General features: G+C 36.8%; 1 protein-coding gene across 1 annotated transcript; it reads left to right on the forward strand.

The window, feature by feature from the left end:
• The first annotated feature begins 1,495 nt into the window (after positions 1-1,495).
• Positions 1,496-43,442, forward strand: LOC306871714 (anthrax toxin receptor 2-like). The gene is made up of 17 exons (XM_079419825.1): positions 1,496-1,984; positions 4,220-4,291; positions 6,312-6,383; positions 6,624-6,705; positions 7,117-7,221; positions 7,300-7,368; positions 7,629-7,709; positions 10,046-10,106; positions 10,260-10,355; positions 11,474-11,543; positions 14,842-14,920; positions 15,107-15,202; positions 17,882-17,926; positions 18,572-18,670; positions 20,145-20,312; positions 20,490-20,570; positions 41,316-43,442. Exons 1-17 carry the CDS (start codon positions 1,866-1,868, stop codon positions 41,352-41,354), a joined length of 1,434 nt encoding a protein of 477 aa, XP_079275951.1. The 5' UTR covers positions 1,496-1,865; the 3' UTR covers positions 41,355-43,442.
• Positions 43,443-72,089: the final 28,647 nt, after the last annotated feature.

The following is a 72,089-nucleotide window of genomic DNA, read 5'->3' on the forward strand; positions in this document are numbered from 1 at the left end:
TGTGAATCTTTATACCTATTGTTTTTGGCTGTTGTTTACTGTTTTAAGAGCGAAGAAAATGTTGCCAGAAATTATGGATACCTTTGTTTTTTTGTTATGGACTCCTCTGATAATGAGTTTCAACACCTCAATGCATTTCACAATTAGTTGAATTGTTTTCCCTGTCATTTCCAATTATTCTTACCATTAAAATGTCCATGACAAACCAATGGAATAGAACTTCCAACATTCCGATGAAATCTTCAGTACATCACCATAATCAAGCATGTAAAACACAAACAGTGTTTACACTACCATACCACTTCAGATCCATCATCTGGATATATAACAATTATCGGTATAATCCAAGCTAATTATGAATATTGACTGTGTTTGATTCACAGCCTTATTAAAAATTCATGGTGGCTTATGATGGTTTCTGCTACTCAAGGCATGATATTATATATATTGCATTTAGCGTAACTCTATCATTACATTACATTAGTTTTCAAGAGTTGTAATCAAAGGAAATGCAAAAAAAGTTATTTGCATTGATTCTGGTAATTATAGCAATTAAAAACGTGAATGGAACTTAATTAAATGTGTCCTGTCATGGTACAGTGAAAAACAGACTAATGAAACAATTTTCTGTCCCGATAACAAACCCCCAAATAAAAGTTATCCGAAATATTATTATTATATTTACATGCAATTATTTAGCTGTTGTTCTGCATTAAATACACAGACAGATAATCCAAAGAAACAACAACAATAATAATAATAATAAAGAAAAAGAAACACCCCTACTTGCTGGAGAGAGAAAAAAATGAATATAATATAATTTAATAATAATAATACACTTTTCTGACCTAGAGAATTGTCTTTGGATCTTCTATCTTCAAACACCATAGTTTAAATAATAAAATTACACTTAGAGAAACTTGATGAATAAATTAAAAATATATACAAACGTAAATAGACCAATGTAAAGCAAAGGCACATATCATGATGTGAAGAAAATAACTTTCAAGTTTAAAAATGTCACAAACAATAAGTGGTTTTAGGCCAGGGTTTCTGTTTCAGAACCAACTAAAGTAACCAGGTTATCTTTGCTTGGTTTTTTACAACCACAATATCCCTTGATTATTCACTGTCTGTGGAAAAATAATCATTATAATCCTGTGCTTTCTAGTATTGCCAAATACAGCTTGTTAATATATTACCTTCAGGGCTTATTTAACACACATAAAACATTCCCTAGGCAGATCACACAAAACATGACTCAAGGCCATCTTGCCACACACAGGAGTGCAGGGCTTGTCTGTTTACAGTCTGCTGTCAAAATGCAATCACTGTTAACCCTACCAAATACAATCAGTATCCCACAGAAAAAAAGAAGCACTGTTTCTTTTATAGTCTTATTCAAACACGCATCCTGTTAAAGGATCGCAGCTGCTGGGTGTGTGCGCGAGCCAAACGGCATTTTGACCTCAAAAACCCTTGTGCACATCTGGGCGGACGCGCATGCGCACCAAAAACTGGGCGAAGTGCCCAAACTCGCAAAGAACTTTTCAAACAACTTCTCTGCGCTTTTTATTGTCATCACTCGCAAAAACCGACACTGGTCGGTTTGTGTTAGAGGTGGCGTAAAACGGATAAGTGAGGAAATCGGATGTAGTGACGTTGCATATCCTATGTTTCACTGGAAGATGTTGAACTTTTCTGCAACGCTATAAATTGGATCATGTTGCGCCAGACCGGGGGACACAGCGCCGTTGTTTTGAACTTGACATTGCTTTTATGCCACTTCATATAATACAACGCCATTCAAGTCGGTTTTAGGCCCACTTTTACGATTTTATTCTGTTGATGCAAAACTCGTCGTCATGACAAAGAAAACTCTCTGGACCGTGGCGACGCTTTTCTTTTGTTTATGTTTTTCAACTTTTAAAGCAGAAACCTCTTCTTGTCACGGAGCATACGACCTTTACTTTGTTTTGGATCGGTAAGTACTCATAAACTTTGATGTTGTTCAGAATTCAAAGTCGTCAAGACAAAACATATGTATGTATAACGCAGAGAGTTACTATTTATAATGTTGTATATCGTTTACATCACACCAAGCTCGTTTTTGTTGGTTAAGGTGTGAATAACGTTCAATAACGGTCCGTGTCAGCTATTCTGCAGTTTGACCTGATTTTACATCTGTGCCAGACACTGCTGGCGACCAGCATCGTTCAGAAACCACACAACAAGACACTTAACGTTAGCTGAAATAAATATCTTTTGAGACTTGAGACACAAGCAGTTTTGGTTGGTACAGGGGGATCTATCTATCTATCTATCTATCTATCTATCTATCTATCTATCTATCTATCTATCTATCTATCTATCTATCTATCTATCTATCTATCTATCTATCTATCTATCTATCTATCTATCATCTATTCTTTTCTGTATATCTAACTGAAGTACTTAAGTTCAAGAAGACTATCTGTACCTCTTATCCATCTATCTAACTATCTGTCTTTCGTCTGCATGTGTAATGTTTCATATTAGCTTGCACTCCTTTGAGAATCTTTTGTTGGCCTCAGTGCAGTCCTCCATCCTGTCTGGGAATATAACAGGATGATGGCATAGATATGCTCTTTCCTCTTTTTGAAGACCTTAAAGCAGCACAAAACCAGCCATGCATAATGGCCTCAATAATCGGAAATCGAATTTCCCTTCACTGGTCTAGACTATTTCTCTTACTGGATGTGGTATGATGTTCTCTGATGATCTAGATTCTCTGACCTTGGCTTGAGACAAGGAAGAAGACAAAGCATAAAAAAATATTTTTTTAATTACCTATCGCTTGTGTTTTATGTTCTCAGCACATGCAGTGGACTATAATTATTAGTTCAATTACCTTGTAGCTATTACATCAAGGGCACATTTTATACACTTTTCTCATTAAAGACACTGCATTGCATTGAGGTTAATGTCGCAGAAGTCCACTTCCGCTTGAATTGATCAATAGATCGTATGTGTACATATTTTGCAATAATGGAATAATAATCAAAATTATTATGAAATTATCACAGTATGTATGTTTGCAGTTGCATTCTGGCTAGGCATTCATTATACCGCAGCTTCATTTGATGCTGATTTGTGTGGTGTTCTTTGTATTTGCTATAGACCTTTTTGGCTTTGGAGTACTAGCTTTACTACTAGTACTAGTTTTCTTTCTGTTCAAGAAAATGACAATACATGTTATGCTTTGTTGGATATTTTCATCTTGTTTATCTGCTAAATATCTTAAAATGTAAAAATTATTTGTTTTATTCAGCCAGGCTAATTAATAGGCTGATATTTGACAATTTTGAGATTATCAGCATTGCTTGATAGCTTGGCCAGTTAAAATGTGCCACTTTATCTACCAACAGTCTTGTTAATGGGCAATAAACATTTTCTGTTTTGGAATTACACTGCCATTCAAAAGTTTGGCGTCAGTGAGATTTTTATACAAAATAAATGAGTTTATTAAAAAACGAAGCATTAAATTGATCAAGGGTGACAGAAAAGACAATTAAAATGTCACAATGGATGACTATTTCAATTATTTCTGTTCTCTTGCACTCTTCTTTTCTTCTGAGAATTCCCTGAAAATATTAAACTGGATGATTTCGCAAGGATTTTTGTGACACTGAAGACTGGAATAATGGCTATATATAGAAAATTCAGATTTTCCATCACAGGAATAAATTGTAAAATATAGTGAAATCAAAAAAACATTCCTTTTCTGTAGTAACAGTATTTCACAATACTACCATTTTTACTGTAATTTTTTATTTTTAATCAAATAAATGTAGCTTAGGTGAGCATAAGAGACTTTTGAACAGTAATTTATAGGCTATATCATGTTTTTGGTGCAGCTTGTCTGTCTCGTTTGCTGTTATGTATACACTGGGCATCCACCACTGACCCGCTAGTTTGATGTTTTGTGTTGGAATGATGCAATGGTTTAAGGACTGAGAGTTACTGCTGGTCAGCAGTTACAATGAAGTGCTTGACTCATACTGTATGCTGTTATCATAGCACAAGGTCTGTTCTCAGCAGCTTGTTTGCCACAATGTAATCAAAAGCACAACTCTTACAATAACCATATGAGGACATTTCACTTAAGGGTTTAGATATAATTGCTTCAGGCTGTTTTTTTCTTTAGTGCTGACTTTGTTTTTCATGTGCTTCCTTACAGATCTGGGAGTGTTTCGACCGACTGGAATCAGATCTATGATTTCGTCAAAAATCTTACAGAGAAATTTGTTAGGTAAATATTCTAGCTTTATGCTGCCCGACAAGTTGCTTGTACAATTCTGAATGTATCTCTCATTTCAGCACATTAAAGAAAGTCATCCATCACTTCACTTGAATCGAAGCTAAATGCTAATTTGGTTGCACAGCAGCTACACATCCGGTTCTGAGATGGCCCTACAGTGGGAGGAAGGGAAAAAACTAAACGTGTATATATATATATATATATTACAAAAAAAATCGCCAGATGAATTTGAACTTATGTAACGTTGACTCAATGTATGTGCCAGTACAGACGGTAGCGACCTAGCCAGAAGAAAGCAGTCTGCTTGAGAAAATAGCAAAGGGAGCAGGTGGGAGTGGGTGGCAAGGAAGCTCAGTCTTCTGGGCTGTGAGAATGGCCATTTGCACTGCAACCATCCAACAGCACACTTATCCCTCACACATGAAAGGAGAAGACGCAGCCAATGTACTTTAAGTCATGAGTGCAGGAAGGCCAGTGCAGTCTGCCATAGACTTTGATGGTCTTCTTTTGTGCCATGTGTTCTGCATTGGCTCTTTTTAGGGTGCTTTTTTAAGCATTGAATGGACCTGCTGTATGAATATATCATTTAGGAATTACCTTGAAGAGCTGTGTAAGGGGTTCCTGTGTTGTTTGATGGTGTAATAAGGGACCAAGCTGAAAGACGATACAAGTATGTTACAGTACATCAGTATTCTTTGAATATTCAGGAACATTCAAGGTCATTTCCTTTTCAGGACAATTTTTTGTTCATGCAGGGTTTCGTAATACCATTTATCGAGTCATTGTTGCATTTATCACTTAATCAGCCTGCGAAATGTAGCCTGCCTCTTCTTCATCTGATTTTTGTTACCAAAATTTGGCTGCTTGGATACATTTGGATATTCTCACTGAGTATCTCATGTGGGGGATGGTTGTGGATTGGATGTCATGAGTGAGAAAAAGCAGCACCTCTCCTTATGCTCAGTCCTGAGACCTGACTTCAAATGTGTAGAGGAACCCAACATGTTCCTATGCTGTGTCAGCTTTCGTGACAGAAGGTTGTGAAAAAGACCAACTGCTTCATTGAAATGTACTTGTGATAATCAGCTATCTATTTGTTGTCAGATTATGTGTCTGTTCTTTCTGAGAAAAGAATGCTGCTCCAATATCATTAGGAAATAAAATCATTTTGTAAAGCCACAGTTTGTAAATGCATGATAACATTTCAGTTAAAACCGTAAAACATTGTTTTAGTTAATTGGAATAAAACTGAAATAAATGTTAGCTGAATTTTTTTTTTAAACAAAATTAAAAATGTTATTACTAAAGCTAAAACTGAAAAAAATGAAGCTAAATGAAAATATATATAAAACATAACAAAATGAATAAAACTTTTAAACTAAAGTATAATTAAAATCCAATTCAATATTGAGTAATTTTGAATCCATTATTTGGTAATGGTAACTACTGTAATGTTTTAATGTCATTGTTCTAGATTTTGAACTTGACATAGGTCCAAATGCACATCCGTATTTCATCACTGTTGTGCAGAAAAGTTGTGTGGCTGCTTGTTTGTCCTTCTCTTATTGCAAAAGGTAGGAGGAATATATATAGGAAGTGACAGGTATAAATATAATCACCAACAGGATGTCTGCATGAATCACACATGACAACCTGTTTCCTGTCTGCATATCAATTAATCACTTCCTTGGTCCAGGCAGAAGGGATTTTTTTCCCAGTCACAAGCTTTTATTAGCTAGTCACACTGGCTATCTTACGCATGAACCAACTCTTATAGTTGCGAAAGGATCATGAGGACAGCTAGACTTTCTACATCACAGGATTTCTCTGCATCACTTGCAGCAATGCTTGTATTTGACTTTTTTTAATGAAGTATAAAATCAAGTCTCTTCTGAAGAGCTTTTTGCTGTGGTTAAAAAAACATGTGTCCAACTAGAATTTGCAGCAGGGCTTAATTTTCCATTTGTCATTCATTTACAGTGTTTTTCCATTTTTCCCATTTTCATTCCAGTCCAAATATGCGAGTGTCCTTCATAGTGTTTTCATCGAAAGCAGAGATTGTGTTAGAGCTCACTGGAGACAGGTACGGAATCAGGCTTGCATGAAATGTTTGCAGTCTCTAGTGTAAGAAAGCTACTAATACACCATGTGTTTGTGTTGTACAGCACATTAAAGAGGAGTAAATATTGCAAAGGTTTCATTCATATGTAGATGGTTTTACATGACTCTTATATTACCATTACATCTTATTGTGAGCATAACATTTAGTAGAATATTTCTTCTATGTACACTGATTAGAATATTCCTTGCATTTCATTACCAGGGCAAAAATAAATCAAGGACTGAGGGATTTAAATGCAGTCAAACCAGCAGGAGAAACCTACATGCATGAAGGAATTATAAAGGTAAATAACATCTTTTATATGATAAACAGTGGAATGTAATTTGTGTGTCTGTTTTAAGAAATTAATTTATTAAAACATTTTTTTAATGTTGTGCAGAAACAGGAGTGTAAATATACTCGACTGTATTTCCTGGACTTTAGTCTTGTACTGAAATAAAATATAAATAAAACAAAAACTGTTTGGTTCCCCTCATTTATACCTCAGATAAGGTATAATTACATCTTTCTAAGTAAACACACTACATTCAATGGCCTGAATCTGGCCTCAAGATGAGTTCTGTGTCTTTGATACAATGATAGAAAATTTAAATATGTGTATATATGTTTATATATACACATATTTATACATCCCTGCTGTTTTTGAGAAAATAGGTTTCTACTCACACAACTATCACTCCCCTTCTTTTTCCAGGCAACTGAACAAATGAACAAGCAGCCTAAAAAGTCCTCTAGCATCATTGTGGCTTTGACTGATGGAAAGCTTGAACCATATATCCATCAACTCACTAAGGATGAGGTGAGCTGGTGTCTAAAATCAAACATATTTTCCTTAATTTAATAATTGCATTGTTATGACTGTTCGTTGTGTGTATAGGCTGATTTAGCAAGGAAGTATGGGGCCCGTGTGTACTGTGTTGGCGTAAAGGACTTTGATGAAGAACAGGTAATACTGGCACTCCAGCAGTTTAAAAAAAATTGTCAATACTACACAGAAAACATGTGCGATTAACACTTAAAAAGCTCTCTAAAGCTTCACCAAGTGCAGGGGTTTTGCAGAGTTGCTTGTAATCACAGGAATGCTGCTCTCTTCCTGTTTCTGTAGCGATGACAAACTGAATTAAAGAAGAGGGAATGTCCGCACATTTTTTTTCTTGCTTGGCTATCAGCCCTGCTATTATTATCTCTCTGTTTGCCTGCCAACAGCTCGCCGATGTGGCTGATACCAGGGAGCAAGTGTTCCCAGTCAAAGGAGGCTTTCAAGCTCTCAAAAGCATTGTTAACTCGGTAAGTTCCCCATGCCAGGGGCACCCATCCCTAAAGGTGTGATAGAGGGATCTAGTCAACTAAGACAGATCCATTCTTTGAACTACTAAGTAATCATTTAATCGACTATTTCTTCAAAGCGACTTACAATAGACTTCTTATGTGAACAACCCCCTGGAGTGGAGCGAAAAGGGGTTAAATGCTTTGCTCAAGGGAAGAATGTTGAGAGAAACGACACCAAGCACATCACCCCACCTGAACTTGAGTGTACAGCCCTTTTTGGGAATATGTCCTGTGATCTTTGAAAATGGACATATTTTTTTCCATTAACAAACTTGGTTCAGACAGATGTTTGATGCTAAAACAATCCAGATTTGTTATTTAACTACAGCAAAATTTCCAAAAAGGCTGTTTTATAAAATATAGCTTTTGAAAGTTCTAGGATCACTTGGTTGTAAATTGTAGGTTTTTTGTGAAACATTATGTTTGTATGAACTTGCCAAAGCAGTTTTGTCCTACACAAGTCTGTTGACAATTCTTTTGTGATACTTTCCATTTGCTTCATGATGCTTTGAAATGTTCCTCAAAGTATTTTTAAGTGCATGCTTGCTGCTTTATGTGCATGGCATTTACCAACGATACAGTTTAACACTGTAAACATGGTACGAACTGAAGACTGAACATCATCTGCCATCAGTAAACCATCACCAGCTGATGTCAGTGTTTTTGTATACGGGTGTGTTGTTTTGTGACCACAGGAATCAATTTCTGGGATATTTTTCAGGTTTAGTCATGCGAGACAAAAGACAGGACCTCCTTATAAATTATTGTTTTGTCCAGAAAAGAGATATGAAAAAAAAACAATCATCTTGTTACTGAATAAGCTTGTTTGGCCAAATGGAGTTTCAGGCCCAGCAAAACACAGGCATTATCCAGTGATTAGTAATCTTGGAGGCTGGGCTAGTTGGCCTCATGTTGCTCTCTGCTCAGATTTCCAGGATTTGAGATCATCTGTGCAGCTTTGCAGTCCGGGCCTAAAGTAGACTTAACAGAGATTTTGCAAAAAGCAAAAGCCTAAAGAATAGATTTATCCAGGCCTAATTTAATATTCCAAGAATGTTTTGATTGATGGCAGAGAAAGTATTTTTTTTTTTTGTGGCTTCATTTAAATATTTGCATAGCTACACTACCGTTCAAATATTTGAGGTCAGTATTTCTTGCTTAAACTGTCAGAAAGATCTAAGTGTAAACACAGTTTTCTGAGTAAAAACATAAATATTGACCCAGTTGAGATATGAAAGGGAAGGATTTTGTGGACAAATGAGGTCAAGAATATTTCGAGCCAAATTCAAAAGCAGTACCTGTAGTGCTAACTCTTACAGCGCTTACTCCTCATATGCATCTTATAGTGAAGTCATGGAAATATCATGCTGTGGAGCTGTTATTAGTCAGAAGATCAGAGCACAATACTTGAGGATACCACAGGAAATGCTATTTAAATCTGACTGCTGCTCAAAACTGACTGAAAACTCTTTAAGCTGGATGGTGATCCAAACACAAGGCCAAGGGGGGAAAAAAAGCTTAAAAATGGTCAAATCCATGATCTCAATTCCACTGAGAATTGGTGGCACTGCAAGAATGTCATGATTAACCAAACATAATCGAGTATTCTAAAGATCTGTGTAATAATGATAGATAGATGGCTGCTCTAATGCTTCAAGTCTATTCCTATGTGTGTATAGATACCTGTCAGAGAGAATAAGTTGAAACGTCTTGCGATGAACCTCCCTTATATTGTGTCATCTAATAACTCATTAAAGAGCCATAAAGACCATCCTGAGTATCTTTCAGCCCTGACATTCAGTCAGTGTTCCTTCTCCCCTTTAATGATAGCAGAGTTTATCAGGTGTCATATTCAATCAGCCTGTTTTATACGTGTCCTCCACTTCAGTCTGAAGCCTCATCTCCACTGCAGGCGATTTAGAGGACCATATCTTTCTGTTAATGTTGTCTTTTTGCCCGTTGTGTACACAGATTTGCATAGTTTGTCCTCTGTTGATTTATGTGGATGATGGGAGAAGCGATGGTGGCCTCTCACAGGCCTGTTTATATGATAATGTCAGCCTACGGTCTCTAATAGAGCTGAAGAGGGAAAATGGCACCGCATAATTTCCGCATAACGGCTGACACGGGTCTATCCCACACTGCACTGTATGTGATGCTCATCTCATTGAGCTTGATTTGGCATAGCAAACATCCCCAGCATGAATGCTAAAGACCCGGACACCGTGATAGCTGATACAGTGATTCAGCAGTGACAAGTACTGATTTGAATACATTTTTTTTTCATAATACAGATCCTCAAGCAATCATGCACAGAGATTCTAACAGTGGAGCCGTCCAGCGTCTGCGTGAACGGTACGCATTTCAAGGGCTTTTACAGCTGTCAGGGTGGATGAAATTGCGTTTTTGTGTGTGTGTGTGTGTGAATGTACTCGTTGATTTGGGTGAACTTGGGTGATTTGGGAGGAGTGTTTCTCATTATGTCCTCATCTGTTTTACATACCTCAGAGACCTTTGACATTGTTTTGAGAGGGAACGGGTTCACACTGGGCAGGCAAACAGAAGGAGTGTTCTGCAGTTTCATAGTGGATGGAGTTACTTCTGGTAAGTATGGTTATACTGCATATACTGATCTCATCCTTACTTGATATGATACTTCATTGACAAAACCAAGTGATTTAAAAGAGGTTTGTGTCTAAAAGTCAGTTGTGCAGACAAGAAGTGACAAGCAGGCCACACCTAGGATGCACCGCATCTAAGATGCAAGATGTTTTGTGGCTTAACTGTCACATTCGGCTACTAACGACAGGATGAGTTGTTGAACTACACCAACAGAGATTTAAATCAGTGGTTCTTAACCAGGTGGCGGAACCTACTGAGGAACTACCAGGAGGGCCGCAGGATGACTTCAAATTATTTAATTATTATTTTGCTATAATAAAGTATATAGTCTAACTTAAGATGCTAAAAATACTATTAATTTAGCAACATCAACACCACATTGTTTCTGTTAATATATTATGTTTTTAAGATTGAGAACCACTGATCTAAAGCAACTCATTTTTAAGGGAAAAATCACCCAGAAATGAAAATGTACTTTTATTTACTTACTCTTATGTTGTTCCAGACCTGATATTTTTATGTGGAACACAACGAAAATTATTTTGAAAAATGTCTCTCTGATTCATACTGTTAAAGCCAAGGGGGTCCTAAACTACACTTGACTTTCATTGTCTGGACACTTTCATTGCATGTTTATTTTTCAATGCATCTTCATTTGTCTTTCACAGAATAAATAGACAAATAGGTTTGGTACGATGCGAGGTATATTGTGTGAACTATTTATTTAACTGTGTATTAAAATCATACATGTATAGTTTTCCATAAGCAGCCACATGCTATATAGCCACTGCAGTCAGCGCTCTAGTGCTGTCCCTAACAGACTCTGAATGGTGCAGTATCATTAGATGACAGATCCACATATGGCATCCACATGTTTGCTCGCTGCTTTTGTAACCAGACAGGAAATACATAAATGTTGAATTCTGGGTGCTTTCAGCAGTGGTGCGACAAAGGAATCACTTTCAAGTGAAATGAAAAAAAAATGGCACTCTTCCTGTGCACACGTCAGCAGTTCTAGTGAGCCTCTACATCATAACAAATGGCCTGGCGGTACTCATCTTGGGGATCATAACACAATCAACTTTCTTTTCATTTTGCAGAGGTGAAGCCAAGCAAGGTGAAAAATAACTATGTCCTGTGCCCTGCTCCAGTGCTGTATTCAGTGGGACAGTGAGTATTCATGTTTCATAAAGCAGCAAGTGTCTCAGATTTCCATATGTACAGAAAGCAGACGTATCTTGTGTATCCTGACTGTTACAGCCTATTGCGCAATTGTGACCCATTAAAATATTGTGTGATACACCGGCCTCAAATGTCATGTTATAGCATTACATTATTGAAATATCCGAGAGACGCAGCACCCTGTTTAGATCTGGGATTAGCTGTGAGCAGCTTGTGTGAAATTATGCTCTGACTTAACCAGGACATTTGATCCACTATACGTGGTCGCTATTCAAAAGACTTGCTTAATTAACTCTTGGCTGGCAACTGTGACCCATTAAGTAGTTTGCTGCTATGAACTGCTAGTAAACACATCTGGTGGAGGGCTTTAAAAGGATGTGCGACAGATGCACCGATTCCCTTTTCCACGCTCCCATTTAAATAATTCACCGCATACTGACAGTAGGCTACCACATAACACCTGCAACATCAATGCGTGCTAGAAATTTCTCTCTCTGTCTTTTTCCTACCACTCTCTGTCCGTTTCTACCCATCTGTCCAGTTTGGATTCAGAAAACTGCCTGTTTTTGATCGGAAGCATATCTAGGATATGCCACCTAGAAAACAAGTAGCTCATGTCATTTATATTATATACAGTATGCAAACATACTGTATATGAGTTGCCCTGAACAATCCCTACTGAACAGACCACTAGAGAATATCAGATAGTGTCTTTTTGGGATTTAAAGGGTCTTTGTGGTTCAGTGACGTAGCGCCAGATATCAGGGTCTCATCTGCAACGACAGCTGTTGGTTCGTCAGACCAGGATCTAGGGCATCTGTCAGCCTGCCCATTAGCGCTGGCCGGCCCTGTCCCTTTGAGTCTTTGGCTGGAGGGGGTGAGGAACTTTTGTCTGGCAGCAGCATGTCCTCACCTGCGTTTTCACAACAACAACGGAGTGAGAAAAATAACTGAGGGACAGACCTGACACCTGTCTGCAGCGCGAGTGGTGGAACGTGCCTCATCAATAATCAATCTGATCTGTCAGGCCGCCATTTTAGTTCCATCTGCACAGGGGGTGGGAGATGCGCCCAGATAACATGGCAGCGCTGCCTCCACCAAAGCTCCTCCTCTCACTCTGCTAGATGATAAAATGATGGTCACTCTTTCTAAAATGAAAGGCAATGACGTCCTGAACGGTTTATTTATATCTGAATGAAAGTTTGATGTTACAGGAAGTTTGCTACAAGTTAATCATAATTTGTTCTTGAATACACTACAGTCAGTGTATTCTTGTGGAAAAACATAGTTATACGATTGTTCAAACTGTTGGGTTTGGTAAGATTTTATAAATGTTTTTGAAAGAAGCCTCTGCTCATTGATCAAAAATACTGATGTATTTGATCAAAAATACAGCAAAATTGTTAAATATGATTACAATTTAAAATAACTGTTTTCTATTTAATGTATTTTAATCTGAATTAATCTGAAATCATTCCCAAATTTCTTATTGTTAAGTATCAATATTTTTGTGGAAATACTTTTTTCATGATTCTTCAATTAATGGCAATTTCAAAAGAACAGCATTTATTTGAAATGGAAATCAGCTATGTCACTTTCAGGTTCTGTCACCATGTGCTTTGTGACAAGAAATAAAACTCACACACCCCTCTCAGTCTCCTGTGGTGCTATGAGGGGCCTTCTGTGACTGCAAGAGCACTTTTGTGTCCATGTGCTTAACTCATTCTGCTGAACTTCTTTCACATTTTCTTCTACTCTGCATTTCTAGACAAAAGAAAACCACTAGATGAGGCAGTGTTGTTTAGCATGGGATTCACCTGATTTCAATATAAATAAATGTAATTGGGAACCTTTTGGGAATGCCTTTTAGAGTTTACCACAGAGTTTCCTTCTTTGAGATGGGACATTCTGGCAGGCACTGTGGTTTCAGAGTACCTCTGAAGATAAATAAATCAGCCTTCATTGATTGTGGTGTTTGTTGCCAATTGCAGTGTGTCCAAGAATACTGATTGAATGTAATCAGTTCTCACGGAGCATCGCATAAATATTCCTCCAGAACTACTTTGTGTCCAAGAAAGACTGAACAAAGGTGATCTGAGGAATTTTAGAGCATCAAGTCAGGTGCAAGGAAATAAAATAATTTAGTGAATCGGTTCTCCTCTCTTCACCAAACATACATACATCCAGCTTGATTAACAACCTGCCTCCCATTTGCATGTATTGAGTATGTCAGCTGAATTAGCCTCTCCTCTCATCCATTCAGCACACATGCAAAAAACCCTTTACAAGCTTCCTGCAGCCTCAGGACCACATTTTCAAAAGGCTATGACAATTCAAGCTAATATCATGTAAAAACCCTTTAGAGACCAAAAAACTACATTACAGTGCAGTCCTGTGACAGATTTTAAAGTGTGGCTTAGGCTGTAATGGGAAAAGTTAGTTCTTACGATGCTGTTTGTGAAGTAACCACGCTGTTCTCATTGGTAATACTTTGCGCAAGACCCAAACATTAGTGAAATCTTTGTTGATCGCTGTAGATAACTCTTATTCTGCAATGTCTCTACTGCATCGTCATTGGCTCTGCCGACAGTGGTCTGTCTTTTTTACATATTCTCTCATTTTGGGAAGGATCTCAGGCGTTCAGTGAGTCGATTTCCTGCTTGAGGATTCTCATTAGCCCCATGGTAATTTTCTCCTGCATAATAGACATATGGAAATTACAATGCCGTTCATCATTAGTGCCTTAATTGCGAGCCACCTTCAACTCCCTCCTCAGTAAATAAGGAAGAATTTCAACTCAAATTCTGTAGAAATTAAACTTCAAATAATCTTCATGACACAAGTAAGCATCACTAGTTTTTATTTTTTTATGTATTTGTAGTTTATTTAGTATTTTAGTTTTAATTTTGATTTAATTTTGTTTCTCTTTTTTGCCTATTTTGGTTTACTTTCAACATGAGTTTAAAATAATTCCCCTTTTCTTCCATTCAATCTGTAAAACACTCCCTATTATGACACACATACTTTATCAGACATTACATCATATTCTAAATAATTCCCAAATTGACCTTGTTCCCTATAGTTGCGTCTCCATTTTTACTGTAACTGTCGTCATATTACAGAAACATATTACAGAAAAATCTCTGCAAGTAAAGCAGACTATACAGTTGTGCTTGAAGAATAACTATATTTCATTACTTATTTTTGAACTTTATTCAAAGCAGTGTGTAATTACCATTACATAAAAAAACATTCAAATGGCCAATTATGTGTTCTCTTCCTATAGACAAATGGAGGTTCTGATCAGTTTGAACAATGGCACATCGTATATCTCCAGTGCTTTCATCATCACTGCCTCCACATGTGTAAGTCAAACTTGAGATCAGAATTTCCGAAAATGTCTCTTCAGCTTATATACTTATTACAGAATTTAGAATTTAAAAAATTGGTTTTATATTACATGCAGTATTTCCTTTATTTCTTTCTGTTTTCATAACGTTTTGCTGTTATCCTGTTTTTAAGCTAACTGTAAATGTTCCCTCTCTCTTTAGTCGGACGGCACAGTGGTGGCCATTGTTTTTTTGGTGCTCTTTCTCCTATTGGCTTTGGCTCTGATGTGGTGGTTCTGGCCTCTCTGCTGCACTATCGTAAGTGTCACATGTCTACCAGCATCCCATTGTGAATTTTGTCCCTTTTCACCTACAGAATCTATATTGAGATTAACATGTTTATTTCTCATTATTATTTATATTTGCCTATATGGTATTTTACAGAAAGATAAGAAATTAGTAGTAGGAGCTCTATTGCTGTAATATACTGCTCTGGTTTACTTTTCAAGGGAAGCACAGTACACAGACCTGACAACATCCTGACTATTTATCTGATGCGTGCAACCAGAACACCTGCCAAAAATGCAAAAGTATTGCATATGGGCAATACAAAAAAAAAAAAGCTCTTTTGCTGTTGGTGCTTGTGGTTTTAACCAAACAAAGTACGCTTCCTATCCTTAAAATAATAATTTAAATAAAAAAGCAGCTACGCTTCTCAGGCTCTGATGTGCTTGTATATACAGATGGTGCACTTACAAAACATCTAGAATTCGTGGAGCTGGCGAGTATCACTATGGCAATCAGCGTCACTGCACCACAAAATGATATGCACCACCTCTCTTTGAGAACCTGGCGGGAGCCTTTCCAGGATGAGATGGAAGCATATTTTGGAAAACCAACAAAGGCATTAAAATGTAAACCCCCCGCAGCATGTCTGGACTCGTCCCTGTTTGTCTTGGTGGAGGAGCTGCTGTTCCTCTCCATCAGGGACCCCGGCACAAGAGAAGGGCCATGTGTGCTTTGTTAATATTTAAACTCAGCCTTGCCAGTTTTCAGCAATCAGAGAAATACAGAAGCACCTCACCCCCCGAAACACACAAATTAGTATCCACAGCCACGGCAACACGTTTTTTGCAGAAATGCCAAAATTTTACCAAATAGTAATTAAAAAGGTCATAAGGAAGTAGAGGGTCAAGTATGAAAGTTGTGAAAAATGTGTTTTTGCGCCATGAAGTGGGTCAGTTCAAAAACTAAATTGACCACAGTTGTCTATCTAAACATTAAGTGCCATATATGTAAATAAATAAAAAACATTTTATTTATAAATAAATTATAAATATTAAACGTAATTTTATTTAGATAAATGCATCTATTTATTTATGTTCTGAGAACACACTCTTAGGTTATTAATTTGTTGTTTTACTGCAAAATTCTATGTTAATGGAAATGCACCTTTTACATTTTAATTTGCAAATATGCTACCTGCTACTTGTCCATGATCATGTTAAGCCTGGGAAACAGCTTGACACAACAGTGTGTTCAGAGGGGTGAAATGGACAGATTATAAACTCCAATTGGACAATTATCCCGAAAGCCATATGGGGACGTTGCACTGCTGGACTGTGATTGGTCGATTCCACAGCTGTGCCACTAGTTTTTAGCCCCTCGCGCGAGTGTCAGATGGCTAAGTACACTGACATTTTAGGATTTAATTATCAGCTCTTTATCGTCCAAACCACATTTAGAGGGTTGTCCCGGCTCCACATCTGTCTGTCAGGTAGTTTGAGAACCTAACAGCCCAGCGTGTCATTTGTGTAATGCCTTATTTATCCCACAATATGTCTGGCAAATATAAATCTGCTCTTTAATTACTCAATAAAAAAGCTAATCCTTTAGCACAAGGTTCTGTCCAAAGTTATGTTAATCATCACATGCTGGGGCCCCATGGACGGATGGGGCTGGATTTTCCAGCAGTCAGTTGCGAGTCAAAGAGCAATTAATTAACTCTTAATTGATCATTTTCCATCATTATAATGGTAACAATGGCGAAATGGTATCAGTGCGCTTTAATGTGAATGAAACAGCTGTTCTACCCATGATATGTGATGATTAAAAGGCATTTTTTTTTCCTGAAAACTAATTTAGTAAATGCTTAACCTGCAATGGCAGTGTATCCATCTTTCATGTTTAATGAGACAAGGCTTGCTTCCATTTTGGAAAGCATTTGCAATGGAAGGGGTTACATGGTTGACAGGTGAAACATGGTCACATCCAAGGCGTTTTATCTAGATTGTTGGAGTCTTACAAAGGCTCATCTATGCTGAGCTTTTCGAATGACATATGTAGCCATTGTATTGCCCTTTTAACCTCAGTGACTGGGAAAGGTAAATGACATTGGATTCAAACAAACTTTTGTCTAGTAACACATTTATCCATCATGTTGAAGAGTGGTTAGATGTGTCAGATCAGTTGATAAGCAGTTTGCTGAGCGATCACTAATATGACGACATTTCCAGTGAGGAAGACGTCTTGACTGTGAGTGAAGTCACCTGCTGAATCCAGCGTAGTGTTTCTTGTGACAGATAAGCAGTCACAGAAAGTGCTGCAGGAAGACATCTCATCCTGTTAACTCTCCTCTTCTTTGCACTGGGGATCAGTCTGGAGTGAAGCCCAAGTTTCCCTTCTGCATTTCATTGCAGCTAATTAATTCCTCAGGACTTTATGATTGGGGGATTGCAGGGGAGCGTTGAACCTCGTCCAATTAATTAAGAGGTAAACGGACCACTGTGCACACCCCAAAGACTCCCCTGTCAACAAGTTGATTTTTGGGCTTTCTTTACTTTGCACCAGGGGCCTAGTGGGTTAGTTTACAAGCAGATCCCTGTAATCAATTGTGGTGGTGCCAGGCTCCAGTTGTTCAGCTGTGAATCAGGTCCTTAGACAGCAATAACTAACTTTGCATAGTATAATTTAGAATTATTCTCTTTCTTTTCTCAGGTTATTAAAGACCCACCCCCTCAAAGACCTCCTCCACCTCCACCTGTAAGTTTTTTTTTTTTTTTATGTATAAAATATAAATGTTTATAAATGTTTTTCAATATACAGTATATAAAAAAACATGTAATTTTTTTTATAACATACAAAAGGGTTTATTTACTGTTCCTTCGGAGGTATTATTTTTAAAATGTTAAAATATAGTCCAAATTTCTAAAGTTTGGAGTAAGATTTATCTATTTATTTTTATTCTAATTTTATTCAGCAAGGATGCATTAAATAGATCAAAAGTGACATTAAGATGTTAATGTTACTATAAATGTTTCAAATAAATGCTATTCATAAAAAGAGTTGCATCAAAAAATGCATCAATATTTTTTACAAAAATAATTAGCAGCACAATTGATTTAAGCATTGATAATAATAATAATAATAATATATGCCTCTTGAGCACCAAATCAGCATATTGGTATGATTTCTGAAGGATCATGTGACTCTAAAGACTGATATAAGAAAATCCATATAATTCCTAAAATGTTCAAATCCTAATTCAAATCTTAATGACCCCAAACTTTTGAATGGTAGTGTGCATAAATAAAAAAGTCACGCATTTGCTGTAATTGCAATGCTCTCTTTGAGGCTGGAAGTATCAATTTGATAAATTTTCTGTCCATATTTTTTTTTTTTCAAAAGCCAGAGCCAGAACCAGAAGCAGAACCCAAGAAAAAGTGGCCAACCGTGGATGCATCTTATTATGGAGGAAGAGGAGCTGGAGGAATCAAACGCATGGAGGTGAACATCGAGACATTACAATTTAATGATGCTTATAATGATTTGCAGCCCCCTGATGACAGGAAAGGTTTAGATGTCATCACAGCTGTCTTTGAGCATTTAGCAGTTGTCCACCACCTCCACTCTCTCTCAGGTCCTGATGACCTGCCTGACATTATTAATGCTTTGTATGATTATTAATCACGTATTGCTACATCAACATGTTTCTTTTTCTGACAGTTTTTATAATTCTAGGACTAACATAAAATTGTATTTTATACAACAGTTTTGAACGGTTAATGAGCTGTGCAGAGTTCAAGTGGGGGTGTGTAATTTTGCCTGGAGGCTGGAGCAAGTATGTTTTTGGAAAGTTGGACTATCCTGGTTTTCTTTGGCTTCCCCTCACCAGTGACAGTGGAGTGAGAGTTTAGCAGAAAATGGAAAATCTGGAGTGGACATGGAGTGGGGTGCTTTGATTGGGGTCACATGTAGGGATACACAATATATTATTGGTTATCGGTTGACATTAGAGTTTATATATATATAGCTCTTGTGATATTGCTTTATTAACATAATTCTAGGTTCTATTGTTCATTTGATAAAGTCATTGGAATCATTTGGTATGGTAGTTCTATTTGTGTTGCTTTAGATGACATGCAAATCTTAGTATACTTAGCTGCTAAGGGTCAGAGATTCATGATCATTTTGGTCCAGACCTAAATAATCAGGTGGAGGATTAATGAAGTGAGCTTGGAAAAGAAAACATATTGTTCTCTTTTGATCTACACAAGAACGCTTGCTCTTCTTGCCCATCTAAAAGCCTTTGTGTTTGTGATGTCAAGCTCAACACAACTCAAAGTTTCTTATAGAAATTCCCTTAAATGTAGCACAGCCCCTGTCTGATGGCTTTGACGTGACAGGGCCCTGCCAGTTCAGCTTCCATGATGTCCCGCTGTCTTAAGTCATGTTGACGCTGAAGGATTGAGAACTGCTGTGACGAGATGAATTCATCTTGCTGTCTTCCATTCTGTCATTCGACTTTGTTCAGATGAAATGTGCTACTTAGCACTGTATCCATCTCAAAGCTTGTTTTAAAAGGGATATTTGTTACACACTCAGCCATCCCTCCTTCAAGCTCCCAAGTAAAGGAGACATCACTACGGTTCCTTCTGAAATCTTGGGAAAACAATTCCAGTAACTTTTCCCATGAGTGTGTAAAGCTCAGGGCTTACCGGAGCACAACTTTGTTTAATGTTTCGAAAGCTTTCATTCATCCAGACAACCTATCTCCATTTCTAAAGTCGTCTCAGTACCTGGGGAGGAGGTTTACCTAAGATCAACCTGCCTACTTAACACATCCTGACATGTAAAGAGGGAAACATGGGATGCAAAGAATGTTTTATTAATTGAGATTTGTTGCAGATTGGGACGTCCTGGGATGCTGTAGAAAAGCTGTATTTTTATAAAATATAATATAATATAAAAAAAATTGTAGGTCCGTTGGGGAGAGAAAGGGTCCACAGAGGAGGGTGCGCGGCTCGAGAAGGCCAAGAATGCAGTGGTGTCAATAGAAGAGGAGACAGAGGAACCCATGATCAAAAAGCCACCCGCACCTCCACCCACATACCATCGATCTGAATCCAAGTGGTATACTCCAATCAGGGTGAGTCACTTCCTGTTGCTGTTTAGGCCATCACCATCTCTCCTTTGCTTCCCTTTCCAAATTTTGAGTTGTAGTCCACCAGAAAATGGCACTTTATTATGTTTGATGCCTTTGCTTGAGATTAGAGGAAAGGAAATCAAGCTGAGGCCACATCCTGATATTTTTGCTTCTTCATAGGGGCGACTTGAGGCACTGTGGGCTCTTCTGCGGCGACAATATGACCGAGTTTCACTCATGCGCCCAACTACCGCTGATAAGGTAAGCCGCAGATGGTTTAATGCAGATTGCAAATGTGATTCATCACGCTTACATACTATACCAAACTAGAGCATTCCATTGCTGTAAATGAAGCATAATGGTTTATCAGTGTGTCTTGTAACAGTTCAGGGGCGTGTGTGTTGCAGTGAATATGTGTGCGAGTTTCACAAACCTTAGCTGCAAAGACTCGCAACAGGATGTGACTGTCATGAGCTCGTATTGCAGAGACTTCCTCTTTTGTAATGCACTAATATGTGTGTACAAATAAGTCCTATGAATGTGCAAAAACAACATTTAAGGGCCTTACATTTAGCAACAGAATGTGCCGCTTGATTTTTATCGTTGTACAGATTACACTACCATTGAAATGTTTGGGGTCTGTAAGATTTTTTTCTAATACTCATCAAAACTACATTTATTTCATAAAGCAAACAGTAAAATATTATAAAATATTCTTACAATAAAACGATTTTTTGTTTTTTGTTTTAATACTTTCTAAAACTAAAGCTGTTAATATTACTAATATTAAAAAGGGTTGTGCTTAATGTTTTTGTATTTTTTTTCAGTATTATTAGATGAATATAAAGTTCAAAAGAACAGCATTAATTTGAAATAGAAATCTTACGCAGCATTATAAATTTTTTAACTGTCACTGTTGATCACTTTAATGCATCTTTGCTGAATAAAAACATTAAATAACCCTAAAATTTTGACCAGCAGTGTATATTAAATATGAAGTGAACTTGAGACAAATGGATCATCCTCTTGTGTGACAAAAGTAAACAAGCTTGAAATAAACAAGTCATGCTGATGACGTGCACACTGCAATTTAACATTTTTTCCCCTAAAGTAGGGCACAGTTTGAAGCATTTGTTTGGGTTTGTTTCATCTTGAAGAAGCCCTCACCACATTTGCGGCGCTAGTGCTCCCATTAGCTAAAATATCCCAGTCACGCTTGAGCCACTTGTTCTGCTTTACTTTCTTCAAACGAACTGTTAAAACCTTTGTAACTCTCAATACATGTGAGAGGAGGGTCTAGAGCCTCCAAGCGGGACCCTGGCACACTTCAGTCAGACCACAGCTCGATCGTGCAGACTTTCAAGCCCTTGATCAAGTGCACTGGGTGCAGGCATGAGCTATCAAAGCCCGAGGAGTCCCTCGCCAGAGCCAAGGTGGGCCTCGTACGCTCGGCTAGAGAGAGAGGGGGGCTTTGATGCCCGACAGGAACCCTCCGGGGTCATGAATTTTTCAGCGCTGGATCCGTGGGGTTACGAGGACTCGTACAGGTGTAAGGAAGCAGGTTTTTGCAGACATCTGTTCAGCTCGGAGACCCCTCCCTCCACTCCGCCCACAGACAGACTGCTGGATTGTCAGCAGATGTAGTTTTTTCAAGACAGCCTGAACACTTTCTGCTCTCCCATTTACCGCCTGAGGGGCTCCAACACCAAAGGTAGAGCGGAGGGTGGACACAGCTGCACTGCCGAACTTGCCTGGGGCACAAATAAAGAGATCTAATGTGGTTTGACTGTGTTGTTAGGGAGACTGGGGAGCCAGAGAGGCACTTCAGAGCCAGCTTAGCGCTGCAACATCTGCCGTCAAGTTTCCGGAAAGAGCGGCGGGGGACAGCAGGTAGAGAAGGTGGCAGCGCGTCAAGGGCTGGCCTATTACTGGCGGGGGCTCTTTTGAACGCATGCCCGCCCGCCTCAGTGTTTCTCTCGCTCCCGCCTCTAACTAACCATCTCGGCAGGGCTTGGTATTGTTTTACAAAGCAGCAGTCTGCAAAACACACTAATAAGCACCTTTATAAATGATACATTAACATACATTAACCCCAGAGAGACATCACACAAAGGCAAACTCGAGACGGGACCCACAGAACAGGCTTTTGTTTCTCCTGCTGCTGTGGGTCTTAAAGATATAGATTTCTGTCATCTTTTATTCTATCATTCAAACGTTTGGGGTTGGTCAAATTTTTGAAAAGTTTTTTTAAAGCAGTCGCTTATGTCACTAAGTCTGCATGTATTTAACCAAAAATACAGTAATATTGTGAAAAATTATTACAATTTAAAATAGCTGTCTATTTGAATATATTTTAGAATCCTGTAACGGCAAAACTGAATTTTCTTAGTGTCATATGAACCTTCAGATCGTTTAGCATTTATTTTTGAAATCTTTTGTATAATTAGAAATGCCGCTTTTGATCAATTTAATGCATCCTTGCTGAGTGAAAGTATAAAATAAAAAAAATCTTATTGACCCCAAACTTTTGAATAGTAGTGTATATTAAATAGGTAAATATGTAGTAAAGTGTAGTCAAGTGAATCATCCTTGACTATGAATTTAGGAGTTTTTTTTTACCCAAAGCACAATTTAAAGCATTTCTTTGTATTAAAAATAATTTTCTCATGTTGTTCCAAACCTGTACGACATGCTTATTTTGAAAAAAATGTCTCCATACAATGAAAGTGGGATTGGGACTTTCATTATATGGACAAAAACAGTTAAAATATCACCTGTTGTGTTTCACAAATGAAAGAAAGTCATACAGGTTTGGAATGGCATGAGGATAAGTAAACGATGACAAAGTCTGTTTCCTCATTGGAGACTTCTGGGGGTGGTATGGATTAATGATTTTAACTGATTATAGATAGTGTGGTTTTACAATATTCATTTTCAAGATGTCGTTCAGCAGGATATTTCTTATTTCTTTTTTTTCTTTTTTTTGAGGAAATCAATCCTCATTTTCTCTCTGGTTTCAACTCCCACACTTACTTACTCAGGCTGAGTCCATACTGTCAGAGGTTTTGAAGCCAAGGAAGGCTCAATATGTAATACAAGCTTGGTGCAAATGCAATATTTGCAGATTTAGCCGTATAATGTCAGTTTAGCATAGCCTCTGCATACATTAAACCCTATTAAAATCCCTCTCTGTATAACACATACCTTATTAGCCCATGCCGACTGCTTGCCTCCTTAGGGCAGTGCTGTAATGAGGTGGAGTGTATTTTTAAATGGTGTAAATTCCGACCTCAGACAAAGAAAACATGTCAGCTCGCAGTCCTGAGGCCTAGCACTCGTGGCGGAACTCGCCCCGGCAAAAATAAATAAATAAATAACTATAAATGTACTGTTGCGGCCCAGTGTGACAGCATCTTAATTTAACAGTCATCGGTCACATAAACAGAGCGGTGGGAGCATTTTAATTAAGAGACTGTGAGCGGGCGGCACGGCGGGCCCAGCTCTTGAAGAATGCCATTAGAGGAGGCAGAAGAGAGGGAGGCAACGCTGGCATGGAGAAATAGCAACGGGGTAGAGGACGAAGGAGAGAGTGAGAACGAGGGAGAGAGCGAGGGAAAGATTAAGGCTGTAGGCTGGCGGGCCGGGTCCCTCAGGTCGGAGGCACACATGGCCAGGCTTAGCCACAATAGTGTTTAAGAGCCCAGTCTCATGACTGGATTAGGGCACGGAGCGGCAGACCGCGAACTGTTTGTGTTTTACCCCGGGAGCCAAGAGAGCGAACGGTGTCCTAATGAACTAGCAAGGCCAGTATGAAGTGGGTCTGGCTGCTGTAGTGAGGGACAACTGCCTAATGAGCAGAACTGAGCTTCACTGAACAGATCAGCAATACAACAACCGTCAGAAATGTGGTTGGCTTGGCACTAGGTAGAAGCAGCATCATTTAGACATGCACTATCTGCGTTGCATTTCAAGCTCCTGTGTGTGATTTTTTTTTTTTTTTGTGCAATGTTAAAATACTTTTTCCTATTCCAGGGACATGACAGATTTTCCTAAAATGTGTAAATACTGTAACATCACTGCAAAAAATAATTTTGTTAATAGACAGTTTTTTTGTATTTTTTGATGCAAAATATCTAATTATTCTTCAGATAAGAATTTTTTTTAAGCAAATCAAATACAATCGAATAAAACTCTGATAATAATATCTGATATTTAGACTTGTTTTCAGACAGTATATCTCAAATGAAGTTTATATTTATTGCCTAAATTTCAAAGTATAGTTTTCTTGTTTTAAGTATAAACCTACCTATATTTAGTGAAGAAAGCGAGAAGAAAAAAAATCAATTAACATATAATAATCATTTAAAAAGTGTCTTGTTTAAGGGATGTTTATCTATTTTTATTGGAAAACAAGATTAAAATACTGTGGACTGATTTTTATTTATTTATTTTCAGCAATTGAGTTGATTTTTATTGTTATTTGTTTATTTTTGCAGTGATGTGAGTTTGGGGCAAGACAACCTGATTTAACAGTCATTAATTCTGTAGTTCCATTTACTGATTCTGTGTGCAGAAATTAAACACTTCAGTTTTAAGGCAAAAAAAAATTCTTGGTTACATTTAAATGCAAAATATTTCACCCAAAAATTATTTTGTGATGTATTCCATTGATATGCCGATTTTGTATAATCAATATGCTGATTAAACAAGAGCACAAATTGTGGACTCGCATCTCAAGAAGAATGACAGGAGATAAGAATGCCTAATAGTATTTAATGATTTAATCTCTCTCTGATTGTGTAATCATAGGATGCTATGTGACAAATACAGCGCAAATACAGATTTGCCTCTAGGAAAAAAAACAAAAAACACTTTCTATTCTGTGAACAAATACAAGCAAGCGTTGGTCTCCGTGTACAAATAAAACCTGGCAAATGTTATTAAGTTGAAACATACTCTAGATCAGAGGGCACAAGATTTCTAATTAATGGGGTAATTGGAATTAAATCAGAGCGTCACAAATAATAAAGCAGAGGAAAGCACTTGTTTATGGAAGCAGAGAGCTGACCGAAACATTAACATATTTATAGAAGTATGAGTCTTTTACCTTCTGCTGTAAATCGTCACATCTTCATAATTTTCTTTGAGCAGCTGAGTTTTGTAGCCATTATGGCACCATTGTGTTTGTTATGACAATCGGTGTGCATCCTTTAAACATGCTTGTGTCTTTTTTCTGGTCCTCATTAGTGCTATCAGCAGACTGCCCTGTTACCCTTAACAAGCATTAAGTAGAAAGCTGACAGTTCAGTTAAAGCGCACCGGCCCCAGAGGAGAAATGACAGCATTAACAATGACTGGCTTGCCGATTCCATGACATGGCCCCTTGCTCTTTGAACCAGGTCTCTCTCCGTCTTTTTTTGGGGGGGGGGGGGGATATGTGAAATTCAGAAAGTAGGGCAGATGTCCGTGTGGCTGGTTGTAAATTCGACAATGTCTGCCGTGTTAATCTATGAGCCTCCTCAAACAGCCAGACCTCCTGGTAACAGGATTAGGTTGGGGACCCCAGTGAGCTGGTTTGGAGGGTGGCACTGGGAACTAGAAATTGGGGAGTGGGGGGGTGCCAAAGCGGATGACAGAGCTCTTGGGTTGGAGTAGTGTACACATTAGATGGGTTTGGAGAGGAACTAACCTGTCCACAAATGTAGATAGATAGCGTTTTTTTTATTTGATGGGACTTTATCCATTGTCTCCAGTACATTAAGCACTATTAAATTACTATTAGTGTTGTCGTATAATCCTCAGCAGTGGAAATAAATTTCAATTTACTTTACAAAACAAAGTTTTTGTTTATGGAAAAAAAAACATATTTTTGGATTATTTATATATACACTCTAAAAAATGCTGGATTAAATACAACCCAGCACTGCGCAAAATACGGACGAACCCAGCGATTGGGTTGCTGCCTTGAAGATTGGGTTAAACATTTAACCCAACTATTGGTTGAAAACAACCCAGCATGTTTTCTGTCCAATATTTACCCAGCACTGGGTTTTATTTAACCCAGCATTTTTTTAAAGAGTGTGTATATATATATACACACACACACACGCACACACACACACACACACACACACACACACATACAGTATATAGATAGTTTTTTGTGATATAAATATAGAACATTGTTTAAATTGGGGGAAAACAAACATTTAAATCATGTTATGTGATTCTTACAATTTCTCTCTATGCTTTCAATTCCTTTTATAAGCTCTCAGCAAGGCTTTATTTGACTTAAAACTTTCTTTCTGGATTGAAGCCTTGATCCAAGTATAACAAAATGCAATCTATTAACAATCATATTTTTTCCTTCCTCTTTGTTTGCCTTGTAATTTTTTTTTCCATATTGAGGTCAAGTGGTTTAGCCTACAGAGGTTTTTATCTTAGTGATGAATTTGACAGAGGCATGTGCTCAGAAATCCTTTTTCTCCTGTATCGGAGCAAATTCTACTGATTAGCTGGGTGGGCTGGTACCTGCCCCCTTTAGCAGACTGTTTAACACGGGCGCAAGCTTCTGTGTACTTCCCCTTAACCCTCTGACTCAATCCGAGTTGATGTCCTGCCGCGTTGTGTGTGTGTGTGTGTGTGTGTGTGTGTGTGCGTGCATGTGTGTGTGTGCTCATGTGCATTCTCTTTCCCTTGGCCAGACTGGCTACAAATGTGCTCGCGTCAACGTGCGGGCCATTTCTTCATCGTCTATTAAAATCAAAGCCCCGTTGCAATGAGAGCTGGAATCTTGGCTTTAATTAAGCAGCATTACTGTTAGTGTCAGACATTCCCTGGGCTGCTTTGTCGCATTGATTTTTCTCCTTGTATGTGACAGACCTATGGAAATCATACAGGGAATCGGTAATGTATTGTAATTTACTCCTTCCCTCGTCTGATCAATTTGAATATTTAAAATGATGAATACAGTGCACGACTGTTTAAAAGGCAATTTGCGTAGATTTGTTTTAGAGGTTTGTTTTTAAGATATTTAAATATGTAGATTTGCAACAATGGTCATATTAAAATAGAGTAAAAAAAGAAGAATTGAGAATTTACATTTAATACATTTTTATAATTCAATAAATCTAGTAATTAAAATGAAAGGGAGACACTTGTAAAATAATTCAATTTAAATGAAATTAATACATTTCATTAAAGAAATAAAATATAGAAATTTGAATTTAATTTAAGATATTAAATGAAAATAAATCTTTTGATTCTTGAAGGTATAGCAATAGTAGTAATCCTGATTTTTGCGCCATTTAGAAAAGTAATCTGAAAGGGAGAAGCTACTATAGCTTATAATACACAATGGATCTTTTTCAGTTTGTAGCTGTTCTCTGAATGCCATGCACAGGATTTCAGCAGCTTGATTATGCTAATTAGTTTTAATATGCAAATTTGGGAGGCCTCTTTATTTTTAACCGATGGCCCAAGCAATATTAAATGCAGTTCTAATCTTTATTAGACACTAATTAATTGTGCTCATAAAATGCATGACTTTAACAGCGTTAAATAGCAGGACTTGATTTTTGTCACTACTGAAACGGCAAAAGTGTTTGGAGAGAGACTGTAAAAATGCACCCTAGGATCTCCCTCTAGATCTTGTATCACATCATATTATAGATAAGACTCGTGCTCCCACCATTTGGGCAGAAAGTCACTTTCTTACAGGTCTGATGCAATGCAGCATGTAATTTTGAGCAGATGTAGTTTTTAAGATGGCAAGTTTGGCATCCCTGTATCACTTTGTGTTTGGAGTGTCTTTAACATTTCATCACTAGAGCCTGAATTGGCCATAAATAAATTACAACTTGTGGTTCATAATTGATTGGAAGAAAGGACACAGATGTGACAATTATCGTGCAGCTGTTGAAAAAATTGGTTTATTCATTTATGTATTTGTTCCATCCTGTCAGTCAAACATTCTCTCCGAGGAGGAAAGCTAGTGCCCTCAAAAAACTAAATCAAAAAGTCCTGCTTCTGTTCCCTAATGTCACTTCAAAACTTCTGCTCAGCAACCTCATGCTTTATCAAAATGAAAGAGATGTGAATCACAATCCATATGACATTCATCATCATAATAGATCATCATAACATTTTATAATCTAACATAGGAAGTTTAATGATGATGTCAACCTTAATGAGTTATAGGTCACTCTGTCCCATACATCATATCATATATCAAATCAAGTAGAAACAAAGGACTCTGGGTTTGTCATCAGCAGAGAGATTTCGACATAAAGAGATCAGATCTGTGGGAAATGGCATTGTTTACTTTCCTTTGTTTTGATCACAATCATCTGGATATGTATCTGTGGGTCTCAAAACAAATGCATTTAAGTAGGTCTGAATCCCGATTTTTGTGTGCACAGATGCAGAACTGCTCTTGTGGTCTTAATAGTTTTAACCCATCAGATGGCCCAAACCCTTGGCAGCCGCATACATTTCCTACACCAAGAAGTTTCGAGTTTTACCCATCCGTTCTGTCTATCTGTCCAACAGTAGATCTCAGTACACTGCTCACTTTATTTCCATGCATTTTGCATGCATTTTATCTGATTGCATTTCAAAATATATAAAAGAATCTGAACAAGGTAGCAATTCACCAGCCGTCTTTTTATTATTTACTTTTTTGTAGAGACTGTAGTACTAATTAAGACTTAAACTGTGGTCACCAGGATAGTGATGGAAGATCTAATGAAAGGCAAGGACTCAGGAGGGACTCTGTGTGTGTGTTTGACCTCTACTGGTTGTCTTGATTAGAAGCAGAAGGTCTTGCTTGTTTCTGGTTTTGGGCCCAGTGGAATCATGGGGTACAATTTGTTTGGTATCATGGATGTGTTCACTTCAGCCTGCATGTGAGTAATAACTTCATCACATCATACTGACACTTAGGGCATTTAAGGACTCTTTTAAAAAAAATTAAAGATTGAGGGAATTTCCCATGCTTGTTAATACATTGTGTAACACTCCTGACTCATATACGGGAAATCTGACTTTTTTTTTTCTATTGTATCAGGTTTCATCATAGTGTCTGTTGTTAAACTTTTTTTTTTGCAATGGACATAAAGCAGTGACCCAAGACAGAACCAAAATGGTTTAATTTACAAAAGTAAACAAAAATGTCCTTAAAATCAAGCATTTGCATTTCATGTAATCTGTGCTTGTTGGGATCTGTTGAGTTTGCTTGGAAACACAGGCTTTGACATCAACAACAAAACAAAACATAGAGGCTGTTTTCTTCTCCCTGATAAGCCTTTTTTTATGTTCTGACATTGCACAGTGATATGGTTATGATTATGTGTATTTCATTATTTGCATTTAGCCTTGTTTGTCCCTGCTATCTACAGTGTGACCTATTTTTGAGTCACGACACACCAGTTGAGAAACACTGCATTATAGAACCTGAAAATTGAAACAAATGGGAATTCCAGAATTGTGGATTTTCCTGACAAAATGGTTTGAAACTCTCTTACAAATTGTGCAAAAAATATGCTACGTTCTAGATAGTTCTTTCTAAAATGTTTGAATTTACAGTGTTAACTTCAAATTTAAAGAAAATAGGGAAGAGCTGAAGCATTAACAGTTTTTTGTCTCTGTATGTGGGATGTTGCATTCTCATTTTGGTTAGTTTAACATTGTTGTGTCTTCATAGGTCTTTTTATGTGAACTTTGCTATCAGGTACATATGCACAGACTCATGACTTTTCATAAGCAAGGCCATCGGGTATGGGTTGATATGATCCACTGTAACATAAGGAAATGGAAAGTTCTGCTCTTTGTAAATGGTTGCATATATTAGCACTAATTCTGTCTCTGTCATCCGAGGCTTGGCTCGGGGGCACTGATTCTCCAGAATCGGAACATATGCAAATAAATCATATTTATGGATATTTTTCTCACTGTAGTTAGTTGACATTGATTTTTTTTGGAACGTTGACATCCTGTGTGGTAGTCAGATTATATGCTTTATCTAAAAAGCATTTTGCTTAATTTTTTTTTTTTTTATTAATTATTATGCACACAGCTTTTATGACCTGATTTACAGTAGTAATTAATTTTTTCAACACAGGACATTATATTATATTATATTATAATATTATGTTATATTTAAGTGGTGCTAAATGCACTGAAATAGCACTGCATTGTATTTGTCATAGCCATAAGTCATATTAAGCATAATCTATATCAATTAGGCTTATTATAGTTTGTGCCTTATTTATAAAAACTCAGCTCTATTTGCTTGAGGCAATTAACATTTCACTATTACTGACTGCAGAAAGTAGGTGGTAAAAAAGAAAATGAGATGCTTTTGTACAATTTCTAGAGATCATGATTTCAGTGATTTATCAAAGGATCAAATGACAGAAATGAGCATTATAACCAGACTTATTTCCATGCGATGAAGTCAAGCTCCTTAACCTAGCGCTGTGCAAATAGCTTTTTTTGAGTGTATTTGCACCGCTTTCTGATTTGCATAATTCACTGAAACAGCCACAAAGACAGCGTGTGCAAATGAACACTGTTATCATTCTTAGTGAATTCCCTTCTTTGTTTTATTTCACTTACATTTGGGAGGTTTTCAATGAAATCTCAAGCCAGTTTGTTCTGCTACTTGTGCTCTGGAATGTGGAATGACTTATTCCAGGTTGATTTGTCTTAACAACAAAAATGAATTAATTACATGTATTTTTATTTATTTATTTATTTGTCTTTGTTTACCTGCAAGGAAATTAAAATACAATTTTGTTCTTAATTTTTTTTCCTCTGAGGAAACAGAAAGTTAACAAGTGTTTGGGTAGCAAAATTAAAGAGGCTGTGTTCATTAGACAGGGTACAACATAGCTACTACCAGGGCTGGGCTAACTGTTCTAGAGGCACCCTGACGGTGGCCGGTTAGCGTGGTGGCAGCGGTGTGGGTCAGCCCACCTGGGAGGGAGACAGCTGTCTCGTCGCTATCCAGCGCATGTCAGGCCTAATGACTCGCAGCTGACACCTTAACCCAGCCGCACTGCAAAGTAGCGCATTAGAATAATTACTCCCTGTCATCCTCCATTTAATAGCCAGGCCCACCCCCCTCCAAATATACCCACTCTCATCCACAGGGCCTGTCCTCTGCTAACACACATTCACGGCTTCGAACGCTGTTATTGGTTGGACCATCAAAGCTAAGAGCGCACTCGCTCACCCCACCCCCTTGTCATTTGCTCTTAGCCGATTCAATAGTATTTGCAAACCTCATTTAAAGAGAATGACTGGGAAACAGGCAGTCGCCACTGCACAAGACAGTGTTTGGTTATAGTGGAAGAAAACATGCTCTCGCACACAGATAGAGACGTGCAGTCACAATACCATCCAGCCTGAGCAGGCAGCTCATTATCATGACATCTGCATAGCTGAAAACGGACCCTCCTTCTCCTGATACAGTGAGGACAGAGCCGTTCTCTCAGTGCATTAGCTCACTTGTTAAGATTTGATAAGATGTTATGATTTGTTATGATGCCTGATCCATTTTGCTCTATTGACAACAATCTTGCAGTTGTTTATGAAATGATATACTGTTGTATATTGGTTTAAGCAGATAATGTCTAAATTTTATCTCAATCTTCACCGAAAGTGGATTTACACTACCTTTCAAAAGTATGGGGTTGGTATGATTTTTTTTTTTTTAAATGTTTCTAAATTAAGTCTCTTATGTTCACCAAGGCTGCATTTATTTGATCAAAAATGCTTTGAAATTGTTACAGTTTTTCTATTTTAATAGATTTTAAAATGTAATTTATTCTTGTGATGGCAAAGATGAATTTTCAGAAGTCATTACTCCAGTCTTGAGTGTCACATGATCCTTCTGAAATCATCCTAATATGCTGATTTAGTGAACAAGAGACATTATTATCAAACGGCTGCTTAATATATTTGTGGAAACATGATACTTTTTTGTATTCTTCGATTAATTGAAAGTTCAAGAGAGTATTTATTTGAAGCAGAAATCTTTTGTAACATTATAAATGTCTTTACTGTTTTTAATCAATTTAATGTGGTGAAGGAATGATCAAATGTGACAAAATATGTAATAATCAAACAATACATAGCTTTCTGCGGGAGTTTTAGAATTTTTTTTTTTTTTTCTCTCCTTGGGCTGTTATTTCTTGGGTCAGCGAGTGTAATCAGAGATCTTGCAATCGTTGTTTTCTTGCCAGTTTAGTTCAGGTACATATTTTGAAAAGATATGTTTAGTTAGCAATAAACTGTAGTGAAATGAAAGAATCTGTTAATCTGTTCATGCAATAGAAATGCAGCTGTGAGTTAATGGTAGTTGATGAGTAGATGAACAAAAGGTCTGCAGAGAAGTAGATGTGTAAGGTGTGACATGGCGACTGGTGTCTGCTCTCCATGGGAGGTTGCAGCAGACGCTAGAGGAAAGGTCACGGGTTGACTCGTATGGAACAATGGTGATCAAGAGACTCTGACCGACTCAATGGAATTATTTCTAGGTATTTGTAGTGATTATTGGCTTGAAGCATTGTTACACCTGTATGCAGTTGTCTTGTCTTTGAATAAGTGTTTGCACCGTGGAATCTTGAAAATGCTGTTAATATTTTCGGTGTGTATATCTGAAGAATGGTGTTCTATTAAAGTACTAGTTTTATGCTTTAATGTGTGTGTGTGTGTGTGTGTGTGTGCGTGTTCTCCTCCTGACCAGTCTGTTGTCTGACCAACTCAGGTCACATTAACCCAGTTCTCACAGTTGTGGTCTAGGAAAAGAAAAAAAAACACGCACACACACAGCTCTCCTTAGTAATGTAGTGTGGCCTGAAGCTGCTTCATGCTGTTAGATTTCCACTGTTGCTGTGCAATGATCAAGTTATTTACTGCTTACATTACCATGCGGCTTGATAAGCATATTTTCCCCAGTAGACATAACAAGATGGTTTATCACCAGGGTTACTACTGAATATAGCAGGGTGTGCAGCCAGTGCGTATTTACACTTCTGTGCTTTATAGCACCACATAAATAAACCTTTTCTCTACTGTAATTTAAAGCTGAATTTTTTGCATTAAATAATGAGGGGAACTTGCTCGTAAAGGCATCATGAGGTCATAAATCAAAATAAAAGAGAATATGTGCAGACTCAACTGTTTGGAAACTTTTTTGAGTAAATGATTAAGTATATACCAACATCCTTTTTATTTAAAAAAAGGATGTTGGTATTTTAAACATTTTTAAAAAAGGATGTTGGTATATACTTAATCATTTACTCAAAAAAGTATATACCAACATCCTTTTTTAAATATGGAAATTTTAGTTTAATTTCATATTTTAACACCCTGGATGCAGAAATTCCCTGAAGATTATATAAATTGAATTTGACGCACTTGTTGTTTTAATAATTCACTTGTATAATATTTAAAGATGTGATTATTAATGTATAACTAGTTCTTGGTCTTTTTAATCATTTGCAAGAGTTATACAAAAATAAAATGAGCTATAACCAATTGTCACAGTCCATGACACCTTGAGTAGTATTTTAAATAGCTGTATACTTTCCTTTACATTGCAGTTTCTCTAACAGGTTACCTATTGACCTCTTTGTGGGCTGGGTGCCAGAAGCGATTCCACACACATTAGCCTCATCACTAGTTTTAATGCACGCCACCCCATGGGACGGTAGGCGCCCTGGCACGTGTGTGTAGTTGAATCCAAATGGCAGGATTCTCACACGGACGCATCGCTGCTCCATCCTGACAGCTCCCTCCAATTACCTCCACTCCTGTCGCATGCCTCCCATCTCTTTCTGGCCCAGATCGCATGTGACCCCGCCTGCCGCCACGCTGGTGGAAGCGAAAGGGGAGACAGAAGAGTCCGAGGGGAAAGGGAGCCTCACACAAACATACACTCAGATTCTTTTTCTGCCTTTTGCGCATTCCTCTTCTCAGCAGCTTCTCTTTAGAGATTTTGGTAGGACTGTTAGTCCATTACAATAATTAATTGTATATATTTTTTTTAAGTTAATGCATTAACACATTAAGTAAATTTCACAATTTTTTTTTTTTTTTTTTTATTGAACTAAAGATATTAAATATGTTTATAAGGAAATACATTTTATTATTGTTACATTCGTATTTGCCAAATTTGATAACATTACTGTCTGATTGTGCTTTCTAAAGACTGAATTCAGCAGTAGTTTTGGTAGTTTTACGATAAAGACAAAAAGTGCTCTACATATAAAATATGTATGTACTGTATGTATATCTTAGAAATGCTGCAAACTTCAAAATATTATTTTATTTTGGAAATATATATAAAGCCTGATATATTTTAATATATTTTTTTATTTGTAAATAGGGGCTGTTTCTAAGAGAGGGTTTGTGGTTAACAAAATGCAATAATTATAGTGTCAGATTGAATATTTGCATTAACAGATTTACAAAAATGAATAACATTAAGCATATTTAATCGCAAGTGTTGACATGCTGATTTTGACAGCCCTAGTTTTTAGATTGTAGTTAGTGTGTTTTCTCTTGGACTGTGAGTCTGTGTGCAAGCTTATGGTTTTTGTGCAGCTGAATGTTTATCGTGTCTAGGGGCCTGACTGCAGGCCAGTTGAAGCTGCAGAGACAGGCCAGAAATGAAAAAGTACAGATGAGCCCAACAGCTTTGTTTGGATGCTCATTTGCAGTGTCGTGAGATTTCTCTGAGGAGGGAAATAGTCACATACGAGCAGAGGAATGAGGAAGTGGAGTTTTCTGTGGCTTGAGGGGTTTTGGTAATTAAACACAGGAACTACAAACACGTTACGGCACTCATAATTTGCACCTTTCTTTTATGTAAAATATAGTTACAACATATTTGTATGCTTTGCTGCGTACACTTAAAACACGAAAACTATTAGAGGAAAAACAGCTTTCACAGAGAGGAAAGCTGTTGCAGTATGCATCTTTATTCCAGTAGCTGTACTATTATTGAGAAAAAAAAACATGAATGGGCTCTTTACATTAAATAAACAATATCATATTTAGCAGACTTTTCAGTGGCATTTGTTTAAGTCGGCAGCTCGTGAAAATTATTATGACCAGTGTATCAACCACTAAAATGAGCATCATTTTAAGCACGGAGCATGAAACATTTATTGATTTACAACATTCACAAACAACAGTCCCTGCTCTTCAGATGGCAAGCTGGAGCGGATACCTGCTGTCTCAAGTTTTGCTACACTGGAACATGTTTTTAACTAAGAACAATCTCCTCCCATCTGATCCGCTGGCATCTGGCCAAACAGATTTCTTCCCCCTTATGATTATTTTATCACTTTAAATTCTTTATGATGAAATGCTGCAGTGGTAACCTTGCTAAAGCTGAGCAGGGCCTGGCTTTCACTGCTGCTATTTGGAATAGCTCTCCTCGGTGGCTCGTTCCTGCTCCCTCTGTTGGATTCTGCTTGTCCATTAGTGCCATCTGTGCCCGCCTGTGCCGTCTGTGAGCGCCTTCGCTCCGCCAAAATGACTGGCATTTTCTCTCAAACAACCAGGGGATGGTGCCCAGAGCTGTTAGCTGGCAATGAGGTGCACTTTTTCTGACAAACCCGGGGAAAGAAAGACAGGATGGGGAGCAGAAAACATCTGTACATGTAGTACAGCTTTGCTTAAGCTACGTTCACAGGAAAATACTGGTGACCATGCTGCTAAGCTGAGCTTTGTAAACTTGATCTCTTCCAACACATTGGTTCCCCAAAGCAAGTCATCTCCAGATATCAGATGATCAGCAACCTTTGCAATAAGTCACCTTTGCTTCCGAATTGACTCCGGATTCAGGTTTGGGAATCAAGAGCTGGTTAGTAAAACATAAACATTTGAAAAATAGTTTTGTAGTAATAGAAATGATACTTAAAAAGGAACCATTCAAATATGTAAAACATGATTGTTCTATATAGTTTTTTGAAAATTAAACCTCTGTCATCTTTTGCTTACCCTAATGTTCTTTCACAAACTTCTTTCAAAATATCTTTTTTTCTTCCACAGAAGAGAAAAAAATCATGCAGGTTTTAATTGAAATATGGAAATGATGACAGTATTTAATGAGCAATAATCATTACGTGAAATCTGAATCATTAAATTTGCTTGTATTGTACTGTATCTTAATTTTGATAAGATATTACTGTGAATATTTAGATTCTATGTACATGAGAGTTAAAGAGATTGTTGTCATAATTTGCTCACCCTCATGTCATTCCAAACCTGTATGATTAGAATATATTGATTTATATTGTAGAGCGAGAGAGAGGAAAAAAACACTGATTTCTGAATAACACTGATTGAAAACACACATTCCTCAAAATACCTTCTTTTGTGAATGACATAAGGCATGAAGTTCATGAATTTCATTTGTTTTAGGTGAAATACCCATATTAAAAAGTGATAGTCAAGGCACAAGTCCTTACTTATTTTTACACTGCTGACGTATTGTGGTCTATTGGTCACCTCATTAGGTCCACAAAGCTAGCAACAAAACTTCATTTATAAGGCTTATTGTAATTCTGAATACATGAATTATAGGTTAATTTACAAGGATTTGTATGGGTTGATAGGTTAATTTATAGGTTTAATTGTGAATAGATCAGCTATTATAAATATAATTTACACTATTTGAAAACCACTGTTCTAGCCTTTCTGTATTATTAGTATTATGATGATTTTTATATATCATTTTTGCAAGCATTTTATTTTCTTTCATTATGTGAGTGGCAGCAAAGGCAATTAACTACTAACATTCGTCTGTTTAATAAATGTTATTGCATAGAACTAATCTGCTCTGTAAGTAGATCTACATAACTAGATTTAGTCACGTGTTTTATATATATACTGAATTAACTAGATCTGAGGCAGATATAAGCAAGTAGAGGTTAATGGTTTGCAGAGTCTGTTTTTGTTTACTATCAACTTTGCCTCTAATGTTATGCTCAAATTTGAGCCAGTAATGACCAATTTGTAAACATCATGACACCCAATGCCAGTGTTGGATTTTTTACTGGTGTCTCAAGATTAAAAACCATCATTCTCCTGTCTCGTGGGTCAATCCGGTAGTCATCAGCTCTTGATTGCTGATCATATGCCACTTTATTTACCCAGAAGACTTGATTTGAGCCAGCAGGACTTGCTGTAAATATTGTATCAGCAGGAGGGGGTATTTTATACCCTTGTAATTTACTGAAGACATTGTCCTCCAGAAGACATTGTGGCTCATTGTGACTGTGGACTTAAATTACAGGGATCACCACCACGCTGTCAGCTCTCACTTTCAAAGCAAACTGCAGGTAGAGCATTATTAGGTCCTCCAGAGCCATGTGAGACTCATGCTGACATGCTTTTTTCAAGATTTAATGCTTGTCAGAGGATCCGTTTTGATTCATCCATGACAGCTACAGTTTCTCAACTGTAAAATCGAGAGCATCTTCACTGTTTCTGGTGGCTTAAACTGTCCTTTTCTTGAGGCTTTAATGTATTCACTGTTCCAGTGCCTATATCACTTTTTAATGACTGGAAAATTTATCCAAGTTGTCAGCAGGCGTTAGATTTTAGGCTCTCTTGGCTTGGTTCTGAATCTCCACCAGACCAGATGGCGGTGCTATGTGGGCCGTATGTGGACCATGGGTGTGGAGATAGAGGGGGCCAGCTCTAGAGTGCAGGATTGCTCACATTCTGGCATTTTCCCTGGGCCTGTTTGCAGCTGCACTTCCTGTTCCATTTTGATCTTCTAAAATGTTCAATATGTGGAAAGGGTTTTGGAGGCAGACCTTTTTCTTTGTAATGTCACACTAGTTTTTATAAATAAATAAGAAAGGTTTCAGTGAAAGAAAAAGGCTTTCATATACAGTATATTGCATTTTAAACATATATTTTGCACATTTGCAAATAATGCATGCACTTATAATGTATACATCAATTGTTAAAAGTCCAAAATTTATTAATTAAAAGTACAACATTTACACACACACACACATTACCAGTCAAATTCCATAATAAATGTTTTTAATATTTCTTAGAGGTCTCTTATGCTCACAAAGGCTGCATTTATTTGATCAAAATATATTATAGTAAAACAGTAATATTGTAAAATAGTCTTATGCTGTTTTTATATATTTTAAAATGTAATCAATTCCTGTGATGGAAAAGCTGAATTTTCACTAGTCATTACTTCAGTCTTCAGTGTCACATGTTCCTCATTCCTCAATCATTCTAATATTCTGATTTGCTGGTCAAGAAACATTTCTGTTAAAAAAAAAGAAAACAGTTGTGCTTCTTAATATTTTTGTGGAAATGGTGTTAATTTTTTTCAGGATTCTTTTATGAATAGAAAGTTCAAAAGAACAGCATTCATTTGAAATATAAATATTTTTTTAACATTATAAATGTTTTTAGTGTCAATTTTGATCACTTTAATGCATCCTAGGCCAATAAAAGTATTAATTTCTTTAAAAAAAAATCGTACAGACCGTACTGTCTTTTTAACAATAGCAATACCAATTTTTTTATATGTTTATGCATTATAATACTGTACTTTTTAAGGAAATCAGCTTAATGGACAAATAATGTAAAGACCATATACCGGTAATACTGTACATACTGTTATACTTCTTTTGGGGGGAATAAAATGCTCCTCATTGCATGGGATGAAATGGGCCTGAGAAGGACATGGGATACTTTCCAAGTTCCACCTTTCTCAATTCCTGGATCTCACTCCTTTAAAGAACAGAAAGTGCAAGACGACTCCTCTGGGAGTTCTAGGGTTGGGGGAATCAAGCTGTTCCAGAGAGTGGCTAGCAGAAGATGAGATGCAAAAACACATGCAGACTCCTCCTTTGGACAGGTGCCCAAGCACACAGCTAATCAGAGCAGCAGACATCTTTCTGTGAAGTCTGGTGGCCGTCAGAGTGGTGTGGCTCGGCGAGCGCTCCAAAGAGCAGAGATGGAGGGGTAATGATGGCCCCCCAACAGGCTGTCTCTGTTTGAATGATCTGTATAGGTGTAGCATATGTGTGGGGTCACAGAGGTGAAGCTCTTGACGAACTGAGCCTTGAGTGATCTCTTAAAGATGGCATGAAACCATGAGAAATCTCTGATCAGGCCAATCAAGTCTCTTTCCAGTTTTTAATAAACGCTCTGTGGTGTAATTATTCCTGCTTTTATGTATTCAGCAACTTTTAACTGATGTCGTTTGATGTTTCTGCCTTCATGGCATCATAATTGAACTGTTATTTGTACTGCATATTGACCAATTTAGTGCAAAGAATTCTCATTTTATAAACAAGAACCAAAATTCACAGTGATTTATAAGAAATATAAAAAAAAAAAAATTACAATCTAAAAGAATTCGGACACAAAGGAAATGTAACTTTTCAAATCCATCTCCTCTTGACAACTGAATTTTGCAAGTCTCAAGTGAGAAGAACAAGTAAAAATGTCTCTTCAGCATACTCTCTCTACTTTTACCCACAACACCCTATCCAATGTCATCACCTTGACATCTAGCCCATGGTCCTTCTATTCTTGTGGCACAGGTGGGCTCTGTCTGTCTCAGTGTGACATTGCGTAGATACAGTACTTGTCCAATGCCAAGTACTCTTGCCCGGGAGCGATAGAGTTAAAATGGGTCTGACCGTGCGTTTGGGTATGACCGTATTGCTCTGTAGTCTGCACCTGGTCGACTCTTACAGCAGAGCCTCGCGCAGCCTTTGTAGCGAAGGAGGACAGCTTTTCAGAGTTCCTGCTTCAAAGCCTGCAAAATCCAGTAAACTTAGCCACACAATCGACGGTGGCCAAAACAGCATCTGATGTGCCTTATTTGTTGACGGAGTGAGATCTATCGCAGAGGGTGCGCCTCGCTTGGCTTACAATGCAGAGACAACGTAAAGCCCCGTATTCATGGATAGTCTATGAAGACGCTGGGATTCTTCCAATATCTAATGCCAATTGTGACTTGAAACTAGGGCAGGCGACTGTGATGTTAGTTTTTCATTATTGGTTGTTACACACTAGTTATCAGGCATACATTTTGGGAAAAATATATTAGCTCTCAATGTTAAAAATGCTTGGGTTCAGTAGAACATTTATAAATCCTGCACATAATTGCATGTGTGTGCGCGTGTGCATGTGCGTGCGTGTGCATGTGAGAGTGTGTATGGTGGTTATAAGCTAGGCGAGAGCTCCCTCTTGGTGCCAGTGTACCCAGTTTCTCCAGCTGATGAGACACACACTATAGAGCAATGAGGGATACATTGACACTCTGTTTTGTACTCTCTGTTTTTCACTCTTTTTTTAGGATTATTTAAAAATTATTTTCAACATAAATACTCAAAATATTACATATACATACAATTAAATTGTATTATTATTGTGTTTTTAAATTTTAAAAGCAAATTAAATATTTGTGGACAAGTGACGTGAGGGATATTTTGACAAAAAGCCATGATGATTGATGTCTGTGCATAAAAAATATAGGTAATAAAAAAATCTGAAATATTGTAATTTTATATATATATATATATTAGTGCTGTCAAACGATTAAACACGATTAATCGCTCGCATCCAAAATAAAAGTTGTTGTTTACATAACATATGTTTGTATACTGTGTATATTTATTATGTATATATAAATACACAAACATACGGTATATATTTTTTAAAATATTTACATGTTTATACATTTATATATTCATATTCTTATATTTTTATATTTATATATATATATATATATATATATATATATATATATAACCCTTATGTGTTTAAAAGGCACAAAAATGTATATGTAATATTGTTATTAATATGAATGTAATATTGTTATTATTAATGTTGTTTTAATGTAATAATAGTTATAATACTAATACATGAATGACTAAAATGGATGAATGAATTAGTTAATTAATCAAATCTTCCTCTGTCCTTTTCTTTTTCTTCTAGGGACGCTGTATAAATTTCAATCGGGTGCAGCATCAATAGACGACAGCATCCAGTCTCTGAAACACTTTGACTTCCAAGTATTTCAGATGGAACAACAGAAAAAAGCATAATTTCCTCAAGATGAAATAGCTTATCATTGGCCACTTCAGAGTATCTTGTTTCAGCGTTTACAAGTATTGGCTTTCCAAAACTTATAATTCTGGTATCTCTCAAGCTACTGAATGGCAAGCGGATGACTAAATAGATTAACAAAAAAAGTGTCTGATTTTGCAGCTGATCTGGTTAGCTTTAATGCACAGCAAAGGCTTTTTCATGTTCTGACCATATTGTACCTTCTGTGAAAAAAAAAAAAAAAAACTAATCTTATGCACACAGATGGAGGCTATTTAAAAAAAATAAAAATAAAATAAAAAAAGCAGAATGAGATGAGGCTCTTTGCCGTTGGCTGAGAAGTAGAACTAATCCCAGTAGGCTCATGGACTGCAGTAGTACTTTGCCTCTTGGCAGTGTCTCTTCACAAAAATCTCTTCAAGCCCACTATCGTCGGATGCCTAGCGGGGCTTCTTTGACTGGAGATCTTGTCATTTTAACACTGAGAAGTGCACACGCATGACAAATTGTAGACAGAACGCCCTAAGGTATCGGACGCAGTAAGACTTTGCCCTTTAGTTTGTGAAGACACCTTTCTATCAATGCGAGGACAGTGCAGAGAAATTAATAGAGCGTTATTGCACCGCAAGACACCCTGTGACCAAAGCTCTCCGGCAAGGTTTTGAGGGACAGATTTACCTCTGGTGGTTGGTGCTTCCTCCCCATTTATTTGGCAGTCTGTTCAGTGCTCACTAAAGCATAGACCTTCACAATTCAGAAACATGCCCCCAGTTAAAGGTTTTAATACATCAATACAGCTGTCCATCCCACCAGCCGATTTCCAAAAAAATTGTGCACAAGTTCTCTTGGTACAGAAATATTAAACTTTAATGGATCTTAAGGCAACTTTAGAGATGCATCTTTTGTATGAGGTTTGACCTCTCAAGAGATTCTCTATAGAAATTAAGGAGTTCTTCAGCTGTGCTAATGTGACACTCTCATCCGATATAGTCGGAAGATCAAACCGAAAGGGGCGACGGACGGATGAGTATTGTTCATTTCCAGAAATTATCCACATCGCACTCCCCCCTCCACTTGCGCACAGATATATATTTATTTTAGATTTCTTTAACGCGCTGTCACGACGACGATCGCGAATGATGTCAGTGTCAGTGGGGGAGGAAGGGGGCGGCAGCTGAAGAAAAAGGCTCGAACGATCCAGTCACTTTCGATACGCTACTTCAGATGCAAAATGGATATTCGAGTCGAAATCTGACAAAGGGTGCCGGCTTTGACGGGAAGTGGTATAGACAATGACCAGTGGCTGGGTCAGTGGGATGTCTCAGTGCAAGCAGGGAAGATTATCAAATGACACTAAAAATAAGTTCAACAACCATCAAGTTTGAGGGGGGAACAGAATGGGGCGCAGTGGCTCACATTCGGTGGGCATGCAAGTGTGCAAGATGGCAGAACCGTTGGGGGAAAAAAAGCCCTTGTTTAATGATTTCTTTGTTTCTATCGTCGTAATTGTACGGACATTAATTATTGCTCCCCTCCACCCCCCACCCCCCCAAAAAAGAACAGAATACATACATAGAAAAGTTGAAACATTTGAAATCGTTCCCCGAGTGGCACTTACAATTTAAGCTAATGCACTTTTTGGATAGCTAGGTGAGTGTAATTTTCAGCCTTATTCTCATGTCACAGATCATAAATGTCAGTTAAGGATTTAATTAGGTTTTTACATGGCTTAATATTTTTACCAGCTCCTTACATGCTATTAATCCACCTCAGCATCACCAGAGCACATCTGTTTTGATTTCTCTTAATTATTGTTTTTGCTTTTTTAGTTTACCTTTTATTTTTATGTTGCATTTTACATTGTTATATTTATGTTTTCACTTCATTTGTGGTTCTTGTATGTTTTTATGTATTTTATATGTATAGCAAATTGTTTATTCTTTGTAATATTGAACTAAGCACACCAGCTATAAAAAATTGTGTTAGTAATTTTTGTTAAAAAAATAGGAATTATGTAAAAAAAAAAAAGAAAAAAAGCTAATTTCACCAGTTTTAACTTAGTTTTAAAATAGAAAAGGTCACACAGTTTAATGTAGAAATTGGATTTATTTAACAAGGATTTATTTCATTTTTAAGCAGCTCAGTGATGACAATTGCGCACTATTTGTTGTACATAAAAAGGCAAAGAAATAATGTATTGGTACTGATAATTTGTTAATTTAATTAAAACCCATTTAGGTTTGGACACAATTTTTTATATATATATTAGTACTTGTGGCCCTGGTGGTTATAGTGCCTCATGTCCCGCTGCAGTCCGGCCAATGAATGTAATTTCAATAGTAAGTTATATTTCTCTCTTAACACAGTGGGTCTGCAGATACAAACTTCACTAGTGCACTGGTTAAAAAGTACTATTAAAACCCTAGTAGTGCACAGAATTATTTTTTAAATGCACATCAATTTTAAAATAATGATGATAATAATACAGTAAGTAAAAATGCTGAAAATTGTGAAAAGCAATGGACAGTGAATTTGCCCTCACAGAAGGCAGCGCTCTCTATACACTGGCCAGTGACCGCTGCATTTTACACTCATTTTACAAAATTGACATTTGATTTGTTGATCTGCTTCTCACCCACATGAGATGTTGGAGAAAGCTGGAGACACTCGGATCCACCGTAAACAATTAGACTGTGTTCACTGTTTGTCATACTGTGTTAGTTTTTCTCTGCAGTCGTCTTATGCTATAGTAATGACACCATACACATCACAGCATTGACAGATTTCAGGAGAATCTCATTTAATCTGATCTTCACATTTTCAGCCATTATTGAGTTTGGGATATTTTTGTATCTTTTGTATTTTCATTTTGCATTTATTTGTATAAAATAAATGGTACACTTTTTTAATGAAGCTGTGTCCTTTCTAAACACCTGTCAGTATCACTGAACTTCAATGATTCATCACACTTAAGCAGATTACTCACTGTACATGATTCTGAACAGCTTGCACTTAGTAATGGTGAGTTATTAAAAGCCATATTTTCATATGATAAACTGCTTTAAACCAAAACATCTGCTTATCTGTCTTATCTGACTATTAGCAGAACTGGACTTGACGTTTTGAACTGTTTTAAATACACATCTCCTCTTTAGCTAACAGTATTTGAATGTATGTTTAGAATGTCCTTTTTATTTGCTACACACTGAAAATGGTTCATTTCTGTATTTGGGACTTATGCAGTCACCATTAATCAGTTTATACATATATACTGTATAACAAATTAGAATGTAAATAATCATTTATCTCCATCCATCCAGCTGCACAAGCTCCTTGTTAAGCATATAGTCAACCATCATTACACCTACAGGATTCCCACCTAACCCTGCTCTCCAGCTGTGCGTGACCAAAACCTTCATGGAGTTCATTGCTGCTCATAATTTCCCCTTGAAATGAGGCGTTAAGAGATGTTTCACACACCTGGTTATGACCATAAAACCACTTCTTTTAAAGTCAAAACTTGTGCCTTTAACACAACATTACATCTCAAAAGGAAATGTTCCACTTCAAGTACGAAAACGCGGCGAGTTGAGTGCCATGGCTCATTATCACAGGTTCATACTGTTTGATAGAAGTGTTATGGGGTGTAAATGCTGAATTATAGCATTTTTAATTCATCTTCCAAGTTTGATGAAGTGGAACATCAGACTTCTATCAAAAACTTAGAATTAAATGGGTTGATTTTTTTTTTATTATTTAATTCCCCCCTCCAGAGGTCCACATATACACTTTTTATTTGTCATAATTCCAATTTTGGTTATTTTCTGCCCTTAAGAATTTTTCAAATTGTTCTTATTGTAATATATCTTTAGCTTTTTCTGAAAAAAGTTGTGATTTGTGTTCTCAAATTTTATAAGTTTATATTGTTCTAAAAGAGCAGGAGGTGCTTCCTGAACAAAATCAGACAGGATTTCCTCACCTAATGATGGCCATAAAACAGAATCCTTACTTCCTTTATTGTTTTCATGGAAATCCAGATTAATGCAGCTGTTCTCTATGTAAGCTGTTCTGGGTTTACAGGTTATCCCAGCTTTCACAGTTGTCTAAGAATTATGGTTACGGTGATTAAACACTGCAGAAATACTAACCTTTCAAAGAGAGGCCGCTGGTTTCTTTTAAGACCATCTTGTTAGACTCGACACTTGAGTTTATGCAAAGCATTTCAACCTAATCCTGCGTATACTGTAAAGAGTTGAATTGCAATGTGCAACATGTGGAATGTGCAGGTGGAGGATTACCGTGTTATGGTATTTTACTCAATGTTTTTTTAGCACTTTACTATTACATGCTGTTTTAGTGATTTTTCCCTACTTGTAAATGTTGTTATGCAGCATAGTTGAAAAAAGCAAAGCAACCATGAGGCATTAGCTGACACTGATGCCAGCACACTCACCTCAGTGCTGGGAGGGTTAGAGGGTGGGCGAATCGCTCCGTCTGTTAATGCTAAAAACCAACATACGAGTGTCAGTTCACTTTTGACTCCAGCATGAGAGCGAAAATATTGCTCTTCACACAAACGACAGACACATCTCTCAGCCAATCCCACTAAACTGCACCAAATGAGGGCGGAGCTTTCAGCAGCTAACAGAAGTCACCTTGCCACTGGACAAAAAAGTTCAGTTAATGGATATGGAAAGAAACAATGACCAGCGGTGATTTTTCTGCTGGTTTCAGAGACTTTGTGTCATCTGATGCCCAGAACAGCTTTTAGAATTTTACAGCAGATGTTTGAGCGAATTGTACTAATATTTCCGGTTGCAGCAGTAGGAAAATTTCCTTTTATTTCCTCATTTGCAGAACATTACTGAATATTAGCAGAGTGCGAGTGATCAAAAGGTGATTCGCTCTCAAATCAGCTGTAAAGCGATCAGCGACACATGTCGGACAATACTTCAATTGACATTTACGAGGGACGTTAGAGGAAGGCAGACTATTCCAGTTGGGTCCAGCTCAGGCAGCACTGCCCATAATCCAGCCTGCCCACCACAGAGATGCAGTGAGAGGAGACATTTACTACCTCAGATGCTCCAAGTTCTCTAAGCACAAACACAGGCCGCCCACGCGCAAAGCAGCACCTCTCCCAGTCGCTGGCATCATTTAACATTACGATATTTTCCCTGTGTTTTTTGACGGATGATGGGGCCTCATTGCTATGCAAGTGCCAGATGAATCATAAACCTATACCATATGCCATCGCAATTTGCTGATGGGACCAAGCTGTTTTGGTGGATATAAAATCCAGGGATTATAAATGCCTGATCCTCAGTGAATGGTAGAGGCACAAGGTGGGGTGAACGCAAGCCGTCTTATCTAATGAATTGGGTCAGTGAGCAGCAGGAAAATGCAAAGATCCACCAGCATCAACCTGCTACCTTTACTTTGGTTAATCCTTAAAAAACAGCTGAAATATTCTGGACAATGGCATTGTTGAAAAAAATGAAAATAAACAAACAGTTCAGTGACAACGTGTTTGTCACCTTCAGTCAATGTCAAAGCTTTACAACAAACAAACAAAATAAAAGGATAATCTGATAGATTTTTTTTTTAGATAATTTCAGCAGGATTATTACTTTTGTGTGGAGTGTGGACACACATATTATAACCAACAGCAATTTAAAACATTTCAGCGATGTCCACTATTTGCATGTTGACCCTCAGATAACCTTTTTCTAATTTTATATGCTTTATATTTATAAAATATGAAGAGCTTAATAAATTATTAATAATATATTTCTTTCATGTACATATACTCTAAAGGGTTTAGTAAGAAAATTAAAATAAATACTCATTCAGCAAGGATGCATCAAATTGTCAAAACTGACAAAAGAGAAGCAGAAACTGACAAAAGATTTTTATTTCAAATAAATGCATTTTTTTTTTAAACATTCTATTCATCAAAAAAATCTGGGGAAAAAGTATCATGGTTTTCAAAATAAAAAGCTACACTTTATTTTAAGGGGTCCTTGTTACACTTACTATTATAATAACAATAAATTATGCATAATTGCATGCAAGTAACCCTAAACCTAACCTTAATTCGAACCCTAACCTTGTAAGTAACATGTAGTTAATTAATATTACTCAGTATTTAAATGTATAATTACACCATAACAAGGACACCTTAAACTAAAGTGTAACCCACAAAAACATTCTTTAAAATTCAACTTCTTAAAAATCTTACAGGCCCCCAAATGTTTGTTAATTTTCTAGAGTTTTTATTTTTTTTATTTTTTTAACTCGGCAGCCTCTTATTGCATGTAAACCTCACTTATTGTATGCAAAAGTGCAGTTTGGAAAATACCTATTAGTTTATATATTAGTTTAATTTTCTAAAGTGCCTTAGCACCTCACTTATTGTATGCAAAAGAGAAGTGTGAAAAAATGCCAATTAGTTTATACTTTGTATTTATCATTTTTTAAAGTGCCTTAACTATCATCTGTTACTTAGTCAGTAGCGTAAATAAAGAAATCCTAAATCATTGTTAAAACCCAACAATGATTTGTTTACACTACACGATTGTTTCACTTATGACATAAATTGCTGGTGAAATGAAAATACACTAATCCCCCGGCTAACGTCACCTTCGCCATAATCCTTAACAGCCAACAGCTGCAATGCATTATGTGATTATGATGTTCACAAAAACAGCCTTTGAAGCAGCCGCACCAACAAACTGTTTGTGTGTGTGGATTAGTCATACCCCAGGTGGTCAGCCTTTCTCCAAACTAGACAAGCTTGCTACGAAATGTATACAGTACATACAGCCACAATATCACAGAGCTCCATCTTTGGAACATGTTGTTCTGTATCTACAACTGATGGTCTAATTCAGTTCGATTCAGATCTTGCACTGTATACCATTGAGGTACTGTAGATAATAACTAAGCATACAACATGTTTGTGTTCGAGCTCCGAGAACTTGTTGACTTCACCAATCTGGTTTCCCGAACTACTTGCAGTCCTTTGCTCTGAAAAGCTGCAGCGGCGACTATAACTCATGTCCCGAGAGGCAGAAGGCTGACCACCACCCTCCCATTTTTAATTGAGCAGGTCTGAAGCAGACTTTATATCTTACCTTTTACGAGCCGAAGATCCATTAAAGGCCAAACTGCTGTAATTCAATCATTTTCATTGTGGAAAATGTTCACGATCAATGTGATAGATTTCTTCATCAATCAATATTACATACTGTAGGTTCACAGACTCTAAGCCCTGAAAAGAAGTGATCAAGCCATGAATTTCAGTTTTATGAACCACATCTCTTCTAAAAGTTCATTAGCAAAGCCAGCTATATGTGCTGATCTATGGCTGCATCAGGAAAATTAAATTAAAAACTGGACAGACAGCTTTTAGTATCTCTATTTGTCACTGTATCATTTTAAACCACTACATTTAGTTTTTATAAACCTGTTTGTAAGGCGTCAGCTTAAAAATAAATCAATAAATAAAGCACACCTGTCATTTTCAATGTCACCTTCGTTTCATGTAATAATACATTAAATAAATCCTTTTGAGATTTGCATTTAGATCCCTTTTTTCCTTTTCAAAATCAAATGTCCAGTCAAAATAATCTGTTATTTTCAAATCTAGTCTGATCCTGTTCATATTATCTTGAATAACTCAATATTAATCAAAAGCTGTAAACACCTACAAATCATGGTTAAATCACAATTGTATTTCCATTGAACCTGATTATGTAAATAAATAAATGAATGAAATGTAATATTAAATCATTTAAAAATAAAATGATAAAACCTCTGAGATTGTCCAGAGATTGCATTTATATCGTAAACTACAATATAAAGGATTAGAAGTCATAATTCAGCCACATTTTTACTTCCCTTGAACCTAATTATGGAAATAAATCAATAAACTGTAAAATAATATTGAATGATAAAACTTCTGATTGTGCTGATAAGTTGTAAACACTTAGAAATCACAATTAAACCACAGTTTTACTTCCCTTGAACCTAATTACTAAAAAATAAATAAATAAACAAACTGTATAACACTATAACAAGGACACCTTAAAAGAAAGTATAACCCACAAAAATATTCTTTAATATTCTTCAAAATCTTACAGGCCCCCAAATTTATTATATTTTTTTTTAAACTTGGCAGCCTCTTATTGCATGTAAACCTCACTTATTGTGTGCAAAAGTGCATTTTGGAAAAATACCTATTAGTTTATATATTTTAAATTTTCTAAAGTACCTTAGCACAATTGTTTAAAATATTAAACAATTAAACTTCAGATTTATAAGCCAATATGAAAAACATTCACTATTAATGATAATTAAACCATAATTGTACTTCCCTCAAACCTGATTATGAAAACAAACAAATAAACAAACAAACAAATACAACAAGACTGTCAATTAATATTAAGGCATGCGATTTTCCTGAGATCGCACTCATATCAAAAACCAGGATGAGAAAAACGTGTTTTTGTTTTTTATTTGATTATGTCAGCGATAATATCACATTATATGAAGAAGAGAGAATCCCCTGATACCTATAGTTTTAAGCTGTCTAAAACTACAGTCTATTATGCTATCTATTCTTACAGGGCAGAGTCCAGGATGTTGTGTTTTCTTTTTTCTCTCTGTTTGGTGGTGAAGATAGACGGTGACTGGAGGTTGGGGGTAGAGATCACTGGCGCTCGTTCTCACCCCCCACCCCAGGGCACACCAGGTGAGAGATGGAGAGAAAGAGAGACACACAGCTGTGGAGTTCTTTACAGGCAGGCGAGAGGGCCCTGCAGGCACATCTCATTATTTGAAGGTCATCCGTTTTCATACGACCAAAACCCGGTGACATGTTAAAGTCTGTCTCAACCGATCTGCTGGACCCCATTTGATGCTCAAGAGGAGTAAACAGCAGTCAGGAAACTGAAAAAGAATCATATGAGAACATTATTCTTGTGCTGATCATTTATTTTTATTCAATGAGTCTAAAAAAAATCAGAAGGCCACAATTTGGTGTTCATGGAAATGTGATGTAATGTAAATAACACAATAAAGCAACAAAACACACAGAAGAAAAAAAAATAAATTCATGAAGAATTTTTTTTTTTTAATTTAGCCAGTTTATTGTCTATTGTTTATATCTCTATACTTGATTTGCAAATCCTTTTTTTTTTCAATTACAGCTGTTTAAACATTCGCTGTAAGCAATAAATGATGGCAGCATGTACCATCTGTACATGATAAACACAAAGAAACAGAAGCAGAGGACAGTGGTATCTTTATTCTTCAATGGCTGCTCCTCAGGGTCTAGGCATGTAACCCTATTAGCTTATAATTGATGCACTTTGAAAATGAATTAACTCTAAAACCAAAGGCTGGCTTATAATTAACTGTCTACATACCGCATTTAGAAGAAGAGCACTGTTATTGATTGTGACTGAAGCACTATGGTGAACCCAATAGCCCACTGTTCACTACTGCCACCTGTGAAGTCATATGTCAGCACGCAGGGCACCAATCACTGAGCTAATTCACGTCTGTGCTTTACCAGGTGTGTATATACTGCATATGATTTCCATATGATGAGACACTGCAATAAATATTAGAAACACCTCAGATTGCGCAATTCACTTCAAGTTCAAGTTTTAGAAAAATCAACAGCTGTATTTTACATGAACCACTTTTGCAGGTGCCAGAATGGCAAGATTTTCTCTCATAGCATAGGCTGCCCAATACAGTGTTTACTGCCAACGATTGTTTTATTGGCAACCACTATGTGATGCATAATTTAGAGTCGTAATTTTGAATATGCTCTTTTCTGCCTCAGCATGTATATTTTATCCCTGTGTCTCTCAGGCCATAAAATACATCCACCAGATCTGCGTTGGGTCACGACTCACTGCAGGCCCAGCGTGGATCTCTGCAAACAGATGCTCAGAATTAGCAATGAAACGAATGTAGGCCTTACATAGACTGCATAAGAAGACTTTAAAATACATATTCATACTCAATATTCAATATATATATTATTTTGTACAAATTAGAAAATGTAATTAGATGCCTATAAGCACCTATTTTAAAAACACACTAGTGCATAAAAAATTGTTAATGTTCAAATATAAAACACACACATTTTTTATTTATTTTGTTTTTACATATTTTTGCAATTTTTTATTTTTTTAGATAAATATTTTTCTTTGGTATCCAATATTTTGCTGCATGTGGTTTACTCTAATGTCCTTATATCTGCAGTCTTTTTCATTTTTTATTCAGCCAAAAAAAAAAAATGATATAGGCAGTGAAGAAATATTGTAGGACAGGATTATGTTTTTAGATTTTCATTAATCATCTTCATGATTTACTGTACTAAAGATAATGCTGCTGGATTGAATCTGCAAAACTGAATTCTGTAAGAATGAATGAATGAATGAATGAACGAGAATAAACCTGTAAATTAAAAAGCATATTTTGCTGAAAATTGATTGCATTAATACTATCTGCTTTCAGACATTAAAAAAAAAAAAAAAAAAAAAAAAGTGTAAATACTGTTGAATGACTTTTTTTCATTGTGAGGCAGCACAAATGATTTCTCAATTCATAAATCGCTAATATATTTAAAATGAATTATGCTGTCATTCACACTGCTTCTCCTCATATTGTTAGATATATAGGATCTGCTGGTATTTATTTTAGGTTTTAAAACTGCATTCATTCCAAGATAATAATTCTTTTGGTATGGTGCTGATAGAGAATAAATGATAGCTTGACGTTGCCGGACAGGAAACTAGCAGTGACAGAAATGTTTCTCCTTGAGAATGGCCATATGGGGCATGCAGCAGGAAGACATTCCCACACCAGACAAATTGTTCTCTGAAACACAACGACCGTCTGGCTTTGCAAAAAAATGAGAGAAAAACAATAATTTATGCATGGAGAAACCACACAGCCCCATTGTATGAAGTCATCTTTAATAGAAATTCATTGTGTTAGTCAAGGAAAGACATCGTTGATATTAATATTCCATAATTTGTAGTTCGGACTTTTAAAGACTGATATGATATAAGATGATTTATGAGTTTGGCCGTGTTTTGAGTGGTAACATTATGTAGTATTGTTTGAAATAATATTGTTAAGATTTCCCATAAAAAAAGGTTGTCTCTTTTTCAGTCAGTTTAGACTGTTTTTTATCATAACACATCTGTAGAAATACAAAGCAATATTTATCCTGAAAACAAGCATCCTGTGTTTCTCATCACAACATTTGAATGTTAAACACAACAGCTCCTGATGCCTGGCAACGGCCAAAGCAGTGTGTGTGTGTGATGGGGTTGTGTGTCCGTGCCATCTTACAGATGTCTTTGTCAAAGCGTCGCTGTGGTGACTCTACAGGCTGAGATGGCTACTCTCTTTCCTCCTGATAGATAGCATGAGACACGCGGGGTGTTTGGGATGGTTCAGCATCTGTTTTTCTTATGCAGCTGCACCAGTGTGGATGGAACATTTCCAGTTCTGCACACCCACTTACTCTCTCTCTCTCTCTCTCTCTCTGTGTGTGTGTGTGTGTGTGTGTACACATGCTTAACTATTATTTTAGGGCAAATTTGTCTCACAACATCAGACAAATCTCTATTTAGGGAACATTACAAAATACATCAAATATAAAAAATATGAAACTAATATGAAACCAATATGCACATAATAAAAACAAACAAACACTTTTGTTCAGCAAAGACACATTCAGTTGAAGTTGCAATAAAGACATTTCTTTTGTTACAAAATATTTATATTTCAAATGAATAAATTCAAATGAATACTCTCTGTTCATCAATTATGAATCATGAAAAAAAGCATCAAAAACATGAATTAGTTCCGGCATTAATAATAGTAAGAAGAAATGTTTCTTGAACACCAAATCTGTATATTAGAATGATTTCTGAAGGATCATGTGACACTGAAGCGGGGTTTCAGTATCACTGAGACACTATTATAGTTTTAATATATATTTATGAATACATTAAAAAAAAATATTCCAAATGAACCCAAGTTCATTTTCATTTTAGTTAGTTTTAGTCATTTTGTTGTGTGTTTTTTTTTTCAGTTTATACATTTTAATTTCAATTTCAGTCATTTTAGTACATTAATTAAAAGCGAAATGAAAATGCTAAATGTTGCCTTGGCAACTAGCTGAAATCAAATATATTTTAGTTTTTTACATCTGATTTTATTTCAATTAGCATTTATTTTATTTAAACAAACAAAAATATTTGTTATAGTTTTATTTTTAGTGAACTGTAATAACCCTGCACTGAAGATTGGATTAATGGCTGCTGAAAATTCAGCTTTGCCAACATATTTTTTATTTACTGCATTCTTGTAATAAATGCATTCTTGGTGAGCATGACTTCTTCCAAAATCATTACAAACACCTTACCTTCCTGAATATTAGTTTGTATATATATTTGACATTCCAAAATATACATTTGAAATATTTAAACTGAATGTTTCACTTTCATATGGATGAGCATATGCAATCAGAACTGGTTTCATTGCTGTCCAGTATAAACCAGCAAGGTTCATTGCTTACAAACATATTGAAATGATTCCAGAGTCATATAGTAGCCTACTGTCTACTGCAGAGTTTTTACCAAGCGTCATTGCGGCACAGCTGTTTGTTGTGCAGCCCATCAGCCACAAGGCATATTTCACTTCACACAAACACTGAAGCTGACCAGTAGATGCAAAGAAGCCTATGTCAGCAGTCTGCATATTTTCAGGGCCTATTCTTATTCTTATTCTTCCTCTGGAGGACAACATTCACACTCACTCTGTCTCCCAGACCAGATCGGAGAGGGCAGACGGACTCCTTGACTGTCTCCCAGAGATGGAGAGAGGATGAGAGAGGAAGAGAAGTGTCCTCTCAGCCAGTGTCATAGGGAGAGGAGCTGACACTCAGTGTATGTGACAAGGCCAGTCCGGAGTGGAAGGGCCCCCCTGCAATATTAACTCTCATTTGGAGCAGCTGTGGCTGAGAGCATAAAACATTGAACAAAACAGCTGCCATGGATCCACTGCCGTCCTGCCAGCTTGCACTGTCTGTTAGTCCGGAGCAAAAACACATGCATACGCAAACAGACACACACACAGCACTGACCTTTTCCAATTCGGCTTTCTAAGTGAACTTGGTCCAGTGTCACAGTCTAGCATATACTGAAAGGTCTAGAAGGTTTCAGTAATGCCCACCGACTCTGCAGAAAAGTCTAAGATGGCATGGCTTTTAAATATGAGAGATGGCATACAATGGAAAGTGCATTCAGTGAATATATGGATTATGGCATCACTGTTATTGTATACTGTTATATACTCATAGTTTTTGTTACAGTTTTTAGATATTTTCTTTAATTTGTTGTGTGTTAGTTTTTTTTAAGTACATCTGTATTGTTTTTATTGGGTTTTAGTTTATCTAGTTTTAGTTATTTAAGTACTTTATTTTAAACTAAATGAAAATGAGAAATATTTCCATGGCATGTCATATAGATACCATTACTGAAGCACTTTGACCCTTGACCAAATCTGTTTCTGAGCCATCAAATATGATTTCCTGTTATATCAAGGTAGCTAAGGTGTGTATTTAATTTTTTTTATATTTTAAATTTATAAAGACCCCTATATACTGTTAAATTTCGATTTTTTTTATTTTTCCCCTTCTTCTGTATTTATTTATAATTTTATAAGAATGTAGAAACATACAGTTTCTGTACAAACAATAGCTATTGTCTTTGGAATAAAAATCAAGTAATTTTTATTAAAGCCACAATACTAAATACTGGACCACAAAACCAACTGGACCACAAAAACAATATTCGTCCTAAATCCGACAAATAAGTCGAGATACAACTATTTGAAAATCTGGAATCTGAGGGTGCAAAACAATCAAAATACTGAGAAAATCACATTTAAAGTTGTCCAAATGAAGTCCTTAGCAATGCATATTACTAATCAAAAATTCAGTTTTGATATATTTATGGTAGGAAATTTACAAAATATCTTCATGAAACATGATCTTTTCTTAATATCCCTATGATTTTTGGCATAAAAGAAAAATCAATAACCAACTGGTTCAAAGAACCAGCTTAAAATATGATTTGTTAACAAATCACATCAATCTAATTCTTTTGTTCATTTAATTTTTCACAAAGTTTAAAAACCTCTGGATTAAATCGTCATTTATGCTTGTGTTTTAAATTATTAAATTTGATCTGAGAAGGACAGTTAAAAAGTACTTTACTCATTTAGCCCTGGGGCTGAGTGTCTTGCTCAAAGGCACAATGATGATAGCTCTCTTCTTAATATCAAACCAGCAACCATTCACCACCCTGATCACCGGTCCTGAGCTTTAACCAGTAGATGAATATAATTATTTCATGATTAAAGTTGTATTTAGTTGCTAAAATTAAAAGTATTTAGCTGCTATCTCAAAATATCTTCTAAATGCACAGACAAAAGTGAGGTGAAGATATAACCTGCCCAATGTAATGCTTAAAAAACATAGTCAGAGTTATAATGTGTCACTAATCAGTGTCTAAACTGCTATTGTATTTCACATGCCTGCTGCATTTTAAAAGACCTAGGGGTGTAATATAGTTTCAACAGACATGTGTTGATTTATTTAAGACAAGGGAGCATGGACTCTCTGAAGAGGTTTCTCCTGATTTTAAGTGACATGTCAAAAGTACACCCAGCGCTCTACAGGAAATAGGCTTATTGAAAGTAGCTCTCTCAGAGGGGCTGCCCTTGTCTACCATGTATCCAAGTGCTGCTACACACTAGCGCTCGCAATGTAAAGTGTCAGTGACAGATTCAAAGGCAAATGGGCCTGAATAATTGATGGGGGCTAGAGTTAGCGTTGGTGCAGCGACTTGCTAATGACAGCAAGTGCATCAATTTTACAAGAACAATTAGCAACAGAAGTAATTACACTTATCACCGTTTTATAAAATCACCTCCCCTGCACTCCCCCACACACTCATCATGTAAAGGAGTTTAATCAGAGGAGTCAGGCTTAAAATGGATATAGAGGGTTCCATCGGAATGGGATTCAGTGAAGGGGATCGCCAGCAAAGGACACCACATACAGTAGCTTTTATATTTGTGGCTCCAAACTTTAGAACATTTAAAAGTCTTTGCATATCAGATATCATATAATTGACAATTACCTCAATCAGTCTTTGGCCTACTAGTTTATTTAGCTTCTTTTGTTCAGTTAATTTAATATATAAGCACCTGAGCGTCAACCATGATAATGTGCAGCACTTAAAACAAATCAACCTCAATCTAGATACCCATGATAGGAACGGTCATCTTGCAGTTCTAATCTTTTCACTAAATGCTGCTGCATAAGTATCCCACAAATAACAACTTGATCACCAGAAGGGTCAATCAAGCAACTTAACAGATCTCTTGAAAAGTAGATGCATCCTGGGTTTATGAGCCCTTCCGATGCTAAGAGAGGAAATCAAGACCTCTCTTGCAGTCAGATTGGACACTGGAAAGTGGTCAAAGGCAGCAATTTGCATCTATCATCTGCAGTTTGAAACCAGTCCATCACATCTGCTGTTTGCCCAGCCAATGGCCACTGCTAAAGGACTCCAGAAATGAACTATTAGTTCACTCCTTCTCCCCAGCTCGCTCGAATGACTGGATATTTAAACGATTCAGAAATATTGAAGCAAACAAAGAATTGAACTTGGCATTACCTAAATTGTGTTAATTTGTGTACCCTGAATGTGGTTTACCAGTGGAGACACTTGTTAGGTGAAGGTTGAAATGCTTCAGGTCTCATGCTGCCTTCACAATTTTGATATATATTGAAGTTGCATTTACAAAGAAATGCATGCATTTATGATTATTTGATTTATCAACATTCCATGTAATGTTTTGTTGTGTTGTCCAAACACCTGACTTCCTAAACACCACTATTAAGAATATTGGCTGTGAAGACACTGGACCCAGAGTGGCTTGTGTGAGCAAGAATGAATACAAACGTTCTATATATTAGTTCTTTATGAGCTTCATTCAGTTTCAAAATAACCAGCAAAAATTATGACCAGTTATGTATACATCAGGAGAATTTTCACATTTAAACAATGCTTTAATGCATGTTAAATTTACATTAAATGTTTGATCTACTGACTTAAACAATTATAATCTATATTGTCAAATGAGAGTACATGGTTATCAAATACAGCTGGACTAAACATTAAAAATGACAAACTTATGATATGCAATTTTCCTTCACAAGGTGGGTCTTATTCGAAATGGGAAGGGAGTACAGTAAACCAAATATATTATTATACAGAAGTACAGAAGCACACCTTGACAGTATTCTTTTTTAAGGTAAGAATATTTTAATATGACAATAAATATGATTTTAAATAAAAATACAGAGATTTCTTCTTTCCTCTGTCACCTTGGCCTGCTAGATTCATGATTTTTACTGTTAAAAATAGACAGTAAACAATTGAAATAAAGCTGAATTGAATCACCTGATGCCTCAAAACATGTATACTTCTTTGTCAGACTCTATAAAAATCTCTGAAATAAGCATCTTAGCAGTCATATTTGGACTGGTCAAGTGTTGTGTGGGATGGCTGTTATCAGCGATTTTGCACTTCATACCAGAATAAAGGCAACCTGGCCTAAGATGCATTGACAGCCTGCTGACGGCTTGATGCAATTCTCTGTAAGGCCTAAAAGTATGATAATGTTAATGAAAATTATATAATCAATAGTGTTAAAACATTTAGGGGAAAAACATGCATTGTAGCCTAATATATTTAGCTAAATACTTACTTGACGTCTTTACATACAATGGGGCCTTCAGTGGCTTTTGTAATTCCATTCCTCACAGTGAAAATGAACAGAATTGACTTGCTGCTAACTCAGAAAGACTCGCTGCCAGCTCAGTTACTTCACTCATCCACTGTTGTTGAGATTGTGGGAAAACATGGGGTCAAGGAAATGTACCAGTGCTCCTCTCTTACTTTGTTTCAAAGTTCTAGCCTTTCCTCCCTCGTGTTCACGACTAGGATCTTCCCTTCCGACAATTAGCATGATGTTTCACAGAACAATGACTTGTTCCCCCTCATCCTATCCAAGCCCAGCATTTCTAGGCCACATCTTTAACCCCATTGTCATAGGCTGACAGCATAACATTTAGCTTGCCTGACATGTCCAGTTAGCTACAAGCAGGGAGTTTACCTGACAGAGGGTGGCATTACTAATCACTCTCCACTTCAGCTCATTCTCCGCTTCTCCCTGCCCTTTATCGTTCTTCTCATCCCCACACATCTTATTTGAGAGAATTAGGAAGGAATCAATCATTTGTCACGTCTATGTGTTGTTGCGGGCCTCTCCGCCCGGATTTTTGTCTCCAGGCTAGTGGGGAACGGGAAGGATCATGTAGCGTGTGGAGGAATCCAAAGTGACGCAGGTTGAGGCTCTGGTACTTTCTCTGACAAACAGACTCCCATTTCCCCTCAAGGCTTTTCTCTTCCTGCCTTCACTACTCTGATGCACAGCAATATTTCTTGAGCAGACTCGAAAGAGTACTGAGGTCCCGTTAAGAGCATGCAATCCAGAGAGTTTCAACTCTGGTTGCACAACACAGGGGAAAGTATAAGACATTCATTCAACTCTTAAGTTACATGAGCTGGAATCTTCATGGGTACAAGGATGATGGATAAGTTTCACAAGTTGCTGTGGCATTTGTTTGAGAAGTCATTGTTTATGCTATACAGTCATGATTCATTGCGTAAATGATAAAAGCATCCAATCAAAAAAAACAAAACAAAAAACACAGTTTAGGATTGTATTATGTGTTTGCATTTCCATACTTAATTACTTTTAAAGAATCCTACATTTAGGAAAGGAAAGGGAAGTGATGTGTGGTCAAGTATGGTGACCCATACTCGGAATTTGTGCTCTGCATTTAACCCATCCAAGTGTACACACAGTAGTGAACACACACCTGGAGCAGTGGGCAGCCAATGCTGCGGCACCTGGGGAGCAGTTGGGGGTTTGGTGCCTTGCTCAAGGGTTTCACCTCAGTCGTGGTATTGAGTGTGGAGAGAGTGTCGGTTATTCACTCCCCCACCTACAATCCCTTCCAGACCTGAGACTCGAACCCACAACCTTCAAGTCCAACTCTCTATTAGGACACGACTACCCATCCAACTAAATTTATCAGGTTTACACATGAAACATATGTTGATTTAGAATTAACTATTTAAATAGCAAAACAGTTTACAAGAAAATCAGTTTCTGCTTGTATTAAAAAACTGTTATTTTATCTTCATTTTCAAGTTGTTAACATACTGATATTTGGTTAAAGATTTACGCGTACGTTTGTAAGGTTTCAGGGGAGGATGAGTTCACTGGCATTGCTAAACATCAAACGCTGTGACAGGTTGTAACTAAACTGGGACAATAAATAACTAATTCCTAGAACAGAATAGTTCTAGAAAGTTTATTAATACGAAAGAAAGAGAATACGTTACCTATGTTACTCTAATGTGGATAATACAGTCATCCAAACTACAATTTTATGATATCTTAATAACAATTTCTAAATGCCTTAGTATTATATTTATTTTTTAGTCGTTTATATATTCAGTAGTAGTAGTTCACATCTTTTCAGGGTTTCAGAGGTTTTTTTTCCCCCTAATCATTCAAACCATTAAGTCCAAAATTTCCCTGTGTCCCTCTACATAAAGATGGGCCTCTCAAAGGAATATGATCCAGTTCTTACCATCATGACCTCAATATAGTAATTGCTCCATTTTCATTCATCTGCCTGTATGAAAGCAGCTTAAAGAAGAGGTTCATATTCATCCTCTTTACGTATATATATATTTTTTTTTTTTAGATTATGAAGGGAATATGTTCCAGATTATGATGCATGTTATTCCAAGAGCTATTGTACAAGTGGGAACTACACAGAGCAGAGAACAACAGTCAAATGATTAAAAAATGCTGGTGCAATACCAACTCCAATCAGTAGATGGCTTCATAAACTACTGCAGTCTGATGTAGAACCAAACAACTGGCAGTCAGTCAGTGGAAGGGCTGGTGTGTGTGGATGCATTCACACTGTTAACACAATGAAACATGATGAATGTAGTGCCTTTGTTGTCAGTCTAAACTCTGTCATGCTGAATATTTCCCTTGTACATACAATGATGTCACCTCAATCTACAATATGTATATCCTGGCAAGATCAATTCAAGTCATTCAAAAGATAACATTTAACATCTTTTGCTGGATACTTAGCTGTTGTGCTAAAGGAAAAGAAAAGAAAACTCGCGTCTCTTCATGCTAGTCATGTAGTATCTTTAGAAGAAAACATGTAGCTCCTCTCACTGGCATTGTTAAAATAATGGTGGCTATATAATCCACATAAAAAAAGTTTCATACAAAACAATGTACAGTAAACTTAAGTTCCTCTTCATAACATGCTCTCAAGAGATGCTTCATTTCATGCACAATCCTTACTTTTCCTATAACTACATTAAACTTTCTTTCATATCCATATTTTACATATAAATGTGTTTTAAGAAAAGCACAAGATTTGCATATAAATAAAAACTTATGAATACTGGAAGACTCAGATGTAACACTATTAGCTCTCTCTCTCTCTCTTGGTATCTGTATTTGATTATTGTCATTTTGCTGATATTTAGTAGGTTATTATTGTCATTTTAGCAAGTCAACTTGATTTGAATTGTGCTCTTTCACAATACACAGTTTCAAAGCAACTTTGCAGAAAATGATGACAATTATAATGAAATTATAATCTTTATATTTTTCACATTTAGCATATAAGAGCTGGGCAATAATATAGTACAGAATGTGTGATGATATGAACAACATGCATATATATCCAACTTTATATAGAGAGCTGGGAGATAACTATTTTTGTGCGCTCTTTGTAGTTTCACACATTCAAATGTCCATAAACTCCAAGAAATGCACAAATAATGGTACAAGTGGAAAGGCTCTCCTAATTTACATTTTATACTTGAAGCAGAGTAAATGTAATATACAAATTGTACTGATCCACTTAATGGATATAGCCCTTTTATAATCTACATGAGCTTCTAAGTAGAGATCTAGCTGTCTAACAATAATGTGAATTAAAACTACAGGCTTAGGGTTCACTTTTGTAATCTCCATAATAGCTAGTGTTAGCGGTTGCTCTGTTAGTCAATGAGAGCTTGCCTCGGATGTTGGGGCTGTTTCCATTATTAGAGTGGGAAGCTTGGACACTGTTCATGCTAGAGCGCCGCTGAAAGCATGTAAGGCTTCAAAGCGTATCGGCCACAGTGAGCTATCAGAGCTGTGTGGCAATCTGTGACACCAAAGCCTCTTTGCCAGATCTGAACGCCACATAAGTCCATTGTCACTCAGCATGCTAAGAAGTGTAAGCCTCAGCCCGGCACAATAGACTAGCATTACGCTGAGATATCGACTTGAAAAGGATCCTTAAGACCCTATATGGGCATTTACCCATTTTAGGCTGGATTAAAAAGGGAAATATAGGTTATCCCTCAATTTATGTGACAAATGCTCTTCATTGTCACCTCTTAAGTATGTTTTGCAGGAAGCTGGTTAAAATACAATGCAAATGCCTTTTGTTTCTATATGTTTGTTTGGGGACAAATTTGCATATGCCTTGTTCTCACATATGTATTGTAAAAGGAGCTAAATTTCAATTCAAATTGTCATGTGCATCATCCATTACGTTATGTATTTTAACCGTTATGGATATATTGTAAAATACACATTTGTTTAATCATTTTTGTACAAAATAGATTTCATAATAAGTCGTCTTGTTCTCTATAGGCTTTGCCATCAAAATGAAGGAAACAAAATAAATAAAACCAAAGTCTGGAAAATATTCAGATTTGCAACAGTGATGAGATAATTAAGATATTCATCATTCAAATGGGAACTCATAAACGCCTAACAAGCATTTGTTTTGTTGACATTAAATGTTAGCAGCACCTATTTATATTTGTTAGCGCTTATGGGTCATTATGCTGCTGTCATTTGTCAGCACAGGGGTGTTTACTCCTCTGGATCTCCAGAGAGGCAGTGCACACTACAGCAGGGCACAGATCTGTGTCTCCATTTTGAACAACCATCAATTCTGCTTAAGCTCTTGTCTTTGGCCTCCTTATGAATCGCCATGCTTCATAATTCAACAAAGTCCCAACAACAAAAGAATCTCCAAAAATGCTTCCAAAGTCCAGAAAATTAAAAGTTTGATCATTAAATTCAATACCTTAAGTGTTAAATTGATATAAGGAAATATGCCACTTTATACTTGTGTTAATGAGGATTAAGTCTTACATGGTGTCACCTTAAAGCAATGGAATGAATATCACAGTGCATTTATTCCTTGCATAAATTATTGCAGTTGCATGGAAGAAGAGACAGTGGTGATGGTCAAGATTCAGCTGACTTGTAATCAAAATGATCAATTAGTTTTATGACATTTATCTGTTTGAATTGGGTTGGATATAAACGGAGTGCAAAATTGATCTTATCACAGTTGAATTACTTTCATACCTGAGAATTTCACCTCTCTGCAACAGACGTCTTATCAAACGTGACTGATTATCGTAATCTGTACTCTGGGCAGCCATTAAGCAAATTACCTGAATCATTGCAAGGATTAGTCTCATTAACACATGATTAGCATCAAATTAAAATAATGAGTGTTTAACTTGTGATGTCTTCCAGTTGTTAGAACGGCTTGATCAGCCACACTGGGTTTCACTGAGACAGGATTTGAGAGGGAAATGTAAGCAGCAGTGACAAAACACGTCAAAATATGCATAATGCACTGTGGGCGATTTTCAGGATGTGAAGTTATGCCACTCAACCCTTGTGCTAGATACTTCCAGGTTTTCATTTTGATGCTATATGATCTCTTCCTTTGAACAACCGAGATGTTGAAGGTGTATTGGCGTTATTGGAGCTATAGTTTCAAAACTTTTTGCAGGTTTCATAGCTTTGTTCAAAACATTACTTTAAATGATATAAACTATGAAGCAAGTAATGTCACATTCTGAATTAATACATTTAATCAATAAAACATTACAAAGTTGGTCATTGTAGACATTAAAAATCATATTCAAAGTCTAACAACAACTGTTGTCTTCTTTTAAAATTGTTTTAATTTTACAAAATGCATTTATGACATCTGCGAAATTTTGCAAACATCTCTCAATGGCATTAGATTCAAATAAAAGCAATTGCAATTTAAAAGAAGAGCCTTACTCAAAAGTAATAAATGAAAGTTATTCCATTATCATAATTTCCATTGAGACCTGATCAATTGCTTGTATGTGTAATGCTCCTTCTGCTTTTAGATTACTGTAACAGAAGATTTATTTTAATACCAAAAATGCATATTTTTCCACCATTAAGTGAAGTGTAGTTAAAAATCATAATACTAACATGTTGAGAGATTAAAGCTGGAATAAAATTGCGTTTCAGCGAGAGGCTGTGGATGACAACAGCCTCGCTCGGTATTATGAGGCAGGGAACAATATCTTTAGTGCTGATGAAAACAATAGCTTGAGATAAATACTCAGAGCTTACATTTAATTTAATCTACAAGGGATTATGGGTCTCCTAATGTCAGTGAGTAGGATCCCTACTGAATATTAAATACATTTCTCTGCAGATGGTTCTACAACATTATTGGGTAATGTTCACAGATTTTTTTTTCCATTCCTAATACTGCCATGTGGTTCGAGCATCTTGGTATCAGCATTAGTGGGGTTTTCTCGCTGAGTGATGCACTTGTGTGCAAAGCCATGACAGAAAACATATAGGGCTTTCCGGTGCAAGCTGTGTCAGTGGATGAAACACTATGTTGGGGACAAAGCCTTATTTAATACATTACTTTAGAAGGATTTGACACAGAAGCACAGTTGTGGTATTATTCAGTTGGTCACTACATTTAAGACTTGAATATGGGTTACTTGGAGGATTATGATGGTTTTTCACACTAACACCCATATTGCAGTCTGAAACATTCCCCAACCTTTGTTACACTCTAATGAACTATAAAAATGACTGGTCCACAAAATAAATAAATTAAATCATTGTAACTTTTAATTAAACACTAGCTGTACTGTTCTTTATTCTACAGTAAGAAACTGAATCTTTAGGAGTAAAATTCCAGAAGAGATCATTTTCCTGAAATTAAAATTGTTCAGGTTTGATGAGATAATGAACTTTAGATAGGAGGACGAAAAAGGTCCCTCTCCTACTACAGCAAATAGCCAAGGGCAATAGCCGATAACTAATGTGAATAATATTGCAATTAGCATAGCAAAGTACTTACAGGGAGCAAATTAAAAAATTCATTAACGCACGTACTTAATTAAGAAACAGTTTTCGGTTTACATGATAAATTATGACACCTATTAAATCTTCCACTACAGGCTGTAATGGCTTCTTTGCTCCTGGGCAAAGGAGTGTTGCCTTTTGGTTTCCAGGACGCCTCAGAGGACCTGTGGTATGTCACAGCATTTGTTTGGAAGGATGTCCCTGCAGTTTTCTGCCCCGAAATCAACCATGCTCTCTTGAACAACTGTAAAACACGGTACTACATTGTCATTTGAGTGACTGGAAGATTTCAAGTGAATGGCTCACCTCAAAAGTATGGGGCTTATTTTGTGGACTGGAAGAATTAATTAACACAATATGCAGTAATTCATGGCAAAATGCAGCTACAAAAAATACAAAATTTATTTTAACAAGCATTTCATCAATGAAAATGTAAAGTCAGCACTCTGCTTTATGCACAAAGATCTTTACAACTCTATTTCTCAATATGATGACCAATGTCTTCAATGGAATAAGTTGCTAAATACCCTGACTATCCAGGTAACATCCCTATCTACATGAACATGAAAGGCCCTAATCTCTATAGGTTTCAATTACATGTCAAACCACCAATAAGTTCAGCCTACAGTCATATATTATAAATTGTACTTCTTCACCCTTAAGAAAACTGTACTCTTAAGGCTGGTCCAACTAATGCACCAACTAGCGATGCCTCAATCTCAATCAAAAGTCTTCACTTGCAAACAAACTAATAAGGACATGGAGAGCAATCCACATGCAACTTTTTCCACAGGTGATAAAAATTGCCCCCGGGTTGCATCATGTGACATGACTTGAGTCACTTTCCATCCATTGCCTGAACTAGTAGCTACTAACTGAGCTGCAGTTGAGTCACATGATATCAGATCTGCTGTTTGCATCATAATATTTACCAGACATAACCTCTTTACATCTGTTTAGCAAGCAAACAAGTAATAAAATAGCCAGAAGAGCCAATAACACCGAACATTGAGGTTAATTCAGGCATCAAGATAGGCACCTTCACTCATTTCATATTCTTTAAACAAGTGGCCAGAGTCGGAAGCATGACTGAATTATTAACTGTGTATTTCATAACGTTAGTGACAATATGTTAACGTGTTTTTTTCTCCCTGTACCCCTGCTGGGAACAGATGGCTCCTTTTACTTTATTTTCCACATCAAGTATGATTATTTCTTTGTGCCAAAAGCCACCTGCCGTTCCTTGGTCTCTGCACTAATTATTTATGTTGGTAACACGCAGCAGGACTTGTTATCAGTTGGATGGTGTCTTAATAAAGGCAGGCACATCAACATATTGACATCATGTTCAAGGGGAAAATTTATCATTGGCCTGAGCGATGGCCGCTGTAACGGTGCTCGGGTGTAGGCTGCTTGCCAACGCTGCCAAAGATGACCTCCTTTTGTGTCTCATCTCTCTACCCCTGCTCTGGACCATGTGATGATAATTAGGTAAAAGCCTATTAAAAAGTCAAATAAGGGGGAATACATTAACATTGAGACCAGAACCGGATGATTCTCCCGGTTGCGGCGTGACAGATAAGGACGGAGAGTCCAACTGCTCAGCGCGACATGCAATACCAGACATGAATCCAGCTGAAAAGGGTCCTTCTGTCAAAAGCAGGCTAAATGTTACATCATCCCTCTCTTTGCATACGTACGGACACAGCCAAGCGACAAGGGCCAGAAAACACAAGTACCAATTAACTTAAGTATTCACCGAATTTCAAAGCAATTTGTCTGAGGGATAGGTCAGTTTTAATCACAGATACAGCCCTGCTCAAATGTAGAGCACTTAATAATTACATATCCTCAGTACTGTAATCCTCCAGGGTTGCAAAGCGACTATACAGTAATTAAAGACTCATATACACATATTCTACACTTTGACTTTCTATAATGTGACTGGAGACAGGTTCACAGATATGTCATTTGCTATAGACATTAAGCATTGCGAATAATTACACTCTTGATAAGCTCTATCCTCATTGGACCGAATACAAAACCGAAGGCCAGCACCCAAGCTCTCATCTATTTAAAACTCTTTATCCACCCATTTAACTGCACACAGAGGTTTGTCGTGAGCACGGAGAGAATAAAAAAATGCTATTGTAGGTTCAGACAATGTCCCAGCCTAAGTAAATCTATAATAGCCCTTAGGATTAGAAATATGCTGTCTGAGTTTAATTACATATTGCTGTAGAGAGGTTTAACGCTGTGCTACTGTGAAACATGCAGTTGCAGATATTCTGTCGCAGGAAGGAGCAGGAGGCTTGAACCATGAACAGATGTATTCGTCATATTAAACACGAAGATTGCTGGTTCGCTTAAGACGGTGCATCTGCTACAATCAAAGGACATTTTAGTCTTCCTTTTTGTTCTTGGTTGTTTTCACATAATCTTGACGGTCTTATTAGATAAATACTTCAGATAACATAGGCTACATTGACCATCTGAAGTGGCTTGTACAAGAACATGATGATGATCTTCATGATTCAGGCCTCTAAAAATCTTGGTGTTGATAGTTTGCTTTGGGGGGAAAATGCAGGTTTTGTATTTTATTTAGTGGCATGTCATTGCAGTATTTTCTTTATTTTCATTAAGTCAAGAAAAAAAATGAAGAACGTACAACATCTCACTGGAGTTCTGATTAAAAGTTAATCGTTCCACGAAATGAGTGCTGAATGAAGTGCCTGAGCTTCACATTAAAGTGAGTTATGAAGCACAATTCAGCACAACTTTAAAAGTCAAAAAGTACTTTGCTGAAAACATGTGAAAATGTGTGCATGTTAATGCAATCAAAGCTCACAGTCCTGACTTAATTATTAGAACATTCTTCAATAAATTACCCCAATACCTTTTCTTAGACATGTTTAAAGAATATCGGCAAGTGTTTTACGCTGTGTTAATTAGTATGCAAATGCATCCTTTTATGATCACCTTCTTCTCATTATATTTAATCTCTCTATTTATCTGATAGATTGAATCCATGTACAAGTATGATATAATTTATAGCTGGTCAATTAATTTCATATGCGTTGCTGGTTAATTGTACAGTTCTGTACAGTAATTTTTAATCACAAATACATGGGTTTTAATGTACTGTTGATGTACTGTGTGCCGTCTCACAATGTATTTTATTATATAATGGTATAAAAATAAATCAGGAACTTCTTTAACCTTGAAATCAGTGATTCAGAAATAGATTCCAGTCTGTATCAGATGGCCGTTGAATGTAGGCCACCGCCTCTCTTAGGCTCCATGACACTTTGATATGCCATGGGCCGCTGCCTGTCGAGCTGGGGGGGGGTTCCATCTCATCCAAAAGAGTCATTATTGAGAGGGATCAGTAGACTCTTAATCCTAGACTATCTGTCTATGCATGGTCTCTGTTATCACTATTATTATTTAGATACTGTCTAATGCTCATAATCCTACATGGAAGCCCTCCTCTGAATTAATGTAAGCCCCTAACTCTTACTGTGGGCCTAACCAGCTAACAAAACCCACCTGGGTTGTAGTCGGAGAAAATTTATGCCAGCACATTACATATAAAACAACGATCGAAATTCCAGACACTGCTTCCCACCACGTCAGACACCAAGACTTCATCTTTAATCACACCCTGTCTAATAAGACCCCAGAGAGTAATCTTGCTGCAATTTCCGCCTATAAACAAGATCATATTGTGGCGGGTCACCTGCACTAACCTTCTGTCGAATTACGGCCCAGCGATCCACTCTGATTGCTTCAATCATGGCAGCAGATTTGAATAGCCACAAGAACTTTCCAGTAAAACCCTCAGCCTCTTGATTTATCCCCACATTGAGGAAATTACATTCACTCGCTGTCCTCTCTGTTTGGAATCCATTATAGTTTATTATTATCCCTGCCACACACGCACACACGCAGCCAGCCACACAAAAATAAAGGCAAAGAAAAGCAGAAGTTCCAGCCGAGATTGAGGCATAAATTACGGCCACCATGCTGTTGCAAAACAGTGATCTGAATTTGATTAGGCTTGCTTTTACGTGTGTGTGTGTGTGTGTGTGTGTAGTATCTCATATTTAATCATGACCTACTTGATGATTATCAGTTGGGTTGTAAAAACAATAGTTTAGTCAAAAAAGATGCATGAAAAATTGTACACATTTAAATGTGCTTTTTTCCTGAAAATGTTTCCAGACAAACTAAACACAAGGGTTATTATAGTATCATTTATATACCTTTATTTTTGTTTGTTTATATATACCAACACATGCATGTACACACACACACACACACACACACGTTTTGTCATTTTAACATTTGTAATATTATTTTTTAATATTATTATTTAATTTAATATATTTTTATTACAACTTTATTTTTATTTCAGTTTTAAGTGTTTATTTATAGTTAGTCATTTTAGTGCTTCAACTTTATTGGCAAAGAGTTAAGTTTTTTTGTTTGAATATTTTATTTTATTTCAGCTTTAATTTAATTAAAAAAATTTAATTTAATTTTTAGTCAATGATAATGTCACGGTACACACACGAGGAGGATACAGGAAGACGGAGACGAGGATGCAAACTCAAAATAACAGTCTTTAATGACTTCAAACAAGGCAAGGTTGACAGACAGGAACGAGTAACGAGTAGACCAGACGACACGAAACTTAACTTAACTTAAAATACACAGGCTAATTACATAAACACAGCTGGAACAGAAATAACTAATAATCACATTAAACAAGGACAGGAAACAAACCAAATAAAGAAATATGAGACGGGAACACATGACACACATGACAGAGGACTGACAGATAATAACTCAACACCTAAAATCGCATAAAATTAGCCAATCAGGTTCGAGCTTGCCAGATCAAGAAAGTGCTGTACATAATATCACAGCAGGTTGAGACAACCAATTTATTCGACTGTCTTCAGTACCTTCCGCACTCCATGTTTCACACCTCTGTTCATTCATCCTTCTAAACTGCAGCCCCGGTACACACACACACACATGCACACTCGCGCGCACACACACACACACACACACATACACACACATACAGCAAGGCTCTCTTCAACAGCTGTCCCACATTTCTCTGAAACCTTAAGCCATTCTGTTCCCAGTAATCAGGTGGTCCTCCAGATCAAATAAAAGCAGAGGTAGTGCCATTGTAATATGAATTAAACCCCTTTAAGCCCTATGTAATGCCTGTGGTTAGACAGAAGTCCAATCCTCGCACACTCCTCACTCTATCGGTCTCTCTTCGTGCTGCCGCATGGCCATTCCCTTAAGGGACAGATACTAAACGTGTGTTTGGGGTCATCTGCCTCAGACAAACATCTGTGTCTCAGGGAGCAGGTGAAGACAGGAGGCCGTGAAGGAGAGGTGACACTCCCACAGCCACCAGGGGAAGAGGGAGGTCTTCATAAATAATCTTCAAACAATCTGCCTCTCTTGACTCCCCTTATTAATTACTTTTACAGCCAAAATCAAACATCTGTCACTGTGGAATATACAAATTAATTATGCAGCTTCTTCCCATCAAGAATGATAGCGCTCAGTCTGTGAGTTTTGGCTTGTGGGGCAATAATGGCTTAAGACAGTCTGATAAAATTTGTGGATTCCATTTTATACTGAGAGAATAATGTGATATTATACAATCAATCACTCTTATATAAAGGTTCTTTATTGGCATCTTTGGTTCCATGAAGTACCTTTAATTGCATGGAATCTTTCCATTCCACAAAAGGTTCTTTATAGTGGAAAAATGTTATTCAAATTTTTAAAATATTGTTCACACTAATAAAAAAAAATACAGAAATTTTCTTTAAAAAATAATTTTATTTTCTTCTTTCTATGGCGAAAACACCCTTTTGGAACCCTCATTTTTAAGTAGTCCAAAAAAAAGTGCCCACTTTGCTTCTGATATCTAGCTATTAGAGAATAGTTTCTTCATTTTATCCAAACCAGACACCTGTACAAATAACCATAATAACCAGTTTACCTTTCCAAACATTCATTTTGTTATTAATTGTAATAATCTCATCATCCTCCAGTCTGTCTGGAATGACATGAAGAAACAGAACAAATAACCATAAGATGAACAAAACCTCTGAAGAAACATAATCACTAATACATTAAACAAAAAAAGGATGAGGGGTTTGTTCATAAAAGTTTGCCTTGGTTTTGAACGAAATCAATACCCTGCTTTTTTTTTCCTGAAAGTTTCCTCACTGTTGGCTGGAAGGTGGGGCATCTTCAGCTGGAGCTGGCTGACAGAAGACAGCTGTCTGCCTGTCCTCCAGCTCTGCAGTGAGGTGCCCTGGGACTTTGCCTGCTCAAGGGTCAACACCTTTGTTAGAAGGCAACATTTGGTACCAGTTATTGAGCGGCAGGGGTTCGCCTCGCTCTCTCCTACCATCTTTCAAGGGAAAGAGGCCAGACTGAGGCAGACTCTGGGCTTGCCTATCATCCTTCAAAGCTGAAGGAGGAAGTGACCTTGAGATGGTGTGGGGTGGTGCTGCGTGCTGGGTGTAGCTGTGCTCTGCTCTAAGACTGATGGTGAGCGGAATTGACTGAGTATAGAGGGACACACTTTATCTTATGAGAAAAAAGGGGTGCACAAGCTGTATTAGTGAATTTGCATTTTTATTAATATTTACTCTCGGAATTTCACGTCTGAACTGGACAGTTTGGTTATGCGAGCTGTAGTTGTCAGTGATATTCCAAAGGACTAACATGCAGCTACATTTAATACAGATCAAATGCCTAAATTACCTTCCTGAAGCTCAAGATCAAGATGTAACATTTCTGGTAAGTATGGTTACAGATCTCAAAATCTCATCCGGCACTAGACTTGGCACAAAATCGGACTCATGAAGACTTTGCTGAGAAATTGAAAATCATGGTTCTGAAGTTCTTCAGAAAGTTGCTCATGTAAACAGCTAATAACTGCTAAGCATGGCATGGCATATTATTACAAACAACACATGCTCCATTATGCCAGCTGGTGTAATGATGTGATAATGTCAGACTCATTAACTTCAGCACACAGTTTACGGTGGCCTTTTACGACACAATTAATTGACTCACAGATACATTAAAACAAAAATAACTGGACTGAAATGCAATTGCAAATTCACATCTGATCTGTCATAAACACTTCTGATGGTAAATTGA

This window comes from Barbus barbus (genome assembly GCF_936440315.1).
Source record: "Barbus barbus genome assembly, chromosome: 6".
In the NCBI taxonomy this organism is placed as follows: Eukaryota; Metazoa; Chordata; class Actinopteri; order Cypriniformes; family Cyprinidae; genus Barbus; species Barbus barbus.

Coding starts and splice junctions, on each gene's coding strand:
- LOC306871714 (XM_079419825.1), top strand. CDS start 1,866: ATGACAAAGAAAACTCTCTGGACCGTGGCGACGCTTTTCTTTTGTTTA. Junction 1,985..4,219: donor CTTTACTTTGTTTTGGATCG/GTAAGTACTCAT, acceptor GCTTCCTTACAG/ATCTGGGAGTGTTTCGACCG. Junction 10,356..11,473: donor AGTGGATGGAGTTACTTCTG/GTAAGTATGGTT, acceptor TTCATTTTGCAG/AGGTGAAGCCAAGCAAGGTG.